General features: G+C 41.0%; 1 protein-coding gene across 1 annotated transcript; it reads left to right on the top strand.

Moving 5' to 3' along the window:
• Positions 1-12,566: 12,566 nt before the first annotated feature.
• On the top strand, positions 12,567-23,712 carry dhcr7 (7-dehydrocholesterol reductase). Its single transcript, XM_012861651.3, has 8 exons — positions 12,567-12,689; positions 14,744-14,852; positions 18,328-18,550; positions 18,634-18,724; positions 18,806-19,019; positions 19,116-19,320; positions 19,838-19,969; positions 22,368-23,712. The coding sequence occupies exons 2-8, from the start codon at positions 14,764-14,766 to the stop codon at positions 22,830-22,832; spliced, it is 1,419 nt and encodes a 472-aa protein (XP_012717105.2). The 5' UTR covers positions 12,567-12,689; positions 14,744-14,763; the 3' UTR covers positions 22,833-23,712.
• Positions 23,713-60,948: the final 37,236 nt, after the last annotated feature.

Here is a 60,948-nt window from a genome sequence, read left to right as displayed (position 1 = left end):
AATGCAATATGTATTTTATTTATTGATGGTAAAACATACCCTGTTACATTGATTAGAGCCCCACCTGTTCTCATTGAGTGGCAGCATGCTGTTTGGGCGTGACTGGTGAGCATATCCATATTTTTCACTTTGTTGTTAATTAATTATGTTTGTCTGAATTCTTTAATATTATTTTGCATATGCAATAACTTTACTGATATTGGTACATTTACATTTTTTTATATTGACTTGGAGAAGTTTTTATTTAGCAATATTAGGGCTGGGCAAGTTAACGCGTTAATTTCGCGTTAACTCATTAGACTATTAACGGCGATATTTTCTTTAACGCGCGTTAACGCATGTTGGTCACATGCTTTTATTTTGTGAAGGTCTGTTGCTGCGGTGTAGAGGTTTGAATCAGAACAGTAGGTGGCGATAATGCGCCAATAACCTCGCTGTCAGCCCAGCCTCAGATTCAAAGAGGAAGAAAGGTGCTGGCCGGAAAAAAACACAGCTGACATGCGGAAGGCGGTGTTTCCCGCAGGTACCGCGAGCGAGCTTAGGCGAGGCGAGGCGGTGAGTTGACGGCCGGAACAAGTTTTGTGCGGAGCGGAGCGGAGCGGGGGGGGTCTGCATCGACGCCGTCGGTGAAGTCGCTTCTCGTTTCAAAGTATCCATGTATTTTTGCCTGTTTTCCCCCTGCCATTCACTATATGCGCGCGAGAAAGCAACAACAAAAAAAACGCGTGTCAACGTCAAATAAACGCAAGCATATCGAGTTAGCAAGCATTTCAGTTTAAAGTTCTTCCAGCATGGAATATGACAGAAACAAGTTAGTTGTAACCACTGCCAAGTTAAACTTTGGTATTGAACATAAAATGGTAATGCTGCTCCCTGCTGTTACCTCAGAAATTGCCTGTTTTTGGTAGATTTTTTCCCCATAAAGAGAATTCCCTGTCAGTGGCAATAAGCTTTAATTTATTATTATTGCTATTTTTTGTTTTACATGTTTAAGTTGAGCTTTACACTAAATATGTGTTACTGATAAGTGCTACAAATGTTACAACACTTTTGTTCATATGGCAGCAGAACATTAAAATAAAAGTGCTCTTTACACTACTTTTGAATTCATTCTTGGAGTTTGTAAATACAATGCGATTAATCGCGATTAATCGCGATTAATCAGTGCGATTAATCGCGATTAAATATTTTAATCGTTGCCCAGCCCTAAGCAATATACAAAATGTCTTTTGATAATACACTGCAATAATACATAGTTTGTACAGTGTGAATGTGTTATCTTTGCAAATGTGAGCATGTATACAAAGACCTAAATAATGGGTTGTAGTTGGATCAGTGTGATTAATATTTGTATTAATCCTCAATTCGTATCTGTTGTCAGGTCAGGTTAATTTTTTTCATGCTGGATTGTTCCTGAGGTGAATTCCTGGAATTAGATGGGGAGTCTTTCTACCTTCCCTTCATTCCTACTCGATGAGTTCTGCTGCACCCAGTGGTGTGGTGGGCCTGATCACACACAGCTGGTCATATTTCAGTCCACTGGCTAACATTTTCTCACCCTTATTTTCTAGGGAATTATTGGTCTGTATCCTCAGGTCCAGTTTTTTTTATTTTTTTTATTTGGGACTGAGTATGATAAGCCGCTGTGCAGGATATGCTCCTCATGCGAAGCCTGACTGTGATTTTGATTTGACTATAAGTTGAATTTGAGTAATCTTTTTTCTAGAATGGTTTCAAACCATCCTGCACCCAATGTGAGAAGAACTGAGAACTAACACTTTGCTAAGTTGATAAACTAGCAGTTGTATGTATGTATTTTTTATATATATATTTTTCTTTTACATAATTGCTTGTAATACTACACAACTGGGGCTTGTTATCTAAATTCATATCATTGTCTTGGTGTCTCATTTAAACACACCACTGTGCTCCTGTAGTCAAACCTATTGGTCCATTAGTGTAATTTATTCAATAATACTCATTAGCCTGCTGTGTTACACTATTACTATTAATTAGAGAACAACATTCTCACTCACATGCCAACACTGCAGGAAGTCACACTATCAGCTAATCACCTCCACAAGTATTCATCTACCTCAGGGGCACTGCTTGGCGAGCTTTCAACATGATTTGAAAACTTCACAATAGTTGAGAGTACAGTGCACAGGATTTCCCCCCTTACAATGCACCCAGTGAATTCCAGCTTGAACTCAGTGATCTGTGGTCTGATCTACTCTAATCCACTGGCAGAGCATTTTGAATCAGAATCAATGTCAGAGTTTTATTCCTCACTAAAAGAGGAAAGCTTTCCACACTTAAAGAGGTATGATCAGAGGAATTAGTTTGTCTTTGGAACTACCTGCAACTGTGTACAAACATTATCAGTGAGGAAGTTTAACAAATCCTGATATAGATCATTTCTTAGTGGCAATCACTTGTGTGCTGCCCTTCCCACATCCACCTCAGATATTCAACCTGACTTCAGTGCTCTGGTTCCAGCCCCAAACAGGCTGGATTTCTCTCACTGAACACTAGAATTGAGGTAGACCAAACAACAAGCGCATGGGTGCACAAATTGCCTTTTCTTAAAGTTATTGTGATGTTGATGTTAGAAAACCAGTTAATGATAGTTATGATTATATTTATTAACAAATGCTGCAAAACAGCATGTTTTTATAAGTCTGTTTAATCTTAACCCATCATGTAGAGTTGCTATCATCGAAATAGACAGAAAAAAAGTGGCGAGGGACACCAAAAGCAGAAACTAATTCGATTTTTTTTTTTTTTTACTTGAATTTATAGTAAAATATTCAGTAAACATGTTTTATTACATCTGTGATATACCATGAGCCTTTAGTTTAGTTTTTCTTTTTTTTTTCTTTTTTACAAAAAAAATAAACTAAAACAAAAACACCACAACACCTAATATATGCAAACCAGCAGCAACTGCGTATTTATTCATTCAAAATCAGGGAGCACCCAGACGCAGTTATGCACAAAGGCAGACGTGTCCCATCCCCGGGGAGCTGATTAGGGTACGGCATGTCAGACACTCCCCTCATTTCCTCACCCCCATATGTGCCATGCCACCATTGACGGTTCTCTTTGTTTTGATCAGACACTTTGCACACATGTGAAGCAAGGACCTTCCACGCTGCAGTTGGTTATGGTGTTATCAATCACTCATTCACTTTGATGAATAATACACAAACTGCATTAGAGGACTGGATTCGATGCAACAGTGTTATCTTTTTATTTTGGCATTAAATATATATATAGCAAAACAGTATGTGCACACACTTATTTTCCAGTCTTAAGCATGTATTTTGTCCACCAGATTTAAACTAGAGTGTAGTCTTACAATTTACCAAATCCTTCCATCCATCCATTCATCCATCCTTCCTTTCTTCCTTACTGCCTATATACCCGCGTAATCCTCACAGGGTCATGGGAGGCATGGTGTCTGTCTGTAACAGACAGTTGGAGCCTGGATGGTACTACCAGAGTACAGCAGGGCAAATATTCAATTGCCCAACTGTCAACTGAAGCACTGAAACCCCCCAGAAAAACATCCTAATATGACTATTGTGTTCTTCCCCAAATGAGAAGAAATGACTAGTAAATAGGTGCCTTGGTGTGGGACATTGAAACAGCATAAATGATATTCTTTAATGCTACAGATGACTTTCTATAAAACATAATAAGTGTTATTTGCTCCCTCTCTTGAATACCAAGTAGTCTGGTCCGTTGCAAGATAAGGCTCACTTAAAGGAGCAATCAGTAAGACTGACACCTAGCGTTGCAAATTGAAACAGTGCATACACAATGCCTTCACGGAGAACAGCCATTTCTCAACGGTCCGTTGCTGGTGTGAAGCTCCACTGAATTTTTACTTCCACAGGATAGGTCTATGATGTTCCATCTCTGGTCCGCTTCTCTTACTGTCTTCCATGTTTGCAGGCTGCTGTTCTTTTGCCAAGATAAAATACAAACTGCTGCGCTCTCTTTTGGGAACCCTGAGAACGCTCATATGATTGGCTCAGGAACCAGGAATAAACGCAAGCTACAGTCCCCTACCCTACCCCTAGGTTTTAGAGGAGAAAACTAGACATTGCTGAAGACTGATTATTGTAGGGAATGTTACCTCAATCCCGGGTGACAAGTGAGAATGATTTAGGTTAATGTTGCCGAAAATGTCTTACTTATTGCTCCTTTAAGGCGACTAGGTCTGGCATTACTACCAGGGAACTCAGGTTTTTTGACTAAAAAATTGGAGATCAAGTTTTTTTTCAGTGACCTATCTCCTCCGTCCCTAACTGTACCTCCCAAGGACTTTTTAATAGTCACAAACCAAACTGTCAGATAGATGGAAGAAACAAACCTAAGCCTTGTCTACAATGTATTTCCACCTAATAGGATGCAGCAGAAGTGAAAAGGCTGTAGTAGGTATGCTGGGCCCATGTGTGGACCGAGCAAACCTCTCATGTGAAGTGAACACCGCAGCGTGGTGGAGGATCCGACATAGGGAACATGCTGTGCATAGCGGGCTCGTTAGAAAGGAAGAGTCAAGAGGATGCTGCTAACAGCCATAACAAAAGCCGCAACATTGGACCGTGCCATCCTTGTTATTTGGGAGGGAGGAGCATGTGGGTTAGAGAGAGAGGTGAAGCTGTGACGTCATTATTTGAAAAATATGAAAAATTTAAACCGGCATTTTGAAGTTTAGCCACTCTGGGAGCAGGTTTCAAAAATTAGCGTTTAAGGTCTCCCAAAATGATGCATCCATGTGAGAAAAACCGCCAAAACAACAAAACACCTTTTGCTGATATGGAAATTGCACACTGGAATGAGATGCCCATTTTAGATAGTTCTTCAATGGGAACTACATCAAGCTCTTTCTATAAGTCATTTCCCATCATACAAGGCGATCCAGTTATGGGCTCGTATGATAAGGATGAACCTGACATTGTTGAATCAAAAGGGCTTGGCATATAATGTGCAACATTCACAAGCAATATTCCTAAAATGTGTTTCAGGCATTTACCCTTCACCCAAAAACACCTGGCTAAGCACCATGTCACAATTGTTGGTTATCCAAATGCAAGCAATATTCTGTGTAAAAGCAAAGTTGTCATGCATCATATTCAGCACCTTATGATCTGGGTCAGATTAGACAGACACTGGAAGATTTTAATATCTTCTGATGGCTCACCTTGCACCCGAGGACTGTGCCTGTATTAGTCTAGCTTTATATGGTGTCACTGCGTTCCACTATGTGAGTCCTGTCTTCTGCTCGCATCTCGTGGTGGTTTGGGATCTTTGACTGTCACCCAAGGTAAATCAGAAGTTATCTGCTGCTCCTCTATTGATAAATTCTGCATCATTCATTGTGGAATAATTTATCCTTGAGTATCAGACAGGCTTCCTCTTTTCCTGCTTTTAAATCGCTTTTAAAAATGCTTTTTTATCCCTTACCTTTTAATACAAGTGTTTTAAAATACTCGTGCTGTGAACCTGATTTTTGGCTTTGATGTTGTGTGTATGTTTTTAACTTTTCTTAACCTTTTCTTGTTTTAACGTGCAGCATTTTGGTCACCCCTCCAAGTTGTTAAAATGTGCTAAATAAATAAAGCTGATTGATTGCTTGCTTGATTGATCATAGCCTTTAAGGTGGAGGCTACCAAGCGTCTAAAGCACACAAATTTGGCAGCTGACACTTGTCTATGTGTTTGGAAAACCAAAATCTGCTCCCAGGAAGTCAGCAGCAGAGGTAAATTTAGTGCAGATAACAATCACACTGCTTAAGCACACAGGAATTTAGTTTTACCTTCAACAACAATTTAATAAATCTCAATCAAACGGTGCTGAGCAGGCAAGGAAAACTGTGAGGCATCATAAGCTTAGGATAGATAAGCAAAAAGCTCTGGCACACCTGAGATGTCAGGTGTTGTGCATGAGCACCATGGTAAATGGTTAATATTTGGCTTAAATAGTGACTTTGCAGCTCTCATCTCAGATGTAGAGTTCATGGAAGAGAATGTTCTGATCTAGTTCTGACATTAGCTTTTAATATTTTGACCTGTCAAATGGGTCTAAACCATCTCTACAGTGACAGCAAGAAGAATACACACAGTCATTGTGGTTATGAGGCTTATAGGGCAGCTTTTCTGTACAAAAAGATTTCTGAGATTAGAATCTTAATGGCATAATTGACTTATTAAATCAGGTCTGCATCTGGTATCAAACAGGCCACTTTAATTAAATGGAACCCTTTGTATGATTTCAGCCATTTGGATTATATGTATGAGTGCATGAATGTGTGTAAAGTAGGATTGTGTGGGCGTTTGTGTGTGTGTGTTCTTGTACTTGCAGCTGAGCGAGAACATTTTTTGCTAATTTTACTAGTAAAGTGAGGACCGAAAAAAGGTCCTCGTCTTTTTTTTCTGGGCTAGAGGTTAGGGTTTAGGACTAAGGTGTCAATTAGGTTTAGGTTAGGGCGAGAGGTTTGGGCTCCTCCACTGTAGAGGACAGGCGGTGCACGGTCCATCACCCGGTGGAAGCCACCATCCCATAATGCATTGTCACACACTGGTCACCCATATTGGGTGTTTAATTGTTTGCCTTTTGTTTTGTGTCTGGTGTCACCTTTGTTATTTATTGATACGTGTTTTCAGAGTTTCTATGTTTTACTAGACAGCAAAGACATAAAATATATTTTGTTCATACAAATGAAAGAAATTTTGTTTTAGAAAAAGCCAAAAAAACAAACCTATATATTAGTGATTTTTTTCTAAACATTTACTTTTTATTTCAATAAATCAAAAAGTTCATTAAGCAAAAACATAAGTGTGTGCTCGGGGCAACGTTTTGACCCGTGAGGGTCTTCTTCAGGCCAAGAAAGAGCACATGAAAGAAAACAAAAGAGAGCTGACTGGCTGTGACACAGAGAGATGTCTCATCAATGGTCCAAGCAAGAAGTATCATTATTATTGCCATATTGCCACAGATCCCACACACATTAAGGAACATTAAATCAAAAAGTAACAGACTTAAAAACAGCTTCATTACCAAAACTGTAAGGGCTATCTTCCCCTGCTGAAAATCAACAAACCATCAGTGAAGTTCATAATCTGTTATTTGTTACAAACACACTACTGGTTACACAGATTTCTGATCCGATGTAAATCAAATCATTTATACTGCCTCTTACTTGCAAAAGTGTATTTGCACACTTCACTCTCACAGGGACTGTTTGGTTAGACATCCATGCAAATCGCACAATTCTCTAACTAAGTTCACTGCACAGTATTGTAGTCTGTCATCCGATTTTGCGACCAGGAAAAAAGCCTGTTAGCTGCTCAAGACTGTGTGCACATTCTAAGCCCCTCAGGGAGTGATGTGGTTTGCCAGTGCAATCAACTAGTTAAAAGAATAAATATGAAGATCACGTCTTGTGTTTGCATGGTATATCAATTAATCAATCAATCTTAATTGTCAACTACAATTTGCGCTGTAATCGAAATTACAGTTCCAATACAACCGTCCATCACATACATCACATACATTTGGGGGGAACGGTTGACTGAGGCCTTGCGTTGCCAAAGAACGCAGCCGTTCTTCCAAACTGCCCAGGACCCCGCCATGACACGGTTTCCTCAGGGCGCTGCCTTTTGACTCTGTGGAAAGATAGAAGCCACATTTGGGAGGGAGAGGGGAAAAAAGCATATTTCACAATTTATCCATAAAGAAAGGGTGCAGTTTGAGATATCAAAAAACCTCAGCATGAGAAAAGCAACATATGACAAGATAACATTTCAGCAGAGGGTTTACATTGGAGCCGTAGTGGAGCAGTTTTCTGTGCTCTCCTGTTATAACATCCAGTGGAGTTTAGATTAAAATGGGAAGTCGAAAAAAAAAACAAGTTGGCTACGTTTTCTGTCAACTTTGAAGTCTTTTATGTTGCTGGCTCCACGTGGTGAATCCAATATTCCAAATTTGATGGGCTTTTTTTCCCACGTCTCACATGCAGATATATCCCATTTATCCAAGATTATCCAAGATTTTATCCCATCTATTCTCTGAGTTCAGCCACCGTAGCCAGCCTACGTTCCAACGCATCCAACTTACGGTTCTGCTCGTTCATGGCATTAGTGAGCGCATCAAATGCGGCCGGCAGCCTGATCAAGGCCATAATTGCCACCAACATCCTCTGAAGTTGCAGATACATCAAATAACCTCCGAATGCAAATTGAGAAAATCCGAGTATCATGAATCCAAACATGTATACGTCTTCAACGTCCTCGACTGACAAAATCGAGAGGCACACCGTTTTCCACCTGTTCCAGGAATCTAGGGTGTATCCCACAATGTGTGTCCCGTCAGGACAGGACGGGTCCCCTTTTCCCGGTCTTCCATTCAAAAAAAATGTGATGAATTGCATTGAGAGACCAGCTGACCAGATCCATTGTTTCAAAATTCAGTGATATGAAGAGAGAACTCAGAAAAAGACAAGACACAGCAGAAGCAGGGACGTCGGAGGGGGGGGGGCAGCCAGGAGCAGAAGGAAAGAGCAACCACCTCCACCGACAGAAAGAACAGAATGTGTATTTATGTGCATTCAGAATCGTGTCTGCCTCACCAAAAAATATATTAACACAAAGTGAAAATAAAGCCACTTAATTCTTGATTATGTTGATCCAACACTGCAGTCGGTGTCGTCTGTCCTGTTGTGTCCGCACACACAACAGGACACAGACCTAATGCCACTGGCAGTAAAAGAGAACCTAAGAATCACCACCATGCTGGGTAGCTGGCACAGTGTTTTAAGTTTGAAAGCCTTTCCATGAAACCTCCAAACATATTTCATCACTGTGGCCATATTGCTCAATATTTACCTCATCTAATTGCATCTGCCAGTTTCAGTCCAACTTTAAGTTGATGATTTTGAAGTCTATACTGAATTTAAACTCACTTACCCATAGATACTGGTGTTACCAGTATTACCTATAAATACTGGTGACACTGGTGTTCTAGTGTCTTCCTGTTTATTATAAACCTGAGACTTTCCTGGTTGTTAAGGATGATTGTAACACATTTTTGTCCATCTAAAGGTGGCAGATTGAGTCAAAAGTGAGTCTGAAATGGCCCCAACCTAAACCCAAAGCCAGGTCCATGCCAGCAAAACAACTTTACCTATACTTGATCAGTTCTACCATGAAAATTGGTCAAACATCCGGTTCGAAGGACCTTGCTGATGGCTATGAAAGGAATTTGGTTTCTTCAATACATTTTAAAATAAATTTATTGATATAACAATGGGAGTATATGACAATATTGGAGGCTGTATCTATAATTTTAACTCTGTGTAGTCATACTTAAGAAAAATTCCAACTTCTGCAACTCATTCTATTTAAAAAAAAAATCCCAGGCACTGTACCTCAGCTGTTGCTAGTCCTATCACTTCAGTCTGTTTTGTTGCTTTCAGATGTAGCTCGTTTGCACAGAGAGCTTAATTTAAAACTCCTACATAATCCCAAGTGGTCCAAAAACAACTGGAAGCGTTCGCTGAATGAACTCCCTGTGAGCAGACTTGCCCAATTTGCACCCAGTTCTTCAAAGGTAACAAAAGGTAACGATGGCAGAGAATCTATTCCTTCATTCAGACAAGGTGTCGGCTGTGTGGCCCAGATACATCACAACGTCTGGATACAGCATACCAGCACAGCATCTGATCATGGAGAGAGAGAGAGAGAGAGAGAGAGAGAGAGAGAGAGAGAGAGAGAGAGAGTAGAAACTAAAACTAAACAGAGTCACAAGGGGAAATTTGGGAAAAACATATCCGACATAGATCAAAACTTGAAAGACGGAGGAAAGAATGTCGGAGGAAGATGCTATTGGCGGATGATGAAAACACTCCTGGGAGTCTGATGTTCTGCAGAACATGATCAGGATTAATGGCTTTCAGTTTAATTCAGCTTCAGAAAACACGCCATATTCTCAGACTTTAAATTTTGTATCTAAAAAACAGGTTGTGAGTAAAGGGCTCTCTCTCCAGTTCACAATAACTACGTTAGAAGAGACAGGGTCTTAATCGCTTTCAGAGGTTCTGAGTTCGGTGTTGATTACACGGTCATGCAGTCGGGGAATGTCAGACTCAACACATGGAAGCCACAAGGCAATGAGACAGGAATTTTCCAGTTTAATAGCTAGTCATGCCACTAACATATCCTTAAACTGTTTAAATTCCCCAATCTAAATGATAGAAAGCTGTAAAGGACTACTCTCTTCATGTGTTTATTTATCTTATGTTTCACTTTTATCAAGGCTGAAAAGAGCAGACCCTGCCTCTCTTAACCTCTCTCCATGAGCAGGTAAGAGCATTGACTGGATTAAATACTGTTAACCCAAGTGATACATTTATAAGGAATTCACAATTGTTTATGGTGTCTGATTACAGGAATAAAAGGTATTTTGGGATGAGGTTTTCACAGTGGAGATGTAGACATGGTGGGTAGGCTATCAGGGATTTTGTAAGAAGGAACATCTCATAAATGACAAGTAGGTATGGCTGTAGACGGAGTAGGATTTTCTATACATGAAGTTCATATAGTGTGTGAGAACTTTGAGGCTCCTGTAGCTTTGACTTGTGGTCACTTGAAATGTTTGTGACAGTTTACCTCTGCCCTCTAGTGGTCAGTTTAGGTAAAATTAGCTACTTAACTGTGATAGAGATTTTATTTTACAGCTCTACTGCATTTAATGGTGTTATATAATTTAGATAAACCAAAAACAAAAAGCTAAAAAAAAAAAAAAGAAAAATGCACTTTTTGGCTCCCAGTTATCAACTTTTTTTAGGCCAGTTTACAGCTTTGAGAGTGTTGTATTCATTTGGGTTAGTTCTCACAACTACATCATGACTGTAAATCAATGTTGTTGGTAAGCTTTTATACAATTACATTTTTACAGTAAATTAATTAATTAAAACCAGTATTTTCTGTTTGCTGAGAAACACTTTCGGCCCAATCTAGTAATGTTTCTGTCATATGGACAGCTCCCACAAAGCCAATATTCTGGTGGCATGCAAAAGTGTTTTAGGCATTTCCTCTGTGGAGAAATTTCCAGTCAATCATCAGTAAGTGATGATCTTGTAGAAAACCTACAGATGCATGTATACTAAAAACAATAATAAATGATTTAAAATGTATGTTTTACAATTCTGACAAAAAAATCAATTACTGACAAAAATCTGTGATATTCATACTAAAATTAGGTGTATTAAGTACAATTACATTGTACAAGAAAAATTTGTTGCCATGTTTGTGCAACAAGAGACTGTATTTTACATACAAGCCATGCTAGACACTATATTTTCTTTTTTTCTTTTCTATTTACTTTTTTGTATCAATCTTTTATACACACTCTTATGTTCATTTTATTGTGTGCATTTTCTTTCTTTGTGTTTCTCATCAAGCAATCTGCCTTACACTCTTAATGTGGATCGTTATTCCTGCTGCAGCTACAACATTTTTCAACAATGTATGCAGACTTCCAATGGAGCTCAATTAGCAATTGTGAAAAAGGAATTTCTGAGCATTTCTCAGCTGTCCACCCGGGGCAGGAGCCTCAGACCCTTTCCCACTGCTTGTTCCATTGGGAGTGTGCTGACTTCCTGCATCTATGTATGGTTCGTAGGCTGCACCATGTGGCACACAAGGCGGCACTACAGAGGGTCATCAACACCCCTCAGAAGATCATCGGCTACCCTCTGCCTTCACTGAAGCACCTCGGTGTCTTTATAAGGCACAGCATAGTGAGGGACTGGACACACCCAGGACTGGGTGTTTGAGCTGCTGCCCTTGGGTTGAGAGCACAAACAGACTCAAGGGCCGTTTTTACAATGGAAAACTGCTCGCGATATGCCTCGCCTCCTTGAAGTGGTCAATCTGCAATATATAAAGTGCCATTTTTCTTTTTCTGTTTTGTCGTTGCATGTTTCTGCACTATTTACTTTATTCTGTAGACTACAGTCTTTCATACATTTCCTTATATGCCTTAAAATATGGTCCAGTTTCAATGTGGGATTTGTATGTTGGTACTATGATAATAAAGATTCATCTTATTTTTCCTAGTCTATTCTATTGAAAACCATTATGAAATGACCTATATTCGTTTTTCTTTTTTTTTTTTTTGTTTTCTTTTTTTTTCTGCCGGCCTTAACCTACAGCTCTATGATGCTGGATAAACAGCACAGTCTCTGTGGAGCCTTTGTTATGGCTATAATATTCAGGGAATGCTCACAAGCCGGCACGACCGTGAGTCACCTGCGGCGACAAACTTACTGTGTTACCTGAAGCACCAACCACAACAGAGCATCCCTCCCACATTTTGCCAGTTTTTTTTTTTTTTTTTTTTTATCTCGCACCACCATTGAAGTATTTGTGAAGTTGTCGGGCGCTCATGGCTCTAGTAGCTATTACCCAATCAGAAGACGAGAACTGAAACCAAATCCGCCTCTTGCGGCAATTCTATTGGTCTGTTGTCCACACGTAGTGGCCTTATGGGCGGAGCCTGCGTCGCTCCGTTGAGTTCCGTCTAGCGGTAAGCAGAGAAGCGGTAGTCCTGCCTGTCTGTCTCTGCAGGGAGGAGGAAGTCAGCGGACTGCCTTCTTCAACCGAAATTACAACCTACAGGTGAGTGAGCAACGGAACAATACAGCAGCTGTTTAGCATTTCACTGTTTAGCTGTGTTTTATCACAAACGAGTATTTATACTGGGGACACGGGTCTACAGATGCGACGTGGTGGTGAACGCTCGACTTTAAATAAATAGACAAAAGCTGCGCGTGCAAAAGCAAATACTGAAGGTTGCATAAACCGCACGAGCGTGCTTCTGCGCACAGAAATATGACATACAGTGTTTGTGATTATTACGAAACCTTACTGACCCCTCCTCCCCTCCAGCTGAAAGGAAGAAGCTCTGCAGGACGATCTGTTTTCTTATTTAAGGTTACCTTTTTATCACACAAATCTATTTAGAATAGAACCGGTTATAGTTTAGTTGCTGCTGACTCTTTAGCCTGACCCACATATTCACTCGATGCTACTGATGATTTCAAAGTGCGTTTTGTCGCCCGTTCGTTTCATAAGGTTTCAAGTTAGAGGGGCGCATTGGGGGCTACGCCTCCTTATGTAGTACAGATGTACTTAATGTGAGTCAGATTCTGTAAGAAATAACATAAGAACGCATTGCTTAGATTCATTGTTCATTCGTCTTGCATCATCATTATTATTATTATTATTATTGCTATTATTATTATTATTATTATTATTATTATTATTATTATTATTATTATTATTATTAGTAGTAGTAGTAGTAGTAGTAGTAGTAGTAGTAGTACTAACACCATTAATGGTGTTAGTGTGAAAGAAAGTATCTCCAAAGAAATGCTTTTCCCTTCGACTTTATGACTATTATCTATACAGATATGTTTGCAGTGGGAAACTGACTGCTAAACTCACGTTTCATGGACTGTTGACATTTTTAAAAACAGTACATAAAAAATAAGCTTTAAAGTTGAAAGGAGGTTCTTGTTGTGTTTGTCACAGTGCATATTAACATGAATACAGATTTTTGCAATAGAGGGTAGTTTCCTTCTGCAGTTCCTGGATAATATAACTCAAGATTAAAACATTAAATAACATGACTTGTTAAGTTACAAAATGAATTGTGTGTGTGTTAATGTATGTACTGTGTGTGTATATATATATATATATATATATACATTTTTTCTTTTTCTTTATATTCATAAAGAAAAATATATTTATTTATTATCTATGTATTATGCGTGCGTGCAGGCAGTTGTAGCTTAGCAGGGACTGTAGTGGTACAATCAGTGTATTTGTGTATGAATACGTGTTTGTTGAAGTCCATTTGCTAAATGAAACTCGTAGTGTAAAGTACTGCTTTAGGAGGTTGGTATCTAAATTGGTATTTATTTCAACTATAATTGCGATTGTGATTTAATTTCGATTTTTCTCAGCTTTAACCACAAGGAACAAAAATGGCCTGTAGATAAAGATGTCTATGAACAAGGACTATGTAAAACAAGAAATTGATTAGTGTTTTTATCAGTCAGAATATCATTTTTCAAGAGAAGAGCTTGTTGAGTTGGATATCAATCTTTGTTGAACATAAAGTGCCACCAACAAACAAGTCTATGTATTAAACAGTTTGGCCGCTACTTAATGCTATGGTGAGATTCCCGAAAGGGTCTGGTAATAAAGTATTGATTATATAAACTCTGAAAATAAGTAATAAAATGATCTCACTGCTGCAACTCTCTTCCCTTCCATGTGGAGCCAAACACACTTTAAACATATTGCAGACGCACAACAATGTGTCTTGTAGCCAAAAATTGAAGATCTGCAATTTAGAAATTGTATTACTTAAAATTGTGACCATATTGCAAATGTGATTAAGTGCCCAACCCTAGTTGCTATGTCTGGTATATAGATTCATGCCATTTCATTGGTTTAGAGGACTGTATGTAAGATGTTCCTGTGCTGCTTGGATAGAGTACCCAACTATGAGGCTCATGTTTTGTAATCTGTGTTCATTTTCTTTTGCTGATATTTATTGCTTGGATACTTGGTCCCCACTGACTGTTCACTGGCTTCATTGCGTACAAAGTACAGGACACTGGTGTGAGATAGATCCTAATCTGATAATGTGATTCTCTCACCAGAGGTGAAGGCTACAGAGACCATGGAGTCCACCAGGAGACGCACCCAGCACAGCGCCAATGGAAAAGGATCCGAGGCAGTGGGAAAGTCAGCACAGTGGGGGAGAGCATGGTGAGGACCTCGAGCTGCAGCATGTTTATTTGTTCAGACAGATGAAAAAAGTCCTTTAGGTTGTTTTCACTGACTCATCTTTCTCTGACCAGAATATGCATAAATCCTTAGACTGTGATCCAAAAAGGTATTAGCCTGTGAAGTAGTTTAACCACAGAAACATGATCAGATTCAGCTACCTGAAATGGGCCAAATTTACAGCGTCTCAAGGCCGAGACACACCAAACCATCCGATCAGACGGACAGATCTATACAGATTGTTTTGCTGCGCTACTGGCTATGTAGAGGGTCCCTCTACAGACCACCGGATGTGCAATATTAATTATTCACATGACAGTACATGCCGACAATTCATCTCAAGGCACCTTACAAAGTCAAATTCAATCAAATCATAGAGATTGGTCAGAAAGTTTCCTCTAAGGAAACCCAGCAGGTTGCATCAAGTCTTAACAAGCAGCTTTTTACTCCTCCTGAAAGAGCGTAGAGCCACAGTGGACAGTCGCCTGCATTGTCGATGGCTTTACAGCAATCCCTTATTCATGAAGCATCAAGTGACAGTGGAGAGGAAAACTCCCCGTTAACAGGGAGGAATACCTCCAGCAGAATCAGGCTCAGTATGAACGGTCATCTGCATTGACCCACTGGGGCTTAGAGAAGACAGAGCAGAGACACAGAAAGAACAGAAGCACACATTGATCCAGGAATCCTTTCTATGTTATATGGTAATAGGGGATTATCTGTCTCCCCTGGATGATGTCACAGCTAACAGAACGCCAGACCAGGTGTACTTGCTATGAAGAACAAAATGAGAGAGAGCATAAAGTTAAAAGTTGAAATAACAATAATCTGTTTGCTGTACTTCTGAGCTCCTACCATGGGTAATTACAAGGGATGGGTACCTTTCACATTTGAACCGATATGGTCTGGTACCTGGGAATCGATATTAGTACTCTTTGGTAGCTATTTTTAGATTTTTTGTGTGCTTATGTAGTAAAAAATGTTAGTTTAATAATGAAATCTCTAGAATATTCACTATTGTTGGCACTATTTTAGTGCAAAAGTTTTAGCAAGAACAAAATAGACTATATTAAAACACATTTTATCCTGCTTTGTAATGCAGGGCGGGAAACATTTGCAATGAGGGAACGGAGAGGCTCTCCTCTCTTTGCTCTGACTGCAGGCAGGTTTCATGGCAAGGCTGCAGCTGTGAGACGGCACTTGGTGCTCTCTCAAGACTAACTGCAGAGTGTTTGGTGCTTTCACGGAAGTCACCAATAACACAGAAGAAAGTCGCTAGATTTTTCACTAGTCGCTTCTTTGAGAAAAAATAGCTGGATGGGTCTGAAAAGTCGCTAAATATAGCTGCAAAGTGGCTAAATTGGCAGCAGTAACCAGGTGCTTCCTCAGATTAGAAGTATTCCCACCGCTGGCCTGCACTGCGCGTCACAAATATTGTAGCGAGCGTAGTCTGAAGAAAAGTGGAACCATACTTTCTATCAGCCAGGTTTGCTTTCCTCAATGGACCAGCGGCTACTGACGACATTACACTCTTGTGCGTGAAATGCTGTGTTCATGTTCGGCATGGAAAATCGCACGCTCTACCACCCCCTCAGTGTAACAATATTCTGTTTAGGTACAGAAACATGGTAGCATTTGGTTTCACGTGAATTGGTCCTCGGTAATACTGATGGGATTCAGTCGGTGCCTGTGAAAGTACAGAACTTATGGAAATGTTTTATTAATTGTTTATTGAGTTGTGTTTCCAGACCAAACTATGCAGGGACCAACCTGGCTGAAATAACGCACCGGTTACCTTGCAGTCCGGATATTTCTTTTTGTGTTTTACTTTGCCGACTCTTCTTGTCTGAATCGCGACTTTCTCATCAAATTGCTGCGTAGACACAATTGGGTAGGACTGTGAAAGAGTCTGGCCAGCCCCATTCACTTTGACCCGATGTAATTGCTACAAGTTCATACGATCCGATGTTCCGTCGGATCCGACGCTAGTTCAGATCTGGTGTGTGTCTTTACCAAAGTAGTCATTTCTCTCTTCCACATTTTGTCAGGTTACAAAGACAGTATTAAAGTATGTTATTGAGATTTTACAGGATAAACACAAAGTACAGCTTTTTAATGTTTTTTTTAGAAACAAAAATGATTTATCCTTTAAATAACCACCTTTTAACTACAATTACATCTGCGAGGATTCAGGGTTATGTCCCTAGAGACCGGAAAACATGTCCTTCTGAGCTCAGCCAGGCATGATGGACAGGGCCTTTCAGCAGCGGTTTTTAGGTCTGGTCACTGTTTCTTGATCAGATCATCTCATTTTGATCTATGCTTTGACTAGGTCGTTCCTGCTCACAGATTTCCTTTTGTCCCCTTCTTCAACAATCACTTCCTTCAGGATATTCAGGATGACTAAACCACACTAGAACTATATGGAGGTGTGAAAAAGTGTTTGTCCCCTTCCTGATTTCTTATGTTTTTGCATGTTTGTCACACTTTAGAGTTTCAGAACATCAAACAAATACAATAATCATTCAAAGACAGCACAAAGTTCAGTTTTTAAATTCTGTTTTTTATTATTTAGGCCCCAGGAAATGTAAACCAGCTAATTAACCACTCACCATCATGTGCCGGCAGGTCAGCAGGATCTCTGAAAACACTCTCCCTCTGCATTCTTCCACCGGTCATGTCCTCCAGCAGCGCCGACGCTGCCATCGTTCCACATTTACACGCAGCTTTACTTCACTATTTTTGGGCGTTCCTAACCTGACTTGTTAGGACCTAATCTGCTGATCCGACCCGGTTTTCTGTTTCAGTGAGAATTAAAAATGTCTCTCAGATAATTTACATGTATTCATGTATGCAGACCAATGTGTACTTACATGTGACCAAAAACCAGAGAAATATTTAGTGGTTGTTTCCATTCATTTTGAGGTGTGTTACGTTGATGGAGCTAAATGAGATTCTCTTTATACGATTTTAACCCATAACAGCTCGATGAGTTAAATACAACTGAACTGAGTTATATTTCAGCAGTTTCAGGTCAGGTTTAGGATTTTGCAGTTTATTATTGTGGATTGAAGAAGTTTGTGTTGCTGCCGCTCATTTCCATGGCAGGTCGAAAGTTTGCGTAGATTACCACGCTCTTTTATATGACGTAAATTTCTTTACTGGCCAAGCTGTGTGTTAAACGTTGCGCTGCAACTTTTTAATGTGTGCGCACTCTTCGTACATACAGAAGTTCTAATATTGTGATCTACAGGTAGAATGAGCAGTTTTACTGGGAATCACACCCACGTCTTCCCAATAATCACAGTTTTTTTGCAACACTGGCTTTTATTATTAATTGTTTCACCATGGTTATAGTTGAGACCTTTGAATGTTTAGAGAATGATTACATATCTTGTGATGTAGTAAAGACTGACCTCATGAATCCGCCCTAAATGTGGTTCTGGTCCATTCCCAGGGAGGTGGACTGGTTTTCCTTGATCGGTGTCGTGGGCCTCCTCTGCTTCGCTCCCTTCATTGTCTTCTACTTTGTGATGGCGTGCGATCAGTACCAGTGCTCCATCAGCCAGCCGCTGTTAGAGCTGTACCAAGGAAAGGCAACGTTGCTCTCCATCTGGGCCCGGGCCCCCTCCTTCACGTGGAGCGCTGCTAAGATATATGCCATCTGGGTGGGCTTTCAGGTAAGGTGAGGAGTGATGAAGCGGTGCGTCACGCAGGAACGTAGCCTTTTCTTTAAATTGAAACAAACCGTCTTGCTTTTCAGGTGTTCCTCTATATGTGTATTCCAGATGTTGCCCATAAGTTTATCCCAGGCTACGTCGGTGGAGTGCAGGATGGAGCTCGTACCCCTGCCGGTACACACAATATCCTGCCCCAAAACAATAAAAAAAATAGCTGCTTCCTTTCTTGACACATTGTTGTTTTCTTCCTCCAAGGTCTTATCAACAAGTATGAGATCAACGGGCTGCAGTGTTGGATCATCACCCATGCTCTGTGGTTTGCTAATGCCAATTATCTCCACTGGTTTTCTCCCACCATCATCTTTGACAACTGGATCCCCCTGATGTGGTGCGCCAACATACTCGGCTACGCTGTGTCCACCTTTGCCTTTTTGAAGGCCTACCTGTTCCCCACCAACGCCGAGGACTGGTGAGTACGGCCGCTCAGCTCCGCCTCATCGCAAATATTATCAAGGTAACAGAACTCTGTACTTGCTTCCCTTCCCCTGTGCGTGTGGCTTCTCAGCAAGTTTACAGGGAACGTCTTCTACAACTACATGATGGGCATTGAGTTCAACCCGCGCATCGGCACGTGGTTCGACTTCAAGCTGTTCTTCAATGGCCGACCTGGCATCGTTGCCTGGACTCTGATTAACTTGTCCTACATGGCCAAGCAACAGGAGCTGTACGGCCACGTCACCAACTCCATGATTCTGGTGAATTTGCTGCAGGTGAGACAGGGAGATGAGCTCCTTCAGCTGATGTCTGACGCTGGTTTCCACAACACCATTGTTCAAATAAGGGGATTTAAATTTCCACCCTTGTTCTGGGTGAGTTGTTCTCACATCCTGAGGGAAACACGCCTGGAGTCCAGAAGGGCCGCATTCAGGGTACTGGATGAGAGCAAAGACTGTGAATGGATTAATGGAGGAGGCAAAGTCTGATGACTCGACGCGAGGCTAGTTGCTCAGAATTAAAGAGGTTATTGGGGGTGGTATAAATGCCAGGACACAAAGCTGGTGGGCTTCAGTTGTTAAGAATCACATTTTCAGTCTTCCTGTTCTTCTCCAGCTGCTTCAACCTCTGCATTGTAGAAGAGCTTTATATTGTTTTTAAATAGTTTTTTTTCCCCATCTAGTATAATTAATTCACCACTAAACATTCACGTGAAATTAAAGTGATAAAGGTAAAAGATTAAGTGATGGAGTTTATCTTGCAAGTGACATAATCGTCCTTGTTTTCTTGTAGGGCATTTACGTGTTGGATTTCTTCTGGAATGAGGCCTGGTACCTGAAGACTATCGATATCTGCCATGACCACTTTGGCTGGTATCTAGGCTGGGGGGACTGTGTGTGGTTGCCATACCTCTACACCCTGCAGGTACCACACACACACACACACACACACACATATATATATATATATATATATATATATATATATATATATATATATATATATATATATATATATATATATATATATATATATATATATATATCCTTGATTCAAATACAAAGTGTGGATCATGCATTGACTTCCATTAATTTTCAATCTTTTCTATGGCCTTACCTTGACCCTAACCCTAACATTACCACTACTAACCCTAACCCTAACCTAACTGACACCTTAGCCCTAAACCTAACCTGTGGCCCACAAAAAAAGGAAGAAAAAAAAGGGTCCTCACTTAACATCAAAGTTCTCACGTTACTAGTAAAATGGGCACAAAATGTTGTCACTCAGCTACAAGTACACAAAAACTCCTGGGTTAAGGTTAGCGTCTGTGATTTTTCCAGAAGTTACCCAAGTCCTTTTTTTAATAACTGCACATGTGCAAGACCATTCCTCAGGGGGATCGCGTGAAAAAAGTCTCCCAAATCCACTCTGGTCTTATTTCTTTCCACTGAGGCCTTCCTCTCAAGTTTTGCTTCTTGTCACTCTCAGCAATGTTTAAAAGTTCCGGTGAGAAGCAGTGGAGCTACAATTAACAGCTAACACCGAAGCTACCCTAACCGCTAAGCTAACCGGATACATTAAAACTAGAAGTACACATGCGCAGCCAGCAAGTGGAAACTAAACAACAAACACTGGCGTTACATGAGCTCGTCAGAATGATTGGCATGTGGGACAACCAATAGATAAGGTGACACCCCCACAACTTAAGTGACAGAGGGGGAAGTGAGAGCGGGAACAAAACTATGATAAATCCCTGTCCTTTGGTGCAAAGAGCAGTGATTGGTTCGCTTTTTCAGGCCTGCAGCTCCCACACAGATACATTTTTTTAACCTCCTTTTTCTGAATACATAATGTATTGATTGCTTGCAGGATGGAAGGACGCATTTACCCAGTTTAATAATAAATCTCTGAACAGGATTACCAACTATAGCTTTAAACATGGAGTGTGTTTGAGTCATGGTCAATCACAGCAAGAGAGCTATACTTAAAGGTATACTATGCAACCGGGGTTGATTTTCCAGCGAGTAAAAGTGCACTGTCATAAAGATGCTCAGCTGTTCTGGTTTCTCCGTCAAGCCAGGCGCGGTTGTTTTGAGCTTAGCAGACAGGTGCACGCAACGAAAAAGTCGAGAAAACGGCAGTACAAACAATGACTAACACAGTGAAGGTATGAACATCAGGGTTTCCCGCAGCGCTATCTTGGCGAGGCGGCCGCCACGCCAACATTCAAAAAAAAAATAAATAAAATAAATAAATAAATAAATAAATAAATAATAATAATAAAAAACTCGATATGCTTGCATGTTTATTTGACGTTAACACGCAGTTCTTTGTTGTTGCTTTCGCGCGTGCATATAGTGAATGTCAGGGCAAAAACACATGGAGTTCTCGCCGTAAAGCAAGACCGACTCTCGTGGTCTTGCACAAGACTTCTGAGCCTGTGGGTGCGGGTCGAGGGCTCTTGCAATTGCAAGTACGGTATTTCCCCCACAGACCACCAGGGCAGCTGAGAAAACCTTTGTTCGACCTGAAATGACTCATTTAATCATCCAAAACGGTATGGAACACATTAATTAACTGAAAAATGTCGTATAGTATGCCTTTAAGCTAGGTCAGTCATTTATCGCAAAATGCCTAATTTTGAAGCACATTCTATGGTGTGCCTTCTTTTTTTTTTTTTTTTTTTTTTGGTGGTTTTAGGTTTTAACAAAAGAAACACCAGGTACTTGACTTTAACCCATTAGGTCTGTGATTGTCTTGCTGTGTTAAGAGTTGGTGTTCCTTGCAGTGAAGACCTGAGTATTTCACTGGGGGGAGCTGTGGAGACTCGCTGCTCAGTTGTAAGACTCTGTCTGTAGGACAACTATTAATGTTCACACATCTGGTCTTTATGGAAGAGTAGCAAGAAGAAAGCCGTAGTTAAAAGAAAGTCAGGTTTGGGGACATAGCAAACCTGTGGAGAAGGTGCTCATGTCAGATGGCATTTACTATGAAGTTTATTTCTTGATTTTATTCTGCTGTGTATGAACACCTCTGCCAACATATCATCCCAGTACTCAGTGGGAAGATGGATAGAGCTGAATAACGGGTAATCCTGGAGGAACACCTGGGTGGTTCTCACCTTTCAGCAGCCCTGCAAGTACAACCCGAGCTACCATCTAATCCTCTGGCTCTGCCTACACTGACCTCTGTGGATGTCCTGAGACAAAATGTGGAAATATTCAAGGGTTATTAGTAGTTTTCTAAGGCGCTGAACACGAGAAACATGCTGAGTGATCATTGCTGAAACCTCTGTTGTATTGTTGATGTATTTTGCTTTCAGGGCCTGTACCTGGTGTACCACCCAGTCCAGCTCTCAGACACTCACGCCGTAGCTGTCCTGTTGCTCGGACTCATCGGGTATTACATCTTCCGCTCCACCAACCATCAGAAGGATCTGTTCCGCCGCACAGAGGGCGCCTGCTCCATCTGGGGCCGCAAGCCGACCTACATCGAGTGCTCGTACCTGTCCGCCGACGGCCACACTCACCGCAGCAAGCTCCTGACCTCAGGTTTCTGGGGGGTGGCGCGCCACTTCAACTACACCGGCGACCTGATGGGCTCCCTAGCCTACTGTGCTGCCTGTGGTTTCGGCCACATTCTGCCCTACTTCTACATTGTTTACATGACCATCCTGCTGGTCCACCGCTGCATACGCGACGAACACCGCTGCAGCAGCAAGTACGGGAAAGACTGGAAGCGTTACACCGACGCGGTGCCTTACAGGCTGATTCCTGGAGTCTTTTAAAGAGAGGAAGAGGAGGAGTTAGAAGAAAACACACAGCTCGTGGATGGTGAACTGATGAATAAGTGGTTTAAAGCAAGATAAGCTTGGCCCCTCTCACTGAACTTCAGACTCTGCACTTCTGATTATTCTGGTACTTTTATAACACTGCACTGCAAGCTTGTTTCTATACTCATCATCTGCCCCAGAAATACAGTTTCCTGTTTCCATAAAGCCTCACACAGAACATTTTTTAAAAAGATGGATTTAAAAAAAAAACACACCCCCAGCTATCATCAGGAATATACAAAGTTATCTCTGTGAAACAATGACTGATGCTGCTCATACAAGCTGAATGTCGTACAGTAATAAACATGGGTTACTGGGAGGAAAGCACTTAAATCTCAATTTATCAGCTATTTCATACCAGGTTCAAATTTGTCAACATGTCAGAATTGTTTTACCTTTCTGTGTTTGTTTGTTTGTTTTTTTCTGAATTTTTAAAGTCTACTTTCTTTCAGATCAATAAAACAATAAAAGGATGCTTGTTTGGAAAAAACAGGGATGGACCCTCCCTATAGTGGGTTCTAACAACTTAAGTTTTCTTTTTTTTTTTTTTTTGACCAAAAAAGTGTACTCATTGTCATGGTTATATATATAACCTGATTGTCCTCCTGCAGTCAGGAATAGTCACGATCGAGCCTTATTGGTGACAACCATCCTGACCTCTGGCTGAGAACTCCTTACTGGTCCCATCTTTCATTCTTAACAGTTACCGAGTTGTTCGCTCGATCAAAGTTCATCCACATTCCAGCGCAAAGAAAATGTTTCTCTCTCGATACTGTTGCTTTTCTGTACTTTACACTCAGGCAATAAACTGAAAAAGTAACTTAAGTTTAAAGACGCATTTTTATTTCTTTTGACATTATGTATCCTTCAGGAAATCTAATAAATATTCAGGCTTTTATTTTTGTTGGACACTGGCAGCAGTGAGGCATAAAGTCAATGGTTGTACTTTTTGACTTTAACACTAGAGGGCAGCAGATATCCTTCCTACAAAATCGGTTCGAAGGCTGCTGAGTTTGCTCTTTTAATTGACTCACGGGGCCTTAAATTATCCTTCAGTTATTACAGTGTTTTAAAATGAGTGAAGACCTTATAAAATGAACATTTTAAACAGCAATTTTTATTTGATTTACATTCCTAGATATGAGAGAAGTCAGTATTGACCAATATGAGTTCCTGGACAACACTGCTTAAAAATATAAGCATCTTTCATCTACAGCTGCTGGAAAGAGGAAAGGATTCATGCCATAACTGTGGCCTCTGAGATCATTTAGTTTCAAATGAATATAGATCAGGTACTCAGAAGCAATGGCCAGATTTTTCATGTTTGTACAGAGGAAGACCAGTTCTGTAAATAGTTTAGAACGCCCCCCTTCTGATGGCCATCTTGTAAGCAGTGGCATCCTGGGTGAAATGATAGACTGATTACGCTGACCAACAAGAAGGGGATGCAGTTAGGATATGAAAGTGGCCAGGGTCTTTTATTCCTCGGCATGTGTTCCTCTGGGGGGCGACGTTCTCAGACTGTCTAGGTGTCCTCACGTACCCATCCATTCTGACATCAGGCTACTGGGACATCTTTGCTCCTCACCCAAAATGTGACTCTTGTCCAACTCTGCCTAGTGCTGGTATTGCTTCCTATAGTGTCCATCTGGCATCTGTCTTATGATGTCACCATGTTTGTCCTCTTTCGCCTGCTCAAGATATATGGCAGGTGTGTGCTAATCATCTCGCCCAGAGTTCTTCATTTGATGCAAACTTTTTTTGTCCACCCACTGCGTGCACATCGCACGCTGTGACATGAAACCTATAAACGACGGTCACACCGCAACGCTCTTAGTTGAGTCTCTTAAAACTAAAACTTCACAGCTCAAAGTGCCTTTTAAAGACAAATCTTACAATGATCCATCATACCTGGCAGCCTGTGTTACTGTGTCAGCACAACGCAGGCGTTTATCGTGGACCTGGACCATCAGCGGGTTTCTTCTTCGTATAAAGACGCAGGTTGTGGATGCAGATTAGTTATGAAAACAGAGGGCTTATTGATTCCTCTTACCTTGGTTCAAGCTAATGCAATTTGCACCTGATTCATTATATTGCATTATCTAGAACCAAATTACCTTTGATTTTTGTTTCAGGGTGACTTCTTCACAGATTGCTTCTGAAGGCGAGGAGGAGTTGCCCGTGTCTGCAGTTGCTCTGGGTTCACTCATTGCCAAGTTGACGAACCGCTTCCTGTGAAAGAAATGGAAAAAAAATAAAAAATCTGAAGAAAGGGACAATCTTTATGTGACGACACTAAAAGCTAGACTATTGAATTTTCCAGTGGGAGATCATTCACCCATCCATATAAATGTCCAGTGTACATAGTAACCATATTGTTGAAGCCCCCATTTGACAGCTGGGAATTTTTCATTCGGGAAGGGCAGTTGGGGGTCAGAGAGCGGGGAAGAAACTCTAGCAAAGCGAGGAGTGGTACTGAATGGCACAGATACTGAGAGGCGAAGGCAGGGAGGAAAAAAGTAGAAGGAGAAATAAAGTACGCACAGTGGGACACTTGGAGCTGTTGCCATTCCTTAGCTAAAGTTGGCTTGATTTCCCAAAAGACCAAATTACTTTTTATTGGCAGCTCGGTGGATACGTTGCTTGTGGGTAATAGTCATAAGGTACAGGGACAGAGGCACCACAGAGAGAGGAAAGTGCATGATTCGTCAGCAAAGTGCAGTAACTGATAATTCACATGTATGGCAGAGCAGAGTGTGTTAGCCCACAGTGGACGTATTATCACGTTGTGGCTGGTGGGGCTAGATTGACTAGCTGCTCATGGTTGGTGGCAGAGGAGTCATTCTAACCATCATAACCGTGATTTCTTGTCACCTGGGATGGGTGGTTACACTTCATCATACGTATTTCTTCATTTCTTCCTCCTTGGACACACTAATATAAAAGAACAAAACTTCTTTGAGGAACTCCAAATTAATCTGATGCAAGGCTAAGCCAACTAAAAACGGAAAGAAAAAAACAACACAAAAATCCCCCCCAAAAAATGTTGAAACATTTTATTAATTTAGGTTTAATTTTTTGTCTCTTAACAGTGGTAGCCAAAGTATAACATTAGTAATGGATGTTAAATCTATTATCACTTCTGGTAACTCATCTCAACATCTACGCGACAGTTGCTAGCCCACCGACGGATCCCGATCCTTACTCTGCAAAGCACAACAGTTTAGTACCACAGATTTACTTTAAATGACTTTTTAAGGTATCAGCGTTTCACGCAAATTTAGAACTTGTACATGACTCATCTCCACATTGCATTGTTAGAAACAAGCATGCATACAATTTTCCTACTTATTTAAATATTATGAGAGTTTGTTTTACATTTAATCTTTTTTAATATAGGTAAATCGCTGCTTTCTAATTTGAATGCCTCCAGTGTTGTGTGCTATCTTTATTTAAGAAGGCAGACATGCGTTTTATTTACAAAAAACACCTAACTAATTCTAAAGTTGCGTTTTATTATTCTAAGCTTCCATACTGTGGACCAAAGTGTTTTACTCAATAGGCCTGAACATCTAGCTGGTATTTCTGGTTAGATGTCGGTCTAGTTTACCTACTATCTAACGGATAGAAGTTCCTCTGTAATACTCAGTGAGAAAGGGAAAGCTTTTTTAACCAACGGGGTTCCCCAAAGGTCAATCCATGATATGGTACTATTTCCATTTTGTATACTTTTTTAAGGGCCTATCAGTTAGTGTTTAAAGGAAACTTGTAACTTGTATATATATATATATATATATATATATATATATATATATATATATATATATATATATATTGTCATGGTTCAGTTTTGGCCTGGCTATCTCCCTTTGTTATTTTCCAGCACCTCCTCCACTCCCTCAGCAATCAGTCACACCTGTTAAGCACCAGTCAGTCAGTACTCATTTCACCTGCCAGCCTCTCTATATGAGCTTCCTTCAGTTTGCTCCTCGTCGCCGGCTTGTCTTCAGTCTCTACCAACACCACGCCTGTCAAGTCCTGTTCTCATCAGTCTCCACTCACTCCACGTCTGTCAGCCTAGTTTGCTCCCTGCTTTGTTGCTGGGTCACCTGCTACCTCTGTGCTCCAAGTAAGCTCTCCTCTTTGCAGCTGGTTCTCCTGCTACCTCTGCACCTCCGGTTTGACAGTAACACTGCATCTCCAAGAACTCCCCCTCACTGCATCTCTGGTGCGTCCTGCAGTTTGTCCATTAAAGAGTGTTGACATTACATTTGCTGTCAACCTGTGTTATAGAAATAAACTGAGCTGAGTAAAGGATCAGAAAGCAGCTCTTATTTAAGGCTTTTTGATGTATGATGGGTTACAGAAGATAATGCTTTAGATGACTTTTAATTCACTCTTCTATTTGTCCAACTCCTATTTTATTGTTCATAGTTGTATGTCCCCCAGAAACAATGCACAAAAACCAACAATTAAGCATATTATAGTAATGAAATTACAAAGAGGCTGTTTCTTCCCCTATGCTGTTAATCTGATCAACAGTGTCCCCAGTAGATGCCAGGCTTATTTCCACCAATCCAACCATGTCACATATGTATACACAGTGCTAGGTTTATTGGTATCTATAGTCACAAATCCACATAGGGCAAGGTCAATTTGGACAGTTTTTTAATTTATTTTTTTTACCTTCGATAAATACAATCATAATTTAAAACCTGTCCTTTGGTTATCTTTGTGGTGTAGAGCATGGTGTGATGATGTGCAACATGGAAACGCATAAACAGAAGTACATTTTTAAATGGGCAAATACTATATCAGCCCTGTAGATTAATGGGTGAAATATTTGACACATTGATAGTCTGTTGAGCTCCACACACAACATCACAACAGCTAAGAAAAATTTCAGAAGAATCGCCTCCATTTATCTCTTTCTCCTCACGGTGTGTGGAGAGAAGACAAAGCTGCATTTTCCCGTTGTGTTCTGTCACACATTGAGAAGTCAGGATCTAAATTGAGAAGACAATTTGATCAAAATAAGGTGATAAAATCATCTGTCTCCTTGTTAGTCACCAAGAAAGATTCATTAAAACGGATGAGAAGAAGAAAAATAATTAGAGGGATTAAACTGCTTTCCAGGACCTTAGCTCTAATCCGCCATTAATACGGTGAAAAAGAAGGATTGTTTGGGGATTATACAGTTTCTAATAATCCAATCTCTGAGGTGTGGAGGCAGCTGTAAAACCAGCATGAGCTCAGGCAACAGATTGCCTTTAATTTACATGCTTGGAGTTAAAAAGCCAAGGGCTTCCTGCTGCTCCTCTGCATGAATCCTGCATTCGTAACGATGAACCAAATCGAGTTTGACAAAGCTTCAGAAAAGTTGCTGTTGCTGTAGTTGCACAGAAACTGAACTAACAACTGAATTAACAAACATACAGGAACCTGCAAGGGTTGTGATTTGCATTCATTGTAAAATGTATCTAAAAAAATGCTAGAAAAACGTAAAAAGCCTTATAGATGCACTATAAATAACATTTGCCACCTGGTTTCAAAGCAGTAGGAGTTCTTTCACTCATATTTCAATGATGGCTTTCTTCTTGTCACTCCTTCGTAACAGCCGGATGATTTTTGGAGTCAATGACTAATAGATTCCTATCAACTGATTCTCTGCAGCTCCTCCAGAGTTGCCATGTACCTCCTGTGTGACTTTTGATCGACTCTCTTTATCATTTTATATGGATTCCCAGGTCTTGGTATGTTTGCAGCTGTGCTGCACTCTTTCCATGTGTAAATGATAGAATAAACAGAGTGCTGTTAGAAGTTTGGGATATTTTTTGAAGCCTAATCCTGCTTTAAACTACTCCACAAATTTATCCCCATGAGCGGGTCACCGTGTTCCTTCTTCTGATGCCGTTTGTTCAATATTGTTCTCTAACAAACCTTCAAAGCCCTCAAACAACAGCTGGTTTGATGCTGAGATTAAAACACACTCCTGAATGAAACTGAAGTTTTAAAGGTATCAGAATAGAGAGGGTTGAATAATATATATATATATATATATATATATATATATATATATATATATATATATATATATATATATATATATATATATATATATATACACACAGATTTCTATTTGTAAAAACACATCTATAATCTTCCTTCCGATTCAACATTTTGTACGCCGTGTTGGTCTATCATGTAAAATCCCAAAGACCTACACTGAAACATTTCATTACGAGGCACAGAATGTGCTGCACTTCCTACACAGACTGACAGCTCTGTGTGACCATTAACATCATTATTGCATTGTCCATCTACAGTAGAACACAGAATCACATATGGACTGTTTGAATAACACAGAACCCTTTCCTTTCAATCAGTTAAAAATACAGAAGTCTGATAAAATGTCCAATGGATGGGAAAACCTTGTCTTTATTCTTTTCAGGCCTTTTCTACAGGTTCCCCAAGCCTTTTATTTTTTACAGCATTTACTTTATGGATTCACTCTGATTTGGCAACATACTTTCTGGTTTTTTTCTCGGTTTTATTAGTCAGTTTGTTTTTGTCGTTTTATTTATCTTCATCCTTCAAGTTTTATCCTCGAAACCTTTTAACATTGATTTCACTACCCCTTTATTAAGGTTTGGTTGATTTTATTTTTATTTTAATGGGTGCCTTACTTTAAACTAAGTAGCACTGTCGATCTCAAGAAAATAATCCCCAGAGAGACAATAAAGTATGTGTAATTTCATCAGATTTAAGAAGCAAAACTCTCTGCTTTGCTTATTTTTTAATCAAAAAAACTTTTTCTCCCTGACAGAATCCCTAGAACAGTGTTTCCCAACTCATGCACTTAAAACTCACCCCCTTACATCCTTCATATGTTTTCTTTCCCAGCCAACCCTATTCACTCAATCAGTCATTTATTTGTATAGCCGTTTACACAACCAAAATAGAGGTGACTAAAGGGCACCATTAGGGTGCACCATTATCCAAGTTGTTAGGAAATTAACAGTGTCTGTCTTTGATAGTACTCCATTCTTCAGGTGTGATGGATGGATATATGCATGTATGGATAGATGGCCTGAGATGCTTGGTGCTGACCTCACCATAAGCCAAGGCAAGATGTTATATACATATAAATAAGAATTAAAATATATATAATAAAAAAATGCCATGTGCATAGGTATCCACTCCTTTTGTTATGAGGCCCCTAAAACATCTGGTGCAACCCATTCTGTTCAAAAGCCCTATAATTAATTAAATTAAGTCTGTCCGTTTTTCTGACTTGTTTGGCTCTTCAAACAAGTCAGGGACAAAGTTGGTGAGAAGTACAAGTCAGAGCGGAGTTATCAAAAATATCCAAATGTGTGATGTTGCCCCAGAGCGCCACCAGATCCATCACCTTTTGATGGAAAGTACACGGTACCACAACAAACCTGCCAAGAGAGGTCCACCTACCAGAACTCACAGATCGGGCCACGAAACCAAAGGTAACCCTGAAGAAGCTGCAGAGCTCCACAGCAGAGATTGAAGAAAGAACCCGAACACTCTATAGAGCTGGGCTTTATGGAAGAGTGGCTTGGAAAAAGGCGTTACTTAGTGTTAAAATAACTACTTGCAGCCAAAAAGCATGTTGGCAACTCCCTGAATGTATGGCAGAAGTTCCCTTTGGTTGGATGAGGCTCAAATTAAATTTTTCAGACACTATGACTGGTGCAAACCCAATAGAGACAACACATCTCCAGCAGCTGTGTGATGATGTCATTCATCTGGTAAAGAGACCGCACCTTGTTGCAGTCAAACATTTAAATGGATCAAACCTTTAGAGAATGTTTCAGACACCTTGTTAAATTTATACCATGAACCATTCACACAGTTCTGAGGTCAATAGGGGTCCAGCTCTGGACTAGTACAGCAAACACACAAACTATGCTATAGGAACAAGCTGTAGCGACAGTGGTCTAGGAGTTGGGGAGTTCGTCCTGCGATTGGCGGGTTGCCGGATTGAACCCCCCATTCTGACAGTCTCAGTCGTTGTGTCCTTGACGCTTCACCCGAATTGCCTGTTGGCGGTGGTCAGCCTCGCTTCTGTCAGTCTGCCCCAGGGCAGCTGTGGCAGCTAGCATAGCTCACCACCGTCAGGGTGTGAATGGGTGAATGACTGACTGTAGTGTAAAGCGCTTTGCAGTCGTTGGACTTGATAAAGCGCTATACAAGTTACTAGTTACTAGGGAGGACCCCTCCATACATCAAGAGCGTACACAAAGACACCAAGCCAGAATTTTACCCCAGGACCGTCCTGCTTTAAGGCAACGGAGTAAAAAAAAAAAAAAAAGTTTTCCAGTGTGCAGCCTTTGACATCACCACATTTATAAGAAACTTGAAAATGTGACCAGCTAGTATTTCATGCTCGTCTCAGGATGGATTGCTAGACATATGGTGTGTATGTGAATCTGCAAGGAGATTCTCAATGAGCCTTGCACTTTTCTCTCACCAATTAGCTGACTGGTCTGAACTGATCTAATGATAACTGACACTGCAGAAGCACCCCAAGCATTCCCTGATAGGCTTTTCTTTCATAAATCACAAGGGCAATGACTCTTCCATTACCCATAATCACACTTGCCGCAACCACACAACATTATAACGCTGCCATGTATTGATTATACAAGATGACAGCAATCCAGTGAATTGTCTTTTCAAGTGTCTGAAGCAGAAACAGAGGTTAGTTAAATCAGCAGTTTTCGTTCCACAAGCACAAGCTGTACATGTTCAGCCTTTCAGCTTTGTGCCGGCCGTAAAGCTGTGTCTCAGCCTATTTTCACATGTTAGCCCCCCCAACTCTGCATATCTGCTCTACTAAGTATCTAACGTAGAGCCTGACTCTTGCTTACCACATTATTAGCTTTGACCTTTGCGTGTCAGTTCCAGCACTGATCCTGAGCCAGAAAAACCCTGCCAGAACTTGGGCCAAAAATAAAGGGCTAACACATGTTGCATTTTATGAACAGTACTGCCAAGGATTGGATATATACAGTCATGAAATCAGGTCTGTGGAGACTGTAAAACCAGGCTAGGCTCTCAAACACAAATTTTGCCACTAACTCTGGTTATACTGTACTTGGTATATTTACAATATTAAATATGATATAAACTAGGCTACAATACATTATTAAGCATAGTTAAACTTTTTTATTTATGGTCAATGATAAAACTTAACCTTGGGCTGATTTTTGTTTTTGTATTTATATTTTTATGTTTTAAAAAGATAAAGATGATTCAACAACTTATTAGATGATAACCCTGCCTGTACTCCTGTTAAACTTTAAACATAAAAACCCTTCCGGTTGACATCTTGACTTATGGATGTTGCTTCTTTGTAGCCTGCAATCTGATCGGGATTCCTGCCTGCACCTTTTTCAGTTGTATAGGTAACCTCTGGTCTGGCAAAGCTTTGTGAGCACAGAATACAGTCAAAGGTTGGGGCGATCATTTAGAATGGACTTTTGAGTTTTGTTGCAGACTTTTGCAGTGTGTAAAAATGCTGCACCACCTACATGTGGACACGGAGACCCACCAGACCCATTAGGAGTCTGGCAAAGAATAAAGCAGAGGTGGGTAGAGTTGCCAAAAATTATACTCAAGTAAGAGTAGCACTACCCAACATGTTTTTACTGAAGTAAAAAAAAAAAAAACAGTCAGCCAACGAAATCACTCAATTAAGAGTGAAAAAGTATTCCGTAAGAAAGCTACTCAAGTACTGAGTAACAAACATTGTCACGTTCTGGTTTATGTTTAAGGTATTTTGCCCTCCTCCCTTAGGTTCTCTGGTTGCTTTGAGTTTTGTCTTGTCTAGGTTCTTGTTTACTGTTAGTTTATCCTGTTTTGTCATCAGTTTTAGTCTTAGCTTTATTTTCTGTTTTAGATTTGTACTTCAGGGTTGTTTTGTTCTTTATTAGATCGTGTGTGTGTAGTTTGTTTCTGTACACTTGTCTTGTCAGATATTTATATTTGTCTGATCTGTTCTTGTTTTGAGCCTCAGCACTGATGTCTGGTCTAATTACTTATTCTGCACACCTGCCTAAACTCCACCCCTGCTGCAATCACTTCTCACCGGTTACACCTGCTTCCACCTCCATATAAACTGTTGAGACCAGACATCAGTGCCAGGTCGTCTGTTTGAGTATAGGTGAGTCTCCTCCTGCAAGTTTGTTTATTGGTTTGCTTTTGGATTTTTGACCACTTGTTCCCCAGAGATCTGAGCCACCCTGTTTCTGTCTGTTCCTGCCCAACTGGACTGTTTGTTTCTCTGCCCTTTTTGGTTTTTGGATTTTGTTAATAAATATTAGTTTACCGAACCTCTGCTGGCCTGGCTGAATTCTGGGTCCCTTGCCTCTGATTCATGACAAACATAAGCATAACAACTGATGATTTCATATTCACAGATTATGTAATTGGACATACATTAAGTGTTGTGCAAATTCTGGTGTTTTAAAGACAAAAATAAAAAAAAAATCAAAGAAAACACAATTACAAAATAACAAATTCAGGTAGAACAAATACAAAGTACATCTTGTTCAAAAGGTTAGTCGAGTAAATGTAACTAACTAGTTACTACCTGGAATAATGGAAACCTCGTCATTGTTTATCCATGAGTTTAGGCAGCTCTGACTTGACAAACTCATTTCCTTTCCCTTTTTATGGCTACGCTGACAACAGTGTGAACCTGCAGAAGTGATGTGGGCCACAGAGAAACAGACAGCGGACTCTGATGGTTCTGAACTGGTTGAGTAAAATCTGTTGGATTGCAGTTCTAATGTAACTTGTTTACGCTAAACGCTACGCTGCCAGGGGATTTTGCCTGTCATAACACCAGTCTGACTGTTTCCCAAAGGCTGTGGATGAATGGGAATGCATCAAAGTCTGACCTAGCTGCAGTGTGCAGATCAGAAGGATGTTGAATTTATTGTTATCACCCACTCTGTGCTTCCTTTCCCCGCTTCCTTTTTCCTCTCGGGCCAGCAGCACTGCAAAGCATGTATGTGTGTAAGTGTAAGTGTGTGTGCGCTTTTGTTTATTTTTTACATCAAGCTGCAGCCCTTTTCAATCAGACTACTACCTGAGTCCGAAAGCTAAGTCATTATAAGGTAGAATATCAGTTCTTGAATTTTAAAGGTAAAGTTGGCCTATTCTTAATTTAGATTGCTCAGAATAAATGGAACCGAACACAATGGCCCTAATAGCTCTTTGAACATGTGCACATGTGTGTTTATTTTTCCACCCCAGAATGAAAGCTTACTAATTCCATCTCTGGCTTCATTGTATGTCAGGACCTGTGCTGCGACCCAGCTTGCGCTGCTGGTACAGTATTCCTGTGTCCGAGTGCGGGATTGGCAGGCCTCGTCAAGACAGAAACATGTTGAGGATAAAGTGTTTTTTTTTGAGACATTGCGTTTTTACCTGGCTCTCGGATTTGCTCATCAGCCAAACAGAGGCTGCAGGTCATGAAATCATTTGGGTCTTTCTTCTTGGTGCTAAATTATTAGGCAGCAACGTGAATAACCCCAGCACCAAAGATTTACTGCTTCACATTCATCCAATTTTTTGAATCAACAAAAGCATCAACAGATTATTATTCATTTGCTATTTTCGCACATGCTTGTTCAGTCTATTGAACATCGGACTCAAACTCGCAGCTTTTAATTTTGGTAGTGCCAACTCCAATCCCTGTCTTTTGTAGATTAGAAGAGTTAGCTGTTTCTTTACATCCCTTTCACTCAATTCCTTTCTGATGATTCTCAGTGGGTTTACAACTCAACACACAAACAAATGCAGTGACACACAGAGTATCCGCGCCACTTCAAGCCGATCCACACGGCAGATGCTGCGCTGGAATAGTCCTTCCTGATTGAGACCTCCTCTGAAAACAGACTTCTCGTTACAACAACAACAGTCATGTTTGCTAATCACACAGAAGTCATCATTTAGTCCCATGTTGCTGCTCCGGCTCCATGATCTGCCCCTCTGGCACATGTTACAATGCCTTGCAAATGCATCTACTTCATTTTCATTGTATTTAATCTTTCTTTACATTTTGTTATGTTAAAACCACAAATTTATAGTATTTTATTGGGATTTTATAATATAGATTACCACAAAGTAGAGCATGTTTGCACAAGCAACAATCTTTAAAACTTGCCACAGATTCTTGTCTGTATTTAGGTCTGGACTTTGATGCCATTCCCTGGTTTCTTTAGTTTTAAGGTGCTGCTGGAAGGTGAAACTCTGCCTCAGTATCAAGTCTTCTACAGCCTCTGATGGTTTTTCTTCCAGAACTGTCCTGTATTTAACACCATATGTTTTCCCATTAACTATCACCAGCTCCCTGAAGAAAATCACCCCACAGCCTGGTGTGTGTCACGTTAAATTAAATCTAATTGAACGGACTACACTGGCAGGTTGTATCCTGAACAAGCATCTGAAAATCTGAGGAGAACAGTGGCTCTGACTATAGTGCCATCACCACGGGAATGATGTATTCAGGTGGGTGTTTTCCAGCATTCTGCATTTAGACCTACACCTTCAATGTTGGTCTCATCTGACCCGAGTACCTTCTTCCACATGTTTACTGTGCCCCCTATAATGCTTTGGTAACCTCCTGTTAGGTTTTTTTTCCTCGGCTTTCTTGTCACCCCTCTTCGCTTAAAGCCAGGTGTGCTCAGTGCATGACAAATAGCTATTTCATTTACAGATCTTCCCACCTGAGCTGTGAGTCTCTGCAGCTCCTCCAGGTTTACTAGAAAGTGTTCTTGCCTGCTTGTCTGATAAAGGCTCTCCTTGGCACAGCCTGTCAGTTCAGGTGGATGGCTGTGTGTTGATAGGTTTTCGCCTGTCTCATACGCTGCCTGGTTCTGGAAGATGGAGTAAACAGAACTCTGTGAGATGTTCAAAGCTTTGGGTTATTTCATATCCTAACCTGCTTTAAACATCCTTACAGGTTCCTCCCTGACCTGTCTGGTGTGTTCCTTGGTCTCTATCATGCTGTTTGTTCACTCAGGCTTTTACAGAGAAGCTGGGTTCATACTGAGAAGAAATTCCACAGAATTTAGGTGTATTTATTAAGATACTTGGTTCCACTGGATGTTATTTAGGGATATTAGAGTAAAATAAGCTGAATACAGCTTCGGGGCACACTATTCAAAAGCCACACATTATTTTCCTTCTACTGTACAAATATGCACTACTTAAGTAAGTCTGTCTAACAAAATCCCAATAAATCACATTGAACTGTGTAAAGATGAGTAAAACTGCATTCTATCCAGTATCAACTTTGAACTTTAAATGGTGATCTATCCTCTGACCAGAACCCGGCTGCTGTCGTGTCTCCGGTAGCACCAGGAGGGGACTCACACACTGCTTCTGCTTTCAGCATGTAACTGACTGGAATATCTGATTCCAGTGTTTCTCAGTATTCATTCAATATTCTTAATTAATTTGTCGAGATCTTTTTTTTCCCCCTTTACCATTATAAGGTATTTTCTCAATCGATCCGAAAATTCACATCAAATCAGAGTCGGTGGTGTAAAACATGAAAAGCCATTTTTCTGGACTCGCCTTCCCATCGGCAGCTGCCTCAGTGATCTACTGGCTTGGCTTTGTAAGTGAGCTGTTTTTAGATGGAGGGTGTGTTACTGGATTTATGCAGCTAATGCCAAACCAGCTGCTGCCATGAATAGCTGAATGAGCCCTCGTGGTTAATATCTGCTTCCAGATCAGTGTCACAGGAAATGTTAAGTGAAGTGAAGGTTAACGTAATACAAAAGGAGCATGGATTATTGTATAGATCAGTTATATCTATGGTCTTAACCTCCCTAGGGTTGAACTTCTGCTGCAGCCAACAAATACACAGAATCATGCACTCGCCTCATTCAGCAGCTTCCTCTACGACTAAGCTGGCACAACTCACCCCCCCCCCCCCCCCCCTCAAGTTCTTGGGCTTGGTTACATGTTCATTCGTGTGTGTGTGTGTGTGTGGGGGGGGGGGGGGGGGGGGCAGTCCCTTGGCACATATAGTCACATTTCCACACCCAGCTCCATCCACACCCCTCCTCATTGTTCCATTCACACGGTCGTAGTGGATCAGACACACACATTTACAGGTTAGTGTGACAGCGGAACCTGCTGTTACTGGAAATTAGGCTGTGGGTGGAGCTCAAGGATGAGGGGTGGAAGTGTGTGTGTGTTGGCGCTGTTTGTGAGTGTGGCTTTGGAAATAAAGGGGAGAAGAAGACCTGCCATAACATAGCTATCACTGTTGAGGTCAGGCATTATTATCAGCATTAAAAGTGATTGTCACGTTAAAAACGCACACTGCAATGTATATGATGTGATCGACAGACAGAGTAGCCAATAGCTGCGAGGTAACAGAAAAATGACATGTGGTTTTTCAGATGTTACAAAGAAAATCTGAAAAGCATGGTATGGATTTTTATAGCCTCCTTTATGCTGATACCCTTAAATGAAATCCAGCAGAAATTTCTCTTTTAGTAGTCAAAGAAGTCAAATTAGTGCCAGAATCCACCTCTGTGAATTTCATTCTCAGTCTATATCCACCTGCTATGTTTCTGACCTCCGAGGTTTGTTAGAGAACAACCAGCATTGTGACAAAAGAACCCAGCAGACAGACAGGTCAGGGAGGAGAAGTTTAAAGCAGATTTGAAAACAATGTCTTAAGCATACACTCAAGCCCCAAATCATGCATACTCCCACAGATTTCGTTTTTTTTAACATTTTACTTTTACTGACATTTTGCTTCTCACTGGAAATAATATTAACTGACAGAAAATCTGGAGGGGGTTAAAGATTAGCGTGATGGCAAAGAGGCCTTTCAACACGAAAGCCTTCACTGGCAACACTAAATGATCAAAAATACCTGTAGAAATATACAAAAAGGTGCTCAGCAATTATCAGACGGCTGTGGTTCTGATAATGTCATTACATATGTTTCCCTTGCTTATTGACAAAGGTATAAAGAGTATTTATCATGCCAGTTTTGAATAAAATACAAATAGAATATTATTTTACAATTGATAATCTTTTGACATCACTTTATTTACTTAGATTTTTTGAGACACACCTGTCACATTTCCCATTACGAAAAGAAAAAATAAACTTTCTTGGTTAAAAGGAAATAATTTGAAATCGAAATCTGCCAGAGGTATGCATAATTTTGGGATCAACCATAACCGAAGATGAGCAGCACCGATCCACCGCTCAGGTGAGACCCATTTTAAAAAGACAGGCATGAAAAAGTCTCATCAGCAGTTTTCAACAAGCCATAAAAGTGATGTAGAAGAAAAAAAAGGTGTCCTGGTCAGTTGAGAATAAACTTGATCTGTCTGATCTCTGTGAAAAACCTGTAAACTAACACTGCACATATCCCTGAATGCACCATGGCTACTGCAAAATACGTATGGTAGCGGCAGCTTCCTCCTGGCTTTCTTCAAGAGGGACATGGACCCTGCGGTAATCAAAGGGCAATCCTGGAAGAAAACCTATTACAGAGTGTTAAAATCATGACACTGCAGCTCAGAGGGTTAATCCTCAGCAGGAGAATGACCCAGAGCATGCAGTCAGAGCTACAATCAACTGGTTTATAACCCACCATGATCAGATGTTATGGCAAGACTTTAAAATTTCTCTTAACAAGCATTTCATATCCGACCTCAACTAGTTTGACATTTTTTTTTAAAAGAATAGGCCAAAGTGTTTTTCCCTGTTTTTCACCCAAAGGTGCTCTGGAAACTGATTCAGGACGGACCTCACAATCATGCACTAATTTGTTTTGGTCTGATCGCCAACACACTGAAGTTTACCGTTCTAATACTTTTACGTAGTGGGGTATAATATGACCGAACATGTGAGAACTAGCATCAGCACCCGCAACCAGCATGGAGGGTTTACTTTTATTAAATCAAAAATATTTATCATCATCCTGCTCCCTTCGAATTCTGTTAGAACCCTCGCAAATCTTCTGCGCTCGCTTGACACAGAGGCTATTTCTCATGTCGTGTATAACGACCCAAAATCTTGTAAGAAGGACTGCAAAGACAGCAAAAAGAGATCAGTTTAAATCAAGAGCTTTGAAACTGGATAAAAGAGTCAGAGAGACATATTAGTGTTACCGGAGGCAGTAACCACTGGGAGCTGCCGTGTCTGTGTGGGGGGTATCATGTTGCATGTGTGTGGGTGAATCTCTTAATAAATCCTGGCTGATAAGTGGAGATGCAATGTTTAATGCATTATGACAGTTATGGATCCTGCTGCCAACCAAAAAAAAAAAAAACATGCATGTAAAAATCAATTAGGATCCTTTAAATCCAGCATGCAGCAATGTCAGTACAAACAATGTTAACAGCAATCAGTGCGGTAATCAAAGCTCCGCCTGAACTTCCTCTGAGTGCAACAGCTTCCTCATCATTCCTCTGGGGTGCACAGCTACGGTGACTGATGAAGAAAGGGCTGATGTAGAGACAGCACAGCAGCTGGAGACAGGGACGGTCATTCTTCTTTGCTCGCCTCTGTCAGTTTAATATCATTATCTGAACTGACGATGTCTGAGTAAAAGTAATACCCCTGGAAACGATTCCCAGCCTACTTAATCTTGTACTTTTAACTCTACACTTGGTGCCTTTTCTCTCTTTTTGCTTGTATTGATGGACTTGGGCAGTAATTCATGATTTCAAAACTCTTTCTATCCAGATTTTGGGCAGGAACAAGCTGCATTTGTGCATGCACAACATTAAAACCAAATCAGCTGTAAAGAGAATACATTAATCACCATTTGGCACATTAATATTAGTGCAGAAAACTTAAAAGAACTGAAATTACATGGTGGCAGCATGAAGTGTAGCATTTTTACTCCTATTAGGTCAAGGAGTGCATTTTCTTGCATACTTGGTCCAGTAATTAGTACTGTTGCGCTACAGCCTAAAGGTCCTGGGGACTGGTTTACTTCAACAGTCCCAACAAATACATTGGGCAATGTGTTCTCTGTCTATTCTAAATGGCACATAATTGTCTGTGCCTGACTGGTTGTTTGTATTTGTCTTTAAGTTGATCCTGCGACCACCTTTCGTCTAACCGATGGTGCCTGCCAATGGCCACCAGGCCCTTCAAGACCTAGAGTAGAATGTAGCTGTTCAATAGTCATGGGTTACTGGGCAAAACGAAACAATAAAACATCTTTGTAACCTTTCAAAGAAATACATTGTAGATTTTCTGCTTTATAAAGTTTCCACTTTTTCGCTCAGAGAGAACGGTTAGTCTCGAGCAGAGAGTCCAAATGTTACAAGTCCTGTGGCAGAAGCAGTACAGTGGGGTGAGACATTCCTCCACCAGGCTGGTAGTTGAGCAGCACCATGACTGGTCACAGTCCTATCTGAAAATAGAAGGTTTGAAGCTACCCAAAGTCTTACTGTTATTACAGAATGTGGAAAAGAAACATAATCAGAATCTCTTCATTCCACTTTTCACAACTTTGTGACACTAGAGCTGGTCTCCATTAGTGGAGCACCAAGAAGGTGTCTGCTTTCTGGCATTGGATCAGTCTGGTCGGCCCTGACTTGTCACAACCTCAAAAATCTGATCTTTACCAGTGAGTCCATGTATTGCTCTCACATCACATTAACTACCAGAGGTTTTAAGCACAAAAGCTGTAAGAACCTATTTAAAAGAAGTGTTTGTGGAGGGATATTGCTGTTCATTCTGGCCTCTCCAACTCAAAGACATTGGCTGCTACTGTTCATTTCACAATTTCACCATTTGTAATTTTGCAGTTTCTGGGATTTCTTTTCTGAAATTCCTTGGTACAAAGAGCACTTTTCTTCCCAGGACATCACTTTGCATATATCTTTAGATTGTCTTTTTCTAACTGCCAAAAAAGCTAACTCCAGCAGATAATAGTAAGGCTGAAGGTATTGCAGAAAGGTTGCTCTGTGGTTGAGCTTCAAGGTCTGCATTCTTTCTGGAATACACATGGAAACAGATGTGTACAGTTAATAATGCTAACTGGGCTTATCACCACTACAACACACTAAAGCCAGCTTAAGACGTCAACCCTGTAATCATGTGTCCTTGTTTTGAAAGACAAGACTCATTTGCTCCTAGTTTAAACAATTAATGGGCGTAGTAAGGCTCGAAAGATATTTTGAAGACTAATCAGAATGATCTGAAAATAGTATTGGCAGGTCAGAGCCTCATTAAAAAAATAGAAATTGATCTCTGAATAGTGGATTTCTAGTCTCCACATCAGCTGCTAGTTCTTTTGGTTATTTAACAAAAGCCTTCAAAATGCTTGTGACTGGCCTAGTAGAGTATTAGCGTGACATGGACCAGATGTATTCTGCCCATAGGGTTGTCTGGTTTCCAGATGGACCAGATTCTGTTCTAATTTCCCATTCCAAAGCCCTAGTAAGACTGGAACAAAAATATTTGAAATTTTGTGTTGATGAAGTTGATGTAGAGGAAAACATGACAGATTGCCAAATTATCTAAATTAGATGGTAATAAAATGTTATTCATGTCACCTCTAGTCACATGTAGAGGGTTAGTTCAATTGCCAATTGGTTCATCTCAGTAGCAGGCACACCTTATAAGTATTTGCAAAACAGGTGGAATAGGTACAACGCAGAGAGAGGAAGAGAAAGGGAAGAGTCAGAATGGCTGCATTCAAGGACACGTCCTGTTTGTGCTTCTTGTCACTCGTCCAACTTTCTGCTCCCCGTACCATAAGTGGAAATAAATCAGCCAAAAAAAGACTGTGTGCAGAGGAGAATTCACCCTATCTCACTCTCTGTGCATGAGATAAAATAGAAAAGGAATGTCCACTCATTAGATACCTTTGGGCAAGGCACAGACATATGTCATGTCAGACAGAATCTCCTACCTGGTCCCTCCAAACCTACATGCCCCCCTCCTCAAGCAGAAGCAGCGAACTGGCAAAGCTTGGCTGCAGGAAATTCTCAGATTGGTGACAATGCCATCTGCTGTCTGTTTGCCTCACATTGTGTGCACCTCTGGGTAATTTGGTCACCTTTCTTTTGGAGCATCCTTCTAAAGCAGGAATATCCAATTTTGGTCTTCGAGGTCTGGTGTCCTGCAACGTCTCAATGTGTCCCCAGTCCTACAAACTTGATTCAAATGGCTGAATTACCTCCTCAGTTTGCAGTGAAGTTCTCCAGGGTCCTGATAATGACCTGATTATTTGACTTAGGTGTGCTGAAGCAGATACACATATAAAGGTTACAAGACACCGGTTCTTGAAGACTGCAATTGAAGATCCCTGTTCTAAAGGAATCATTTCATTGTTCCCTCTTGCCACTCCATTCATCGGTCTGGCCTGTTTGTCCTCCCCTTCCACCCACACAAGATCCCCCATTCCTATGTCTTCGTTTAACTCTGTGGCCGAGTGTATGGTGGTAAATTCTAATAGGTTCCCACGCTCACAAGGTACCATGCACTGAACAGTAAATGACTCTGTATGCATGGATGTGTGTGCGTGTTTGTGTGTGTGTGGGTTGGACTGGCCGGTCAGTCCACAGTTCCATTAGCCAAATGGAGTTTCTATTAAATTAGAACCCCTCCCTTTACTCTATCTCTGTCTGTCTTTCTCCCTCTCCCTCTCTCAATCACATTAGTGCTTTTATCCCATTTGTAGAGGCAGCACAGACAGGGAGGTGGATGTTGTGAGTGCAGTGAGGGGTGGAGTTATGATGTGGAAGTACATCAGAAGAAGGACGAACCCTTGAGCATGCAGATACACGGTCCGGAGGCTGAAATGTACCCAGAGCACGTAGAGTACATGGATGGACCGTGGGTTTGCATGTTTGTCAGGATTGATGTAGATAATTAGTTTCATTTATCAGATAGCACAGATTTGTTTAAAGGAAATGGTCCATTAGTAAATATCTGACTGAAGTGGCGGCATTTAATGCTCCTTGATGAAAAAAGAGGACAAAAGACAATTAATGTCACTCTGTTTATATGCTTATTTTTCTAAAGTTTAGATTTCACTGAGCTGCATTTGTTGGTGTCTACAACCTCAAGAAAGACTGGGACTTAGATCAAAAGTTTAGACTACAGTTTCAGAACGGAGGCTGCAATAGGATATTAGATTTTGGATTCAGGAGCAGTCTGGCTTTTGTCCTGGTCATGGAACATTGTACCATCAGACCAGTTTAGTTGTCGTGGAACAGTTTGGACTCCAACCATCCATGGCTGCCTCTTGTCATCAATCCTGCTTGTAATAGTGTGATTATGGATGCTTTCTACAGATGATGTAGTTCTGTTAGCATCTTTAAGCCTGACCTTCAGCTTCCAAATGATTGGTTGAAGCTGTGTGAAGCAGCTGGGATGAGATGAAGTGCCTTAAAATTTAGGTCGATTATCAGAAAAAACTGGTTTGCTTCTCCCAGATCATAATTCAGTCTTTACCTCAAGCAAAGAAGTTAAGTATCGAGATGTTTTGTTCCCTATGGATTATGGGAGTGGTTTGGGCAGATTGGTTCTTGTTGCCAGTAAAATGGGTGCTGCTCGAGCCTGTTGTGGTGAAAAAACTAACCAGATTCCAGATATAAGACTGACATGAGCTTCTGCCTTTGACTTCTCAACCTATTTTACTTCCTATAACGCATCAATTTCTCCATTTCAGATCATCATACATTTTAAAACAAACTGTGATGGTAAAGTATCTTGAACTGTGTTTGGGCATTAAAAATACTATGCCAAAGAGAGTTTCAAGTGTTATGCTGTTCTTTTTTACATTACGTTCAAAATGTATAGAAATACGGCATTTGGTTTCAGTTTCAGAATCATTCAGAGGTGTCAATCAGAGGTAAGTCAGGCTTACAGTCAGGCAGGTTACCCCCATTTTTCTTCCTCATGACTTCTTAATGTGTGCAGAATGTGATTTCACTTTGCCTTGTTGCCTTTTTCTGTCCAAAGAAAGTTTTTTTTTGCCCTTTTATATCTCCTGTGCTTTTTCTACATTCATGTAGACTTTATTAGCAGACTCAGAGATTGCCAATAACACTGCTAAGTCCCAGCATAAACACAGAATCTGACTTCCATTTCATGAAGCAGTGTTGAAAAACTCAGAGTCAAATTCTTTTGGTTTCACAATGGCTGGTGTGAATTAGTTTAATCAACTCTCAGTAGGTTCACTCTGAGTTAAGTGCGTGCGTAACAACTATAAAAAGCCATCATGATTGAAGCCCCGATTCGACGACTCACCACGGCAACAAGCAAGAGGAGGTCCGCCTATTTCACACCAGTGAAAGTAAACATATCAATACAGGCATACAGTAAGTTGGAGAATGTTTTTAAAAGAAAAATAAACTGCGCTACAGCTGCAAAGGAGAGGGAGATGTCGTGGGAGAAGATTGTTGCTCGAGTTAATGTGTAAGTTCATATGTAGTCCTTTGTAAACACAATAACATTATGGGGGAAAACTAGTTTTCTGCTTGAATGGTAGTGTATTAATGTATTCTATTTAGGTACACATGGCAGCAGGTGAAGATGAAGTATAAAGACATTCAAACAGGTAAGACATTATCTCATGGGGTACCTCCTTATTTTGATTCTTGTTTTACATTACACAGTAAATACTAAGCGGCTGTTTGACGATGCAGTAGTTTTTTTTATTATGCTGTTATCACATACATCAATGTGCTCTCATAGATATCAAGTTATGTTAAATAATGAAACTGTCATGATGCAGTTTTGGCCTGCCTATCTCCCATGAACTTTTCAGCATTTTCCACCTCTCATGCAGCCCAGCTCTCACTCCACCTCCTCATTAGTTCCACCTGCCGTTCCTAATTAAGCCTGGATTCAGTGCACCTGCCAACACCTCTACTTAAACCTCCCTCAGTCTGCTCTTCCCCGCCGGATCGTCATCATCCTTCACCCAGGCATCGTCTGTCTGCCAGAGATCTTCCCTTGTCTATCAGTCAGAGCTCTCCTAGCCTGTCAGCCAGATATTTTCCCACGTCTGTCTGTCAGAACTTTGACTCCCTCGTCAGCCAGTCAAAGATTCTCCCACGTTTGCCTGAGTTTCCCTCATCTGCAGCCCCTGTGTTCTATGGACTCTCTCTCTGCTGCACTCCTGGTCCTACTGCAGCCCCTGCGTCCAAAGAACTATCTCTGCTGCTACTGCAGCCCCCGCAGCTTTCCAAGTAATCTCTCTGCTGTGCTGCTAGATCTCCTGCCACCCCAGCGCTCCAAGTAATCTCTCTGCTGTGCTGCTGGATCTCCTGCTACCCCAGCGCTTCAAGGAATCTCTCTGCTGAGCTGCTGGTTCTCAGCACATCACCCACAGCTCTCCAGCTCCCTCTCCAGTCCTCCAGGTCCTGCCACCTACATCCTCTGGCTCCAGTCTGGTTCAGCCTCTCTGGTCTCCTTCTTCCACAACTCATCATCATTCAATAAAACTCACTAAACTAAACTCAGTGTGTGGTTGGGTTCAGGTTCATCAGGACAAATTGTGACAAAAACTTAATTAAACTAACATAGACTTTTTACAGAAAGAAGGCAGATGGCCGTAAAACAAGTGGTGGTCCACCACCTCCACCATTGACGGAGGCATATGTGCATGCCCTAACCAAAAATGTAGGAAGGCCAGCCTCTGAGGGAATCCCTGGAGGGAGCTCATCCTGCGAGCCCACCTTCCAAGACACAAGTAGTGTTGGATGCCTCAGCCTATATACGGTCATAGAAAGAAATATTAGACTACTTGGTTCCCTATTTTCTTGTTCATTTTAATCTCTAATTTTTTAAAGGTACATTTCTTCGGACAAATTCGATAACAAAAATAGCTGATAAGAGTTTTTTTTGTGATATGTTTGTTAAGATCGGCATATGTGTGTTACAAAAACAGTTCACAAGAAGAATATTCATACTCATTCATATCCCTATATTATATAATAATTTTAACTAAGAGCTTATATCTAGCCATCTCCCATGGTTTCCTTGATAATAACCAAAATATCTAACAACTGTGGCACAGTACTGCTCAAAACAGTGTTTAGGTGGTTTTATTTTCTGTTATGTTTTCGTCACATGATAAGCACATGAATGACTAATTTATGAGCTCGGGAAAAAATAAAGATATTAACATGAAATAGAAGAAAATAAGGATGGTCCAATTATTTTTCCCATGTCAGTATCTATTTGTTTTTAGCATATTTATATAAGTATTTATTTTCCTGTAATGCCCCTTTTTTTTCTTTTGCCCTAACAGACGGCTTGGATGGGTTTATTTCTTGGGAAATTAACAAGGTGGGTAAAAGCCATTCCAAGACCAGGCACACCTTTCTTACTGCTCTACACACTGTTGCCTTACTCAGGTGTTCCTCTCCCACTTTATATAAAAAAGTACCGTTTGCAAAAAAAACACGATACCACATACAAAACCAGCTGGACGGGAGTGCATGACTCAGATGTGTAATGCTGCAAATGTATGGACGGATAAGGTCGTGGATGTATGTGACAGAATGTGATGTGAAACTGTGGTGCTCATGAAGATAACTATCAGGAAATGAAAGAACATCTACAAGTGGTCTGATAACCCTCTCCCGACGAATATTTCATGTTCTGCCAATTAATGGCACTCCATCGATTGGATCCTTGCCAAAAGGACATGCCATGTTTGTGTTTTTAACACCTAATGTGTCTAACGGACCTACTGACTGAATTTTTTCGCTGTCCGCACAGAACTACAACAGAACTCTCCTGACTGAATCAGGAAATTAAACATCATGAATGACCTTAAGGAGGGCGGAGATAGAGGACACTCCAAGGTCATTGAGAAAAACATGCTCCTGACCTGGTTAGTTCTAGGGAGAACGTTACCATGGTAACATACACAGAGTTTAAGTGACCTCTCTTCGTGAAATGGAAAACTCAGAATTTCCCTGATTTCATCGTTAACAAACTTAGAGTTTTCCTTAAACTTGCTTCATGAAACAGACCTCAGGCCTCAGTTTCTTACACGAAAACATGAGAAATACTAATTTGTCTGCACAAATTCACATTTCCAGTCCCAATGCCTCTGAAATCTGTTACAGTGTCATTGAATAGACACATTTACCTTCCGTCTAAACATTTTAATGTGTTGAAAACGTGAAAAGTGAATAAATGGTTAAGATGTTTATGATTTGTTTAACATGGCAACTTGTTTTGCCCCATCTCTGCTGCCTGCCCTACCCCATAATATATATTTTTGGCCAAAATAAGGACAATAAATATCTCATCTGAAATTGCTATAAAACAGATCTTCATGTTTTTGGAGGAACCTCTATATGAAGTCACCACTAGTAATCATCAACCTCCCCTGAAGTAAGATATACTCACAAATGATCAACCTCAAACCTAGCAAGATGCACATCTTCTAAGCACACAACTCTTTACTCACAGTTCAAGACCTCTTGAATAACTGACCAGCTTCCCCCTACCAGCCTGCTCCTGCATTTCCTTGCACAGCAGGAGGGAAAATGTTGTTCTCCCGAATAGTCTCATTGAAAAGAAAAAAAAAACATGAAACTTGTTAAAAAAGATTTGTAAAATCACACATTTGTTGTCAAATTGACCATGATCCTATGTCCTGTTACAGTGTTAACAGAAATTATTCACACCCCTTCCCCTGTTTGAAAAATGTATATTCAATACTTAATTCTAAAGCCAAGCTGAATGACAGAATGGTATGCTCAAACTATAGAGTAAGTTAAGGAAAAAAGTGCAGGGGCATGAACACTTTCCAGTGACACTGTATGTCTCTGACAAGAAATATAAATCTTTTTACACTTTAATGGGCTTTATAGTTTTCTTTCCTAACAGTTAAATATAAGCCAAAGAACATGTAAGAATTATTTAGTTTTTCCATGTTTATTTGATTTTGGGTTGATAAATGGATATATATGGTAGTTATCAGAGGTCGATAATACCTACTCTATTTGCTGCAATGGACGATGGAAATGTGCCATCCTAACCATCAGCAGATATACCTCGACAGCTCTTGTGTGCTGATGGCCTGTTAACCTGCAGATGAGGGGAAGGCTCAATCGATCAAGCTGTTCTGAGCTCCTAGTGCTAAAAATGACTCTCTTCAAAGAATTTAGAGAAGACCTGGGAAGAAAACATAGCCATAGTGATTTTCAGCAGGCTGGTTATCTAAATCATACCTGCTTTGTACCTGCTTGTCTCCAATGATTCCTTACAGAGCTCTGCATCTTAGAACGACTGACCATTCGGATACGTCTCTATTTCCATCATCCGTTTCACTCAGGATGTTCTACAGCCTTATTAGATTAGCCCAACCATTAAAATGACAAATGCATATTTTCCATTTGATCAACCTTATCAATCTTATTCCATTTATATTATCGAGGTTTATCTTCAGATTTGGAGCCTCAGAATAGGCTTGCTTATTCTCTCACTTGGGTCATGATTTGGCGTCTGTCTGCTGTCTACATTCTTCACCTTCCCTGCTCATTGTGATCAGGGATTAGGTCCTAAGGGAGGTCCTAAGGTTTTGAGTGCTTGTTGCTTGGGGCGGACTGTAGTACGTTGAACTGGAAAGGGCATATTTTGCAGAAATATCCACTTTCAAACTGAGCCAAACACAAAATGACTTGATCAATACTGCTGCCCATGTGACATCTGACACCATTGAAGAATGGTGTCTTCAACACTGAGCAGGTAGGTCTACTTTTCTTCTTTTTTTTTTTTTGTAATAGATAACTTAGATTGCTTTCCTTAGATTTATGGATGTACCTATCTGAAATCCCAGGATTTGGGAGCCCTGGTATCCAAGGATTCTCTGAGGACGGGATTACAGCAATGCAATGCCAGCGCTGTTGTCATGACATTTGTACTGAATGGAATGCAAGTAAATGTGAATGTAACATTTTTGCATACACTCCGAACTTCATTCTGTTTTCCAGTCCATCAAATAATTCCAAATTTGTTCATGAGCTTTTCCGCCAGGCTGCATGCATGACAAAACTGAGAACAATTTCCTTATAACATTTATCTGTAAGACATCCCCATAGGAACTGACCAAATGTTATTTTTAAGTAGGACAACAGCATCTGAAAGTGTGATGTTCTCTGTGTTTAATGCACCAAATAGCATGTTCTGCAGACGGTGCCCTTTGCTCCAATTAGGAAAGTTTGTCTGATCAGAGCAAACAGGACTGGCTATGACGGAAATTGATTCAGAAATCCAAAACGTAATTCTTTTTTTATTTCAACTGTTTAGATACTGTGGAGCCTCTCGTATTGTGACAACTCTGAGTAGTAGACCTAGATCGTTGTGGTTGTGACACACTGAGATTTTCATTCTAACCATCTGACACTGTCAGATATTTATCACATGTTATCTTTGGCCGCAAGATGCTAACAGCAGCCGTCCTTGAACTTGCCTCACATTGCAACGTAAGACTGCAGATTTAAAGCCACGTTCAATGATTTCACCATGATTTTCATACAGTCGTCGTTCTGTCGTCTGCAATGGCCCAAAATCGCTGTGTTTAGCAGCCATTAGTCCTTCACTTTATTTAATATCTTTGTCAAGTGTTTAGGTTTTGTTACAATGGATTTGTATGTATGCTGAACTGGCATGTCACATGACTAGTTTTGTGAGAGTTATTGAATGAACATTAAATAAGTTAAAAAGGAATCTAAATTTGTACCAGTTTAAAATCTGAAGGTGATCTTTATGGCTTAATGATAGCAAGAGACATATTCTGGCTCTAACATATTGAGTCAAATCTTGTCTCCAGCTGGAAGACTCCCAAGAAAACATGCTTGTTTATGTTGATCCCAATTGTTTCCTCTGTTCTGGCACTCTGGAGTCAGTTCTTAGGATACCTTTGACATCGGAGACCCAGATGTTCACTATGTTGAAATAGTAGCGTTAATAGGCATGCTTTTCACAGAACTTGATGTTTTTTGAAACCATGCGGGAACTTAACAAGGACTGTAGCCAGACACACTCATAGAGGCAAAGTGGAATGGAGTCATGTTAAATTGAGACAATGTGTTTTTGGAATGTATAATTATCCGTGTCTATGGGTTTGTTGGGAGGGTGTGAGGGTGTGGGCAACAGTGACCTATTCACCAAGATAAAAGGAAGGTTGAATCAGCACTATCCTAATAATGACCGTCTTTGTCACAGACAAACTAATGCACCGCTGGCGTCGCTTATGTCCTGTTGTGTTTATGAATGGGTGTTCATGCACACACACAACGCTGAGTAAGAATGCATTGCTCCTAAATTAGGCGAGGGAAGTCTGCTCTCCATGTGCACACATTGTTTATAAGGCACCTTTGGCAGTGGTAGGGTTTCTCTGTTCTGCTGAGTGCTCCAAGCTTTAAACACACACACACACACACACACACACACACACACACACACACACACACACACACACACACACACACACACACACACACACACACACACACACACAATCACTCTGATAACAAGTTAGGCTTAATTTAAGTTCATCACCAAACTTTTTGCTGCACAATCATATTCCATAGAGAATTGCCTTGTTACTGATTATTACCTTCATGCAGTCACACATGCACTATCTGGCACCTAAACAAACACACACCCGTGTATGCTTGAGAAAAAAAAACTTATTTCTAAATGATTTCATTACAGAGACTAAATTCAAAGGTTACAGGTAGTGGACTCATTGCTTACCTCATTTGTATCACATTTATTGCGGGCTAATGAAAAACATTTTTTGCAGCTTATCATAATAAATTGGCCCACGTTGTATTGACTTATGTGGCTTGGGTATTAATAGTTTGAAACAGAAAGGACCATGCTAGCGTAATGCCTAAGTTACAACCTCCATCATCCCCACACAGTACTTGCAGCACTCCCAGTAAGTTATTGCAATGCTCTCATGCCCCTTTTTCATTAGTACCAACTCAGAGCATTTAGCTATGGGTCGACTCACTTTTTTGGCTTTCCCATTGGTAATAGTTACCTTTACTTTTTTGGACCGGCTTTAGTGCGGTTCCAACCACAGCGAGTTGTCTCGAAGACATCACATGTCGGACCCTAAGCATTGCCGTCCTTGCTGTATCGACCCACATTGGGGTGGGCTCAGATTATCATTGTATGTAGAGGTATGGTCAGAGGACATGAGAGTGTCAATGGGACACCATTGTCTTCAGGGTTGTGCCTGCTACCTTCGTATATGATGGAAGGTTATAAAGAGTTTAGTGAGGTTTTAATCCTATCAAGGGGCCTTAATGTTACAGGAGACACCCCAATCTGATTCAACACTGATGAGACATGAACTGCTTAAAAACTATGATTGTTATTGCCTGGAAAAGACAAAAGAAATATGACAGTGTTTTGCTTTGAGAGCATTTTTGCTTTTTACATTGAATTATTTTTCATAAAGAAAATGTTATTAATTAAAAGATCAATTTTAAACAATTTTTTTGTAAGAAACAACATTTGAAAGCTCTATAACTGAAGTAACAGACTACATTTGGTGAAGTCAGGCACATTCCATTGTGAATTTGTGACAGTTTGTGTGTGTCTTGTGACAGTTTTCCATTGTCAGGGGGCTTTTTATTCAACACTGTTGGTTCCTGTGTTTTTTTCTTCTAGGTCCAATCAAATGGATCTACAAAAGATATTGCATTGGCTCTCCTCTTGAGAGCTATCTGACAACTATTGTGCCTCCGTAAAAGAAAATAAGGGCCACTTTGAGCCTGACTATGACAGTTGAGGGATGAGATGTCAGGTGTGATGCCATAAAGTGCCTGACAGGTAACTGAATAGGATCATATCTGAAAGGTGGTCTGCATGCCGCCACATTAGATTTGAAATTAGAAACAACCACAATGTAATTATAGGGCAGACTTTTTAATACAAGAGGTTGAACAAAAATCTATGATTAGACATGTGGGAATTGTATCTATTTTTATACAAATGCTCCTCATCTCAGGGGCTCATTGGACAAATATACATAACCCTAAGTAAAATGTTATTTTTCAGTATTTTGTTGAGAATCCTGAAGTCTGGAAGCCATGGGCATCACCAAACGCTGTGTTTCCTCCTTTGTGATTCTTTACCAGGCCTGTACTGCAGCTGTCTTCAGTTGGTGCTTATTTGTGGGTCTTTCTCCGTTACGTTTTGTCTTAAGCAAGTGAAATGGTTGCTTGATTGGGTTGCATACCTGCTTTTGCAGCATGTTTTGGATCATTGTTTGCTGCATTTGGCTGAATCTGAGCAGAAAATAGATCCCTATACACTTCAGAATGAAACCGGCTGCATCTCTCTTTTGTCACATCAATAAACACAAGTGACCCGGTGTCATTGGAAGCCATGCATGCCCATGCCATCACACCGCGTCCTACATGTTTTACAGAAGATGTGGCGTGCTTTGGATCATGAGCTGTTCCAGTTCTTCTTCAAACTTTCTTTTTCCCATCATTCTGTTACAGGTTGATCTTAGTCTCATCTGTCCAAAGAATGCTCTTCCAGAACTGGGCTTGCTTCTTCAGGTGTTTTTTGGCAAAGTCAATTCTGGTCTTTCTATTTTTGAAGCTGATTAATTGGTTTGCACCTTGTGGTGAATCCTTTGTATTTACTCTCATGAAGTCTTCTTTTTATGGTAGACTTAGATACTGATACATCTACTTCCTGGAGAGTGTTCTTCACTTGAATGGATGTTGTGAAGGTTTTTTTCATCATGGAAAGAATTCTACTATCATCCACCACTGTTGTTTTCTTGCAGACATCCAGACCTCATGGAGTTACCAAGCTCACCAGTGCACTCTTTTTTTCCTCAGAATGTACCAAACTGTTGATTTGGCCACTCCTAACATTTCTGTTATCTCTCTGATGTATTTCTCCTTTTTTCAGGCTTAGGATGGTCTGTGTCACCTCCATGGAGAGCTCCTTTGACCGCATGTAGTGTGTTCACAGCAACAGCCTCCAAATGCAAACGCCACACCTGGAATCAACTCCAGACCTTTTAACTGCTTAATTGATAACAGGCTAATGAGGGAAGAGCCCATGCAGCCTTGTTATTTAATTTGCAGTCTTCTGGGTCAATTGTCCAATTATTTTTGGTCCCTTGAAAAAGAGGCAGCTATGTATTAAAGAGCTGTAATTCCTAAGTCTGTCTATCTGTCTGTCTGTCTATCTGTCTGTCTGTCTGTCTGCACAGATTTGCCTGAACAAAGAACATTTGTAAAGAATTCAGTTTGTGAATTGAGTGTAGTACCTATTGTGACTGTCTCACCTCCTGACTGCTTCAGACAGATACTCACCCCCTCATGACCCTGGCCGGAGTTAAGCAGGTATTGGAAATGGATAGATGGATAAAACACACTGTTTTGTATAGATCGGATGAGACTTTAATAAGAAAAAACACATACTCCCACACAGATCCTCTTTCTTCTTTCACAGGCAGATTGGATATCCAAAAGAAAAACAGAATGTCTCCCAATTGCCAACAAAAACGTACATACATAAAAGAAACCTGAACATCAAAAGAAACACTATGTTGACACAGTAGGGCTGGATGTGTTAAAGATTAAATTTACAAGCAGTTGGCATGTTGAGAACTGACCAGCACAAATCATGAGAGATAATGGTGCATGCATTCCCAGAGGGTTCTACAGCAGGTAAAGATAATGAGTGAGGGTCTCCAGGCACAAAATATGCTTTGCATGTAATGAGAAATACGGGGGACCAGTTAATTCAGTTAGATGACAGGAGTAGGTTAAAAATGTTTATTTAAAAAAAGGGGGAAACGGCTGGGAGCGCTGGACGGGTTGATTGGGTTGAACAGGTTGATTGGCCCGTTCGGTTGATGCCGGCCCCATCTCCGGGTGGGTGGGCCCATGGGTCGTCAGGCCTGGGGCCGTGATGGGGAGTCAGGAACAGTGCACGAACCCGGAAGGTCGGGCTGTTGTGGTGCCCCCCCAACCTTGATTTTATGGTGCACTTGCCAGGTCTGGGGGCACTAGTGTGTGGGGGTACTAGTGTGGGAATGAGTGAATGTCACTGTGTATGTAGCTTTCTGTTTGTTTATTTGTCAGGTTGGGTTTGTACTGCCCCCTCTCTCATGACATCTCAGGTCTCCACTGAGTGAGGCGCCTTGGCCTCGTGGTCCATTGGTGGTACTTGGTGTACAGGGCTGGGTGCCCGAGCGGGTGCCCGAGCGGGTGCCCGAGCGGGTGCCCGAGCGGGTGCCCGAGCGGGTGCCGGCTCCCTCCTGGCGGCTGCTTCGCGGGGCCTGACCTCCTGTGGCTCGGACGGGGCTCCCGCCAGGAGCGGGGCACTACTGGGCCTCGGGTCCCTGGGGCCCATGGCCGGATCTGCTCCGTCATAGCTGGGTGCCGGTGGAATCCACTGGCTCACCCTGTGGCTCCCTGGTGTTTCGGCATTGTGGCTGTTGGGTTTCCTTGGGACCGTCTCTCCTCTTCCCTTGGTGGGGGAAGGCAGATTACCTGGGTTGGCCCCTCTTGGGCACCTTTGCTGTGGGGATCCCTTGGGTCATCTGGGGTTCCTCTGACGTCTGCCTCGGTGCTCTGGGGGGCAGGTCTCTGGCTCCTTACAACTGCTATTGAGCATTTTTCTCATGGATAAACCTTCCATACAGAAGCACACTCTCACAAATACCTATAGGTGCTTGGATTCGGGTACTTACAGACTCACCTCTGTACAGAAAACTCCTATTGTTGTCTTCTCCTGTTACTTGCATGTCGTATTGATTAATACTGTGTAGTCTTCAGTGATGGTATCAAAGCTTTGGTTGATTGTATCTTTAAAACTTTATCGGCTGGTTGTGCTGTTCTTTTTTGCAGGTGAAGATGCAGACTGAGGATGTTGTATCATTCTCTCCTTTTTTGTCCTCTGTCTTTCACCTTTTCTCCTTTTTAATTTTTTCTCTTCTACCTTCTTGTTTTAGTGTCCATATAACCTGACATATTCCCTGCATAAATTATAATAAAGCTACTTGCATATACAAATCAAGCGGAGCACTACGGCAAAAGCAGTAAGGCTCCACTTGTGAAAGTAAAATCTGTTGGGCTCTTTTTGGCATTGAGACAACAATTGTTATTGCCACATTGCCAGACAGGACACTATTACAAAAAGATGATGAAAGAACTGAGACAAAGCCACTAACCTTCTCAGGGTGTGGGAGGTGGCATTGGCTACTACAAGCAGCACCTGGAGTTGCATGCAAATCCAGGGGGTGACACTGGGGAAGTTATTGGGACTTTACTCATGTATTCAGGGGTTCCCGGACCTGGGAGTATAGGATGTGTGTTGTGAGTGTGAATGTGTGCACAGCTTCTTTTTTCGTGAAAATGAAAATGCTCATAACTGAATGAACATTTGCATGTGGGGGCATTAGGGTGGGAGGAGGTGAGTGTGTGTCACTCCTGGTGGCTGCTTAGCTGCTTAGACTCGATCTGTCGGGGCCCCTCTGGAGGGCTGTTTGCCCCTGGGCCTCAGGTCTCTCGAACCATGGCTGGATCTGCTCTGGCGAACCTTACATACACAGACACACACTCACAAACACCAACAGATGCTAGGATCCAGGTGCTTACAGATATAGTTATATATAGATAAACCCTATGCTTTGGTTGTCACTAAATACATATTGTATTAAACAACACTGCACATTTTTCAGTGATGTTATCAAAGGTGTTGGTTGTTTATACATGTAATACTTCTCTGATGGTTTTGCTGTTGTTTTTATATCTCTCTGCAGATATAGAAGCAGACTCCAATGATGTTATCTCATACTCTCTTTTTCCTCTACTCTTTTCTCCCTTTTAACGTTATGCCTCATCTTTCTCCCTTCATTTCTTTCTCTTTCACCTTTCTGATATTGTGTCCACTTAAAATAATCCCAAAACAATATTGAAAAATGTTTTTTGCATTATAAGCAGAGCACTATGGTGAAAGCAGTAATGCTCCACTTGTGAAATTAAATCTCTTGGGCTCTATTTGGCATTCAGACAGAAATTCTTGGTGCTACCCTGCCTGACAGGACACGTAAAATAAAGATCCGTAGGTCAGTGTTGAGGTATCAGAAGCCAGTTGGAGAATCTGACAGGGGTGAGGGAAAGGCCAGGAAATCAAAAAACAAGAACAGCTCACAAAATGTCTGTGGTCTGCATTGGATCGGCTTTCTGATCAGGATGCCTTCTAAAGACTTCCCATCAGAGATTTTTCAGGTATGTCTCTGTGGAAGGAACCAGTGGGCAGAGCTCCTGTATGTCCCTTCTGACATACAATATGAAGATGTTGGAATACCACAGAATGACCTGGCAAATATTGCTGGGTAGAGAGATGTCACCTCTTGACCAGCTACATCTATTACCTGATCTCAAATAAGTGGATTGACGGACAGACAGACGGATGGGCATACACACAGTCACAGTGGCATCGCGATGGAGCCAGTGGATACATGAGGCCCCCCTCAAATTGTGTCATCCCCACCATGATATAAAGACAACATTCCACATGCTGGGTATTTGCATGGGTTTACTACCTCTGCCAAATTAATCTCCAAAGCGTGATAATTCCTCTCGAACGGTCAAATGCTGGTAATTCTCTTCAAAGTATCTATAAGGCATCCTCCATATGATGGCTTTCTCTCGCTAGTATGACTGCCTGTAGCACATCACTTGACTCATAATACCATTATTAAGGTAAAAACTCACACCTCCAGTCTACTCTACTGTCCCCTTGAAAGCAAAGCCTGTGTGATGCACATTTATTCCAGGACCCTCTGTGGACAGCTGTATTCAGCCCAAATGTTTTAAAACCTGTTCATTGCTTTACGAATGGTAACAATAATAATCACATTCAAGAGCTGGTGCTAAACATACACTTAATGAAACCATGAGTCAGATCTCAAGCAGGAGAAGAAAACCAGTATCAATATCTGTTTTTTAATTAAAAAAAATGTAAGGAGATCTGCTGTTTTTATAATTTCTGTATAATGAAACTCTCTGATTCAATAAAGACATAAAAACTGCATTAATCTGATAACAAATCCCTTTATTTATACCCATCTTCTTCTCTTCTGAGAAGACATTTTACAAACTACAACATTATCACCCATAAAAAACTGTGACAGAACAGCATCTATCTGAGTACTGGAACACTGTGGTTCAGTTGAACCAAAACATTGTCTATGAGGATGCCGGCTTGCTGGCGAGGTCTAAGCTGATTTCTTCCACTGACCCAGAGAAGTATGTGGAGACTTTAATGCAAAGATCCTTGGAAATCAAATGAGCGTCATCGGTCACTCAGCGTACTAGATTTTGCCAAAACCAGACTATTTTCTCTGGATGCTTGACTTTGTTGTCATTTGGACAGTTCCAGCATAAACAAAGGCTCTATTATCATTAAAGTAGCACCAGTCGATACAGGATTTTTCTCAAGTGCTGTGTGTGCACACGTGTGTAGATGTGTGTGTGTGTGTGTGTGTGTGTGTGTGTGTGTGTGTGTGTGCATAATGTGTGTGTGTTCATGTGTTAATTATCCCAGGATCTCCTGGAAGTCAGATCATGGGAATAAGACACAGTAGCAAACAGCAAACACAGCTGAGTTTAGATGTGAGGAGGACGGTTTTTATGCAGTTAAGCAAACAGAAAGTGAAGAAGACACTTTTGAGGCTTGCTTTCTGTTACATATTTTGTTCACACATTAGTGATATAACAGTAATATATAACAGTAATATTCACGTGTTGCTTTTCCCTGTGTTTTCAGTCAGTGTGTCACACATTCACAGCATGACAGGAAAAGTTCAGGCTGAAGAAGAACACAAATATTAATATGACTGTAGAGAAGTGTTCCTTGTGTTCTATTCTAAGCAGACCAATTATCTTTTAAGTGATTTATATCCAAGTTGTAAACACACAAGACTTCTCTTGCACAAGCTTCAAATTGTGCCTATGATGTTCTAAAAAAATATATAATATATATGAAAAAGCTGCATGACTGAATGATTCCAATACATTCCAATAATTTTTTTTACAGAATACATTTTTTTAAGTCTACCATTTACATCAATTCCATCATGTTCTAAACGCAGGAACTTGATCCTGAGAGGTGAGACCGCCTTAGTATATTCCATATTGCTTTCATATCTCCACTAGAAAAACCCCCCACAAAACAAGTGTTTAACTTATCAAGAATCCTTTATTGTCACCATGTGTTACCATGGTGAAATGACCTTTGAGACACACATATATAGCAGACTTAGCATTTACAGTTTTTTCACCCACACATTAGAGCATGCAAGTTCGTATCAGAGTCCAAGAACTCTGATATCAGTCCTCCAAGTAATGAGTTATGTTACATGGATTAGTCCTTCCTCCAGGAATCTCAAGTAATGAGGTAATTTTGTGCAGTGATTCTAGGGCTTCATCTATAGAAAGTGTGAATTAATTTTCCTGAGACTAAGAGTGTGCAAAGAGTCAATAACAGTAGAGTGACTGTAACAAATGATGGACCACAACCTCTCAGGAACTGGCGATTGCCCTTGAAAAGAAGCTGTTTCGCAGATTATTAGTTCTGAATTTCATACTTCTAAAGCATTTACCTGATGGGAGAAGGACAAACTGTGCATTGCCCGGATGGGTGGGATCAGTGGAGATGTGTCTGGCCCTTCTCTGTAGTTGTTCTGCATAAACTGATCTTGATCTTGCAGACAACATCCCACAATTTCCTGTGCTGTCCTCTCCACTTGTGCTAGATACTTTTTCTCCTGCACTGTGTAGCTCCCATACCACACAGTTATGCTGAGACATAAGACTCTTTCTATTGTAGCTCTGTAAAAGTGTTTTTAGCAGTTTAGTGGAAAGGCCTGTCTGTTTTTGAGGAAGAAGAGCTGTTGTTGGGCCTTCTTCACCAGGTGGGAGGTGTTCACAGTCGAGGAAAGGTCAGAGGAGATGTGAATGCCCAGGAACCTAATGCTGTCCACATGCTAGACCACCTCCTCCAGTATGCAGAGAGGAGTGTGTTCAGTCTTCCTGGACCTCCTGTAATCTATTATTATCTCCTTGGTGTCATGGTGCAGCTTTGTCTGCTGCACCATGCACATTTCAGGGCACTTTTCACCCTCCATACACCTCAGTCTCCTCTCCACCTCAGTAATCATCTACAACTGTCAGCCACTAATCAGCCAGCACTCAGCACACCTGTCAGCCTCCCTATTTAGGCTCCCTGCATTCAGTCCTTCCTTGTCGGTTTGTTCTGTTTACTCCTGTTAACCTCTGCTCACTGTTGCTCACGTCATCCTGTACTCGTCCAGCCCGAGTTCTCTTCATCTCCGCCTGCCTGCTGTGGTTCTGGTCCTGCTCTCTCTCCGGTCCTGCAAGTATTCACCCAGTCGAGCTGTTTATCCTGCTGTGGTTCTGGTTCCAAGTCTCCACTCTGCCGTGCCGCTGGTCTAGTTCTGGTTCCAAGTCTTCACCCTGCCGCTGGTCTTGCTTGCCAGTTCCTGCCATCACTATCCAACTGCTCCAGCCATTAACAGCCTCCTGCTCCAGCCTGGTCAAGACTCTGGTCCTCATCCTCCACATTTCATCGACTTGTTGTGTTCGGGTTCATCTAAAGCATGACACTTGGTCTTGCTCGTGTTCAGGATGAGGTTGTTCCTGGAGCACCACTGTGTCAGATTGCAAAGCTCATCTCTGTAGTGGGTCTCATCATTGTTAGATAAGAGACCCACCACTGTGGTGTCATCCGCAAACTTCACCACTGTGTTGGTGGTGTTGATTAGCAGAACAGTACCGAGTGAAGTGAGCATGTCTGAGGACACAACCCTGTGGAGTTCCGGTGTTGAGGATCAGTGGGGCTGATGTGTTTTTCCCTATCCTCACCACCTGAGGCCTGTTGGTGAGGAAGTTACTGATCCAGGAGCAGAGCGGTGTGGATAATCCCATATTGTAGAGCTTCAGAGCTGGCTCGACCTCAGCACTTCTCTTATCCTAACTCGTTCTCAGCTCTTTCCTTTTACTCTTAATTATTTCATCACAGCCTCTCTTTTGGAGGGGAAGACTTCACTAATCCTAATTATAAAATTAACATCCAAGTTCATGGACATCCACAGCTTTCACATCTTCTGCTGGGGTCTGAGCACCAAACAACTTTTCTAGTCTATATCAAAACTCTCTAATTGCCTCTTTTTGTCTGTGTGAGTCTCTCCAAACTGAAATATAAAGTAAAGTGAGCTTGCTACAATTTATTGGTGATTCCACTTCCTCTCATCTCACTAACCTGCATAAAATATGTCTGCATCATTCTTATAAACGTGCTAAATTGTGTTTCCATAATCCCAACCGCTGATGCTAAAGCTTTTCTTTTTGGCCAGTGTCTTGTGCAGGGTTTCAGCTAAAGCTTCTTATTGATGTCCTAGTATTTTTAAAGATGGTCTTGGTTATTACAAAATTATAATTTTTTCTGCATCATTGAATCAGTAGTCATAGTAAACCGCAGACCATGTTGCTATGTATGTCATTATTCGGTGCACAAGGTTATGCAAATAGGGGTCCAAAGAGATTTTCCAACAAAAATGTAACATGGTTTTTCTTCTTGGTGGGAAACCAGGAGGACTGGAAGGACAGATAATTGTTTGCAGAGAGATCTGTGACGAGTTGATGATAAACATTTATGAGAACCAGAAGGATGTCTTATGTCTTACTTGGTCTGAAGGGTCTTAAGGAATCCAGGAGGGGGAAGTGATGTATGTTGGTGAGGCTGAAGTTGAAGATGGTGAAGTGGTTTTGTGGCGTGTTTCCAATTACTTGCATGACACAGAGGGAGCCAAGTTCTGAAGGTGACAAATTGGCAAGGAGGCAGTTGGGGGAGTTCCTCCCAGAAGTTCCCTCCACTGTTGTTTGTGGAAGGTACAACAAGAGTGAGGCCTGGAAGGACTCAGACCTAAACCTTCAAATGCATCAAAAGACAACAAAATCAGCCTTCTATCACCTAA

This window comes from Fundulus heteroclitus, chromosome 4 (assembly GCF_011125445.2).
Source record: "Fundulus heteroclitus isolate FHET01 chromosome 4, MU-UCD_Fhet_4.1, whole genome shotgun sequence".
Taxonomy (NCBI): Eukaryota; Metazoa; Chordata; class Actinopteri; order Cyprinodontiformes; family Fundulidae; genus Fundulus; species Fundulus heteroclitus.
Note: the sequence above shows the minus strand (reverse complement) of the source record. Positions and strands in the feature narration are given on the sequence as shown.

Excerpts from the sequence above, each read along its gene's own strand:
- dhcr7 (XM_012861651.3), top strand. The coding sequence starts at position 14,764 with ATGGAGTCCACCAGGAGACGCACCCAGCACAGCGCCAATGGAAAAGGA. Across the intron at positions 18,551-18,633 it reads CCATCTGGGTGGGCTTTCAG|GTGTTCCTCTATATGTGTAT; the intron begins GTAAGGTGAGGA and ends CTTGCTTTTCAG. Across the intron at positions 19,970-22,367 it reads CATACCTCTACACCCTGCAG|GGCCTGTACCTGGTGTACCA; the intron begins GTACCACACACA and ends TTTTGCTTTCAG.